The following is a 53,308-nucleotide window of genomic DNA, read 5'->3' on the forward strand; positions in this document are numbered from 1 at the left end:
ATGTTTTAGTAAAAATAAAATATGTATATGTGTGTGTATGCACACACGTGCATATATGTTTGTATGTGTGTATTTTAAGACAAAAAGATTGTGTATTTTTTTTAATTTTTCTGTAAAAACATTTTCCACATAAAAACTTGTGTAATGTTTAATACCAATGTGGTATTAAATATTAATGGTTAGACAAACTAAAAGAAGCTGTCCGTTCACATGTTATACACAAATGTTTAAACGTCAAGATGGCGGGACCAACGTTTTTGGGTAATATTTCTCAAGCGATTCGTGTTACAAACAAACCAATTAAAAAAAAACAAAGTATATTTAAGGTATTAAAATACTACATAAGTAAGATATCCCCGTGAGCTGCCTAAAGACTTGGTCCCGACATCTTGACGTCAAGATGTCGGGACCAAGGTTTTCGATAAATCACTATGTATTTATTGAGGTAGCTAAAATTCTTGCACAGGTATCAAATAGTAGATTTATAGAACTAAAGTTTGATGTGAGTAGATTGGATATACAAGACTTGGTCCCGACATTTTGACGATCACGATAGTTCAGTATCGATTATTGATCACAAACATTTTCAACTACGATTTTGATTGGTAGAAATAAAAAAAATAACTTTTCAAAAAATCTAAATCCATGGACTTTTGAGTGATTGAAATTCAGTTTAGACAATCAGCCCACTCAAAATAACCATACTATCGGAGTGTTGCAATACTATTGACTGAGGGCAAAATTATCGATAGTTTGTTATTAATCCGCAACGATACTATCGATTGTATTGCACTTAGGTAATAAAATCGAAAATATTCCCACTTTCCGAGTTATCAATAGTCTTGCTATCGATCGACTCTCGGTCGGGATAGATTATCGATAGTAATTTTTTTGATCGGCAAGTACTAGTGCACCCGAAATTCAAAATGGCGGTGCTGTTAAGGGAAAGTTATCATGAACCATGATAAAAAATATTATTTTTTTTGTATTTTTTTTCCTTCCTAAATTGTAGTCGTGTATTGTCCAATAGTGAACAATAACATCACGCCTTTTTCCCATTGGAGTAGGCAGAGACAGCGGAATTTCACTTACCACTTCACGCTCGTATCGCTACATGCCCGTACCAGACATACATACATAATATCACGCCTTTATCTCTTATGGGGCAGACAGAGCCACAAGTAATCATAACATAGGTACATAAATAATTATCATGCTCGTACCGCTAATGGGATGTTCTTGTGACTCTGCCCACCCCATTAGGGATAGGGGCAGCTACAAGTGATAGTATGTCTTATTGTTGACCGATTAATTTCGCCTTCTGCTATTGCGCGGGATATTTGCGAAGAAACCTGGCAATTCTGTGTTAGTGCCAGAGTGTGAGCGCGGGTGATCCTTATTAGATAAACGACTTTTTTACTTTTCTAGGTTCAAAGTAAAATACGTACCTACTTTCATAAAATACAATACATTCATCGCGGAGTACCTAGTTTTGCGCTAAAATCTAGAAAGGATGACAACGCGCAACTACGTCATCGGCGGCCTAAACATCGCAGTTACCACGTAATGGATGCTGCGCTTCCTGGTCATCACCAGTCTACACGACTCCCGACGCAACGTGGACTTGGCGACGTACTAATACGGCTGTCGGCCACACAGCGTGCCCGGCCTCATTGGACTGCTGGATGCCCCGTATTGGACGTGTGTACAACGGGGAATTTGTGATTAGTTAAATCAGTGACTAATTGGAAACAGATCAATTTCCAACTGCTTTTTAAACTGTAGCTAGACGCCGCTACAGTCCAAGATGTTGCAGTCAGGACAAACATCTGTGAAGATACCTAGCAGGTGCTCTTGTAGGTACATCTAACCAACATCTAAGATGCAAGATGATTGTGATTGCTAGAACTACTTACACCTCTCGTTCAATATTAATGATAATATGGGATTCTGACTTGTAAAAATAAAACAATAATACTCTTTATTTAATTATTTATTCGTTTTCCACATCCTCTCTTATTAAAATACCATCCAACAAAGGTGCCGGTGCTTCTATACTTTCTTGGTGCCGAGCCCAACCTAAATACCATACAATGGCATCACATGAGCACAGCAACCAACAGCGCGGAGACTACAAACACAATTACAGTAGTATCCTACTATAATTTCATTCCAGGTCACACCTTGTCTCATCAACAATATATTTCTAAATTAGTGAATGTTTTTGAAAATTAGTACTGGTCCAGAAATTCCCAATTATAATATACAGATTTATGCTCCGCACAAATTCTTGAATTTTCCATAACAAGTATTTTAATATTCTTGCGTTTAAACAGTCAGGAACTATAAAACATTCTGGATTTTGACACTCCGGTAAAAAACAACGGCCACTGGAAGTTGTCCAGGTCATTGTTGCATAATATGATGTCACTTGACCTATGTTACTATGGCCTTGTTCTATTTGAAGATCTTCTCGTGCTTGAGCCAAACAGTTTGTGCAGACTAGGGCTCGCTGTGGCAACTGTAACAAATGTCAATTTTTTGTTAATTTTTTTATGTTACATCCATTATTATATAGCTACCTATGAAATATTTGATACTTTTTTAAAAGTATATTTGTATTGTATTATGAAAGAGAGATAAATTCAAAGTGAGTGCTCCCTAAATGTCTTTAATGACCTCTCTATGAAGGAGTAAGCAATGTACTGCGATCTCGAGGCGGACAATATCTTCCACTGGCTAACAGTGCCTATTGTGGCAATCTGTACCTAATAGAGGAACTGTCATACTAAAAAAAGTTAATACATATATTATTTACCTCACTGGGATAAATCCTTGCAGCCACTTCATCCCTCTCTGGACCTGTTAGTGTGTGTGATGCACTTTCTTTGTTAATGAAAGACCGTTATCTTTGACCGGTTACAAATACAGCTGCAATTCTAAGTATTTGTATTGTTAGTTAAAAGTATTTATTATACTAGGTTTAAGTTCAAAACGGCGAAAACAAACTTAAAGCGCGGCGCGCGCGGCGCGCTGTTGATTGACAATGACATGACACAAAGTAGGTACGTTTAGAAACTATAACTCCACACCATTTTCCAAAGATGATTTTAACAGTTTTAGATAACGGAATAATAAAAGTTCAATAATAATAGTAAAAGCAGTTGGTAGAAGGGTTTAACACTTTTGATTTTATGGTTATTTGTTTATTTTGATATTACAATATATTTATTACAAAACTGAACTTGACGTTCAGTTACATACTTCTGAACGAACTTGTAGTGTTGGTTTGTGTTGCCGTGTTGCCAATTGTGTCCTTTATTCAAATAAGATTTTGCTCATGTACAAAAAAAATACTATAATAATTCTTATTTTAGTATTTTTTATGTAATCCTTGGTTTTTTTTTCTATTTTTCATAAAGTGTACACAGTGCAGGCCGGATTTGAAACATCTTCTTTGTCAGTGCTTGTTTACTATCTGCGGAGTGAAGTTCGAAATTTGGATTTGTTGTGATAACTGTGATCAGTGATAGTTCGAGGTGTCTTTGAGTAATGCAGGTTATTATGAAATGATGATGTGTGTGAGTGCCGGCGATGGCAACTTGAGTGAAGCACGGAACTTGTATCGTCAGCGATTCATAGAAGGTAGACCAGCTGATGAAGCCAGGCAACTAACTGCCTTCACTGCGCTGCTTCAGGCAAATGTTCAATCGCCTACTGCATTTAACGGGCTCCTTCCACGCGTCATCCGAGACTGGCCGCTCGGCGACCCGTGATCCGGAGTTTGAAGAAGCCGTACTAGCCGTGCAGCCAACCCAAGGACTACCACGCGAACCTTACCACATGCAACGTACGCCCGAGCTCATTCCTGCTGATTATTTACCTCGTGTGGCATTCTGCGAATTGTACCGAGCTCAAGTGGAAAGCTCACCAAACTTTGCTTCGAAAGTGTTGTGGACAGATGAAGCGTCATTTGTAAGAGGGGAGATTAGTAATATTCATAATTATGAGATTAAACGAACTTACCTGTAAGTGAAGTTCTATCTCAATTATACGAAGCTCCTTGTTCGAGAGGTTTTTAACAGTGTAGTCTACGTCTTATGCTCCAGCATCGTCACAATTTTCAAAGCTCATATCCAACATACATACATACATAAACTCACGCCCGTAATCCCTAATGGGGTGGGCAGAGCCACAAGTAATCAAAGACAACTTGCAGCCACTGTTGATACGAAGTCCTAAGATGGATATGATGAACCTTATGGTGATAAGGGATCAGCCTATCGCCCATAACATTAGTCCATCATGTTAGAGGACACAATCCCTCTGTCGGTTTTTACGACATGCCCGGGAAGAGAAGCAGCTGAACGTGTGAACGTGCTCATATCCAAAGCTAAAAAAAAAGTTAGTTTCCCGCTTCCTGAACGCAGCTGTCAACTAATGTCATTATGTTTAAAGCATGTTTCATGGACAACTCCATCACCTGTGGAAGCTTTAGGGCGGGATATTAAAATTGAAGGGAGGGAGTCCTCTCGAACAAGGAGCTTCGTATAATTGAGATAGAACTTCACTTACAGGTAAGTTCGTTTAATCTCATAATTATACTCGCTCCTTGTTCGAGAGGTTTTTAACAGTGTAGATGTTCAAAGTTTAGTCGGGAATGAAACATTTAAATTGAAACGAGTACCAATAATATGATTATTCATTAATGAATAAAGTACATTGTTATCACGAAAGCTAATTAAGCTGCCCATGACTTTAATCCCAATAAAGGCAGTCAGAGGCACAGCCGTCGCCTGATAAACTCAGCGCGGCGTTCCACCAAACGTTTTGATATTATCATGTAAAAAACAATAAGAATAATAACTGTTCGCTAAACAAGTTTCACCAGTTCTCAAGAATGGAATCGATATTATGTATGTTATATATGGTTATACTATACTGTACTAGAATAGATACATAGTTCTAAATAATAAAGTTGAAGTTGAGCAAGTACATTAAATACCTATTTCACATTACTATCAATTTCACAACAAAAGAACTACACAAGAACAAATTTCTGAATAAGCTCAACATCAAGATTTGGCTATAAGAGCCTCACAGGGACCTCACCATAGAGCACATTTCGGAAGCTCTTGAACAGCAACGATAGTTATAGTCGAAAGGACTGTGAGACTTCATCATATAGTATAACACTCATTTTTCATTGGCACACCAAGGGCTACAATAATTATCAAAGTTACACATTATTTGTTTACATACATAAAAGAAGAAGAAATACATAAAGAAGAACGGGTAATGACGAGGGCACCCAGAAACAAGACTGATTGTAACATCCTGTGCTAAGTTGGCAATTGTTGTCGACATTGAGTAGTTAAATGAATCCTAAGACAACATGTCAAATTGATTGGAGAAAATACAAATATAAGTACAAGTAAGAATTTCGATACATTTATTCAAATGACCTTTTTCATTAAATTATTCAGAACCACTGAATTAAACTTTCCTCTTTATTATAAGATATTGTTAAATGAGGCTGAAAGTATAAAGAGGGGAAGTGCATTTACATTATGTACTTGTGTGATAATTATCTTCGTAATAATTAAGATTTTGTTTTTATTAAAATAGATTACCTGAGCCCAAGTTATTGTGTATTACCTAATATCGACCATATGGGCTTGGTAATAATATTTAGTATATTTTTTTATGTGGTAATAATAAATATAACTTGTTGTGGATTTTTTTCCTATTCCTCTATGCAACCTTTCTTTCACCCACCAATCAGATGATAGAACAACGTACACACAACACATTAACACACGTAACATTGTTTACGCAGCTATCTCTTTAGTGTAATAATTATTGAATTTGTTTTTAGGACAGTAATAGTAACGTCCTATTATTTACTGGAAAAAATAAATAAATGAATAAAACATATTTTACCCTTAGGTATGCAGTTACATATAAGGATAACATTAATTTATTAATTATCGGTCGTGTAGGTATATTATCATCGTTCGTAAAAATCATCCTTTCCTTTAACCTAACTTAACATGATCCTGTTGTTTGCACAGGGATTCACTTCTCGTACCCATCCTGAAGATTTAATATGTCAAGTTATTTAGTGAAGTTAGCCTGATTTACGTTACAACACTAACCGAAAAAGGGCAACTATTCTATCTAACCGAACTAGGTATCAATATTTTACAATTTCGAATGTAATACTTGAAGGAAATTTTCATTGAAGTTATAATATTATCAGGTAGGTACCTCAATTTATACTGAGATTAGTATTGTTATTCCTGATTAACAAAGACAGGATTTGAATCCCATGTCTTAATGATAATGCTAAAACTTTTAGTGATAGACATTCGGAATTAATTTTACCAGAATTTTGAAAAATATATTTGCTTGTGCAAATTTTCCCATTATAACTTTATAGGGAATTCTTCCTCCTCATGAGGTACTATTCTTAAACGGCCTTGCTGCCTGGGCCACTGTTGATACTAATGGCTGTGAGACTGCTAATACATCTGGTTGTAGCTCTGCTACTACTGCTGGCTGTAGGGCTGCTGGTACTGCTGGTTATGGCACTGCTGATCATGACTGGTTGCATTACTGCTTTTATTGCTGGCTGTGGGGCGGCCTGCTGATTCTGTTCCTTGTGGGCTTTCTGTTCATGCTGTTGGCTGTGGGGCTGCCTGCTGATACTGTTGTCTCTGTTCCACAGATCCTGTTGCTATCTCGTTTACTCACTCTTCGGGCAATGTTATTTATTATTATTTATGTGCTATTTGAATTTTATGATGTTGGTTGAAAGAATTTAATAGCAGTATTCTCTAACCATGTCTTGTGTACAGTTATCTCTTTTGAAAGTAATCTCTGACATTAAATACTATTAATACTTTGATTTCTAGCACAGTTGAATCATCTGATAAAGATTTAAAGGCCTGTGATGATGAGGTTGATTAATAGAACAGAGGCTTTTAGGTTTTGAATTGTCGGTTATTTCTTCAGAATTTGTACTCTCATTATTTTATAATAATCAATTTGACATAATAGTCTATTGTTTCTCAGCATTAGTCTAATCTTGAGTTTCAACATGGGTAGGTAAGCCCCGACAATTCAATGGTTTATCTTCGATTCCTCAAGTGACAAACCAAACATGGAAATAAAAGTATAAAAATAGTTGGTCTATGTTCTAGCTATCTTCTAGCGTTTAGCAAAAGGCGATACTTGTAGTGGTAGCTTTATGTTATTTGAGTTGAACCATCAAGTCCATTGTCTATCCTCTAAGTGATAGCTCTAGGTATGGAAATGAGAAATAGGTATATAGCGCTTGCTAATGCCGACCATAATCGTGGTAGCTCTTATATTAATAGGGTTCATACCATAAAGTCCATTGTCTATCCTCTAAGTGATAGCTCTAAGTATGGAAATGAGAAATAGGTATATAGCGCTTGCCAATGCCGACCATAATCGTGGTAGCTCTTATATTAATAGGGTTCATACCATAAAGTCCATTGTCTATCCTCTACGTGATAGCTCTAAGTATGGAAATGAGAAATAGGTATATAGCGCTTGCCAATGCCGACCATAATCGTGGTAGCTCTTATGTTAATATGGTTCATACCATCAAGTCCATTGTCTATCCTCTAAGTGATAGCTCTAAGTATGGAAATGAGAAATAGGTATGTTAGCGCTTGTCAATGGCGACTTTCTTAGTGGTAGCTCTTACATTCATTGTGTTGATACCTTCGAGTCCATTGTCTATCCTCTAAGTGATAGCTCTAGGCATGGAAATGATAAAGGTATATTAGCGCTTGGCAATGGCGACCTTCCTGGTGGTAGATCTTTTGTTAATTAGGTTGATACCATCAAGTCCATTGTCTATCCTCTAAGTGATAGCTCTAAGTATGGAAATGAGAAATAGGTATGTTAGCGCTTGTCAGTGGCGACCTTTCTAGTGGTAGCTCTTATGTTCATTGCATTGATACCTTCAAGTGTATTGTCTATCCTCTAAGTGATAGCTCTAGGTATGGAAATGACAAATAGGTATATTATCGCTTATCAATGGCGACCTTCCTAATGGTAGCTCTTATGTGCATTGTGCCTTTAAGTCCATTGTCTATCCTCTAAGTGATAGCTCTAGGTATGGAAATGTAAAATAGGTATATTAGCGCTTAGCAATGGCAAACTTCCTAGTGATAGCTTTTATGTACATTAAGTTGGTACCATCAAGTCCACTGTCCATCCGCTAAATGATAGCTCTAGGTATTAAAATAAGGCATAGGTATATTTGCGCTTTGCAACAGTCTTAGTGGTTGATTTTTATGTTAATAGGGTTGATACATCAAGTCCATTGTCTATCCTCTATTGTGATAGCTCTAAAGGGAAACAAATAGTCTGTCTATTCTCTAGTCAGACAGTTCACTACTAGTGCTTAACTAGGTGACTCTCCAAGTGGTGTTCTCTTGTTGGTTAGGTTGGTACCAATAATCATCACCCATACGTTGGAAGCTTGAATTATAATAAGATTATAGTAATTTGGAAGAAATTGCTTACTATAATAAGGCTATCTTTTGCCTGTACTCTCTTAACACTCTTTCTGTTTTTATTGTTAGGGTATATTATCATCATCTTATATTGTAAGTATCATTCGGAGAAGATAACATTATTATCACCACTTAACAGAGACTGTGAGAAGGGATTATGTACTGTTATAATATATATAATATCATTTTTAAGTATGGTTATCTTGTAGTAAACCAATTATAATCCTCTAAATGTTTTAAGTGTTATCTTGAATAAGTTATGTATCTTGTCTACCAATGGTGTAGATGACCTCTGTGATATCGAGTACTACTGTGTCATAGGTACTTCTTGATGAACAGGGTAAACATGAAGTGCTTCTGTCATCTAATTATCTGAACTTGTCAAATGATTTCCGAGTTAATTATTTACTTTTCTATGCCATTATGCGGTTATATTTCAATGGTTCTCTTTGTTTTATAATAAAACTGCTCATTTCATTGGCTGATAGTAAGTTCTCAACCGCAACATAAGCCAAGAACACGAATTACAAAAAGAAACAAAAATTTTTTTTTTTTGACAGATGAAAATAAAAACGCGGCAATCAGGGACTAAAGACAAGGCTTAGGCCTATTTTGATCGTGATTTTCGAATATTAAATTACTAAAGTCAAGACTGTATAGTCCTCAGATCTTTGCCTGCCTTATATAAGGCGAATTTAAACAACATCAACATCGGAATAAAGTATAACTTTTAACCCTAGGATGGTAACATAATTTAAATGACCACGCATAGTAACAGGGGTGCCACGTCACCCCTGCTACTACGCGTGTTATTAAATGAGTAAAAAACTTTTGTTTAATGAAAAATAAAACTTTTTATTATTAAAACAAACTAAAGGAACACTTTTCTTGAGATCTATCAGTAACTAGACGAAATTATATTAGAAAAAAAATTTTTTTGCTAACTTAAACACAATTAAGACAAATTTCCAAGCGATGTTCGGGGCACGCAGGTCTTTTACATTTGGAACAAAAAATCTTTACTTTTTTGTCATTTTTTCGAGGACACAATGCACATCGAGCTTGCTTTGGCAATTTGGCGGGGGGTTCGCTTGCTGGAACTTCTTCGGGAACATTTAGAATGGCCCTTATATTTTCCGATAGTAGTCGAGGTAAATTTGACTCCAAACGTCGTTTCATGTGCGGCTCGGCTAGCTGTATTGCTAGTTTTTTCAGGAAATTGTTTCTGAATTTGTTAGCTGGCGTATTCGGATGCTTAACTTCTATAGAGAATCATAGAATTGATCCCTGCTTGATCTAACATGCCAAAGAAAAATCTAAGAGGCCAGGGTCGAGTACCCCTTGCAGTCGTATAATTGTGCATCATCTTGTCAAAGGTATATCGCATTGTAGTCCTCAATTATAATTGGCTTGTGCGTTGTGGGATTAACTTCTTCCTTATTGTGCATAGTAGATAGCAATATCACCGATTTGTTCACCTTTGAACAAAACAAAATACCTACGTAAATAGTAACAGGGGTGACGCATCACCCCACACATACCTGCAGAACGAAATTGGCGTGCTGCCGCACCCACCGCGCAACGGCTACTGATGACTGACAGTAAAACAAAAGAATACACAAAATGCTAGAGCGGGATAGCTAATAATTTTCAATAAATCGGCACGTGATTGCTCGCGTGGGGTGTTGAGTCACCCCTGTTACCATCCTAGGGTTAAATCATGTTATAACACGAACACGATACAATTTTAATATTATTATTATTTCTGTTAATAAAACTAGTTACTTTTATTAGTAATAAGTACCAACTTAAATTACTTCTTCGAATGTTAGGATTATAAAATTATAACCTCAAAAAAAGTAATTTGTTTTCGACAATAAAAGGAATTAAATTGAATTGATCATAATTATATCTTCTCTTGTTTTAGTAGATGGATAATGTTAAGACTTACAAGTTTAATCCACATTTTGTTTTATCAAAAAGAACTTACGCTCGTCGTCATCCACATTTTTTCTTTGGTACTGTTTCTAGCTTTTTTAGAGAAAAAAGCACTTGATTATGTAAGTAACAGATTTTTCGCACTATATCAATCATGTTTTTGTATTAAATATTAGTTTTCAATTAGTTTATTTACGGAGGCGAAGTGACGCGCCGGTGCACAAAAACCGTAATGACATTAGTTGACAGCTGCGTTCAGGAAGCGGGAAACTAACTTTTTTTTTTAGCTTTGGATATGAGCTTTGAAAATTGTGACGATGCTGGAGCATAAGACGTAGACTACACTGTTAAAAACCTCTCGAACAAGGAGCGAGTATAATGAACATTACTGGTCGCACACCAACCCCCACCTGTCCTCCCAGTCGTCGTTCCAACACCAATCATGGAGGATCAATGTTTGGGCTGGTATTGTTGGAGGTGTGCTTATGGGGTCACACTTTCTGGATGGATCAACACCAAGGGAGCAGATGCAGCAGCGCATCATTGAAGCGTTACTAACGGTGACGCCGGCGCCGCCAGAGATGTTGCGCAATACCAGGGCATCTAGCTACAGGCGAGCAGGTCTGTGCATCGAACGGGGAGGACGACATTTCGAACCTTTCTTGTAAAACGTAAGTCTAATTATTAATTACCTACCTACTTTCACACTTTTTTTTCCTATTTACTATTAAATTAAATACCTTACCTAAACAAATAGGTAATTTTAACTTATTTTACACGTCATAAAATTATGTGAGAATAGTTGTCAAAGCAAAATGACTCCAATTATTAGACGCTTTAGTGTCATTATTGTTTGTTACAGTCGCCGACGTGCCGCCGACTCGGATTGTTCCAATCGGCCGCCGACTCCTTTTGACGTTGCCGCCAAAGCCGCCGCCCGCTCGAATTTCGTACCTATCGCGGCCGTGCGAGCGCCACGAGTACCAGGCGACCAGGACGCGCTAGGAGATTTGTGTAGTGCCAATATTTGAGTGGATTAAGAACAGTGACCTCAATAGTGCTGTGCCGCGTTTTTTACATGCTGGGAATATTAAAATATTTTTTTTAACTGAAATTGAAAAAAATATCAAAAGTGTTTTTTTTAAATTGAAATTTCGCAGATAAGATCTACATAAGGTATAGTTTTGTCCCCTTTCGGCTTGATACCCCCGTTCCGTTACACCCTGTATAATTATATTCGACGACGTCGCCTGTGAAAATCAAAACAACATGCGGGATTATTTTGCTATGGGGAGACATAGAAATATAGATAGCTTTTATTTAAATCAGACCTATACTAAGATTCCTAAACAACTTGTTAGAGATAATTCAAATTTGATAGTATTATTTAAACAGGACGATATCAATCTAAAACATGTATACGATGAACATGTAGGCACAGACATGTCGTGGGCACAATTTAGAGAAATGTGTTCAAAGGTATGGAGTAACAACTATAATTATGTAGTTATAAATTATAAATAAAGATTGTGGAAAAAATGAAGGGGGGTACAGGAAGACGTTTGATACATTTATAGTTTTTGACTAAACTGAAAATTATGTTGTCTATCTCAAGTATGATTAGCGTTATTGATTTATGATTTTGTTTCATTTAACGGTTTTCTAGTAAAACAACGAAAGGAGATGTTTCAAATCCGGCCTGCACTGTGTACACTTTATGAAAAATAGAAAAAAAAACCAAGGATTACATAAAAAATACTAAAATAAGAATTATTATAGTATTTTTTTTGTACATGAGCAAAATCTTATTTGAATAAAGGACACAATTGGCAACACGGCAACACAAACAACACTACAAGTTCGTTCAGAAGTATGTAACTGAACGTCAAGTGCAGTTTTGTAATAAATATATTGTAATATCAAAATAAACAAATAACCATAAAATCAAAAGTGTTAAACCCTTCTACCAACTGCTTTTACTATTATTATTGAACTTTTATTATTCCGTTATCTAAAACTGTTAAAATCATCTTTGGAAAATGGTGTGGAGTTATAGTTTCTAAACGTACCTACTTTGTGTCATGTCATTGTCAATCAACAGCGCGCCGCGCGCGCCGCGCTTTAAGTTTGTTTTCGCCGTTTTGAACTTAAACCTAGTATAATAAATACTTTTAACTAACAATACAAATACTTAGAATTGCAGCTGTATTTGTAACCGGTCAAAGATAACGGTCTTTCATTAACAAAGAAAGTGCATCACACACACTAACAGGTCCAGAGAGGGATGAAGTGGCTGCAAGGATTTATCCCAGTGAGGTAAATAATATATGTATTAACTTTTTTTAGTATGACAGTTCCTCTATTAGGTACAGATTGCCACAATAGGCACTGTTAGCCAGTGGAAGATATTGTCCGCCTCGAGATCGCAGTACATTGCTTACTCCTTCATAGAGAGGTCATTAAAGACATTTAGGGAGCACTCACTTTGAATTTATCTCTCTTTCATAATACAATACAAATATACTTTTAAAAAAGTATCAAATATTTCATAGGTAGCTATATAATAATGGATGTAACATAAAAAAATTAACAAAAAATTGACATTTGTTACAGTTGCCACAGCGAGCCCTAGTCTGCACAAACTGTTTGGCTCAAGCACGAGAAGATCTTCAAATAGAACAAGGCCATAGTAACATAGGTCAAGTGACATCATATTATGCAACAATGACCTGGACAACTTCCAGTGGCCGTTGTTTTTTACCGGAGTGTCAAAATCCAGAATGTTTTATAGTTCCTGACTGTTTAAACGCAAGAATATTAAAATACTTGTTATGGAAAATTCAAGAATTTGTGCGGAGCATAAATCTGTATATAATTGGGAATTTCTGGACCAGTACTAATTTTCAAAAACATTCACTAATTTAGAAATATATTGTTGATGAGACAAGGTGTGACCTGGAATGAAATTATAGTAGGATACTACTGTAATTGTGTTTGTAGTCTCCGCGCTGTTGGTTGCTGTGCTCATGTGATGCCATTGTATGGTATTTAGGTTGGGCTCGGCACCATGAAAGTATAGAAGCACCGGCACCTTTGTTGGATGGTATTTTAATAAGAGAGGATGTGGAAAACTAATAAATAATTAAATAAAGAGTATTATTGTTTTATTTTTACAAGTCAGAATCCCATATTATCATTAATATTGAACGAGAGGTGTAAGTAGTTCTAGCAATCACAATCATCTTGCATCTTAGATGTTGGTTAGATGTACCTACAAGAGCACCTGCTAGGTATCTTCACAGATGTTTGTCCTGACTGCAACATCTTGGACTGTAGCGGCGTCTAGCTACAGTTTAAAAAGCAGTTGGAAATTGATCTGTTTCCAATTAGTCACTGATTTAACTAATCACAAATTCCCCGTTGTACACACGTCCAATACGGGGCATCCAGCAGTCCAATGAGGCCGGGCACGCTGTGTGGCCGACAGCCGTATTAGTACGTCGCCAAGTCCACGTTGCGTCGGGAGTCGTGTAGACTGGTGATGACCAGGAAGCGCAGCATCCATTACGTGGTAACTGCGATGTTTAGGCCGCCGATGACGTAGTTGCGCGTTGTCATCCTTTCTAGATTTTAGCGCAAAACTAGGTACTCCGCGATGAATGTATTGTATTTTATGAAAGTAGGTACGTATTTTACTTTGAACCTAGAAAAGTAAAAAAGTCGTTTATCTAATAAGGATCACCCGCGCTCACACTCTGGCACTAACACAGAATTGCCAGGTTTCTTCGCAAATATCCCGCGCAATAGCAGAAGGCGAAATTAATCGGTCAACAATAAGACATACTATCACTTGTAGCTGCCCCTATCCCTAATGGGGTGGGCAGAGTCACAAGAACATCCCATTAGCGGTACGAGCATGATAATTATTTATGTACCTATGTTATGATTACTTGTGGCTCTGTCTGCCCCATAAGAGATAAAGGCGTGATATTATGTATGTATGTCTGGTACGGGCATGTAGCGATACGAGCGTGAAGTGGTAAGTGAAATTCCGCTGTCTCTGCCTACTCCAATGGGAAAAAGGCGTGATGTTATTGTTCACTATTGGACAATACACGACTACAATTTAGGAAGGAAAAAAAATACAAAAAAAATAATATTTTTTATCATGGTTCATGATAACTTTCCCTTAACAGCACCGCCATTTTGAATTTCGGGTGCACTAGTACTTGCCGATCAAAAAAATTACTATCGATAATCTATCCCGACCGAGAGTCGATCGATAGCAAGACTATTGATAACTCGGAAAGTGGGAATATTTTCGATTTTATTACCTAAGTGCAATACAATCGATAGTATCGTTGCGGATTAATAACAAACTATCGATAATTTTGCCCTCAGTCAATAGTATTGCAACACTCCGATAGTATGGTTATTTTGAGTGGGCTGATTGTCTAAACTGAATTTCAATCACTCAAAAGTCCATGGATTTAGATTTTTTGAAAAGTTATTTTTTTTATTTCTACCAATCAAAATCGTAGTTGAAAATGTTTGTGATCAATAATCGATACTGAACTATCGTGATCGTCAAAATGTCGGGACCAAGTCTTGTATATCCAATCTACTCACATCAAACTTTAGTTCTATAAATCTACTATTTGATACCTGTGCAAGAATTTTAGCTACCTCAATAAATACATAGTGATTTATCGAAAACCTTGGTCCCGACATCTTGACGTCAAGATGTCGGGACCAAGTCTTTAGGCAGCTCACGGGGATATCTTACTTATGTAGTATTTTAATACCTTAAATATACTTTGTTTTTTTTTAATTGGTTTGTTTGTAACACGAATCGCTTGAGAAATATTACCCAAAAACGTTGGTCCCGCCATCTTGACGTTTAAACATTTGTGTATAACATGTGAACGGACAGCTTCTTTTAGTTTGTCTAACCATTAATATTTAATACCACATTGGTATTAAACATTACACAAGTTTTTATGTGGAAAATGTTTTTACAGAAAAATTAAAAAAAATACACAATCTTTTTGTCTTAAAATACACACATACAAACATATATGCACGTGTGTGCATACACACACATATACATATTTTATTTTTACTAAAACATGAAACAATAAAACATGATTGATTGTTAGAACATTTATTATTTCAATTCACATTATTGTTAGCAATAATTTATACACGAAACTACATAAATTATTTTTCAGCAAAAATCAAACAATGTGGTATAATAATACTGCCTGGCAAAACTATAGCACCTGGAACTTTTTTTGTTTTCACGAAACCTATTTAAATCCTGGTCAAATTTTATCTCCGGTGAAAAAAAAACAAAATGGCCGAAAAACAAGATGGCCGCCATACAAAATTTTGTTTTTACAGAAAATTTCTCGGGTGTAAAAACGATGTATAGGGGTGTTATGGGAACGTCTTGTTAAGTATGGAAATACTGCTAGATCTTCGAAAACTGCTCCGCATCAGGGGTCACCCTACGGCCTGGCAAAACCATAGCACCTAGAACTTTTTTGATTTCACGAGACCAATTCAAGTCTTGGTCAAATTTTATCGCGGTAAAAAAATGGCGGGAAAACAAGACACGCGAGCAGCTTGCTGCGAGCGAACCACGCGACATCTAGTTATTTTATTATATATAGCTACAAACCCACTGACTGACTCACTGACTCACTGACAGGGTTGTTCTCCCAGAAGGAGCGTCGGGGGGTAAAACTGATGTATGGGGGGTGTGATCAAGATCTTCCGGTGAGTATGGGAAAACTTCCAGATCTTGGAAAACTGCTCCGCATCAGGCAGACACCCTACGGCCTGGCGCAACTATCGCACCTGGAACGATTCTTTTTTCACGAAACCTATTTTATTACTGGTCAAATTCAATCACCGGTGAAAAAAAAACAAAATGGCGGAAAAACAAGATGGCCGCCATACAAAATTTTATTTTTTTAGAAAATGTCTCGGGGATAAAAACTGTGTATGAGGTTGTAATTGGAACGTCTTGTTGAGTATGGAAATACTTCTTGATCTTCAGAAACTGCTCCGCATCAGGGAGACACCCTACGGCCTGACAAAACTATCGCACCTGGAACGATTATTTTTTCACAGAACCTATTTAAATCTTGGTCAAATTTAATAGCCGTTGAAAAAAAACAAAATGGTGGAAAATCAAGATGGCCGCCATACAAATTTTTCGTTTTTCCTGAAAATGCCTCGGGGGTAAAAATGATGTATAGGGATGTGATCGGATCTTCATGTTGAGTATTTCAATAATGCTCGATCTTGAAAAACTGCTCCGCATCAGGGAGACACCCTACGGCCTGGCAAAACTATCGCACCTAGAACAATACTGTTTTCACAAAACCTATTTAAAACTTGGTCAAATTCTATCGTGAGTGAAATAAAATCAAAATGGCGGAAAAACAAGATGGCCGCCATACAAACTTTTGTTTTTTCATAAAATGTCTCGGTGGTAAAAATAATGTATGGGGATGTAATCGGAACGTCTTGTTAAGTATAGATATACTTCTCGATCTTGGAAAGCTGCTCCGCATCAGGGCGGCACCCTATGGCCTGGCATAGCTATGGTACCTAAACCAATTTTTCTTTCACAAAATCTATTTAAATCTTGGTCAAATTCCATCAACGGTGAAAAAATATTAAAATGGCGGAAAAACAAGATGGCCGCCATACAAAAAAACGTTTTTCTAGAAAATGTCTCGAGGAAAATAACTGTGTATAGGGTTATAATCGGAACGTCTTGTGGAGTATGGAAATACTTCTCGATCTTTAAAAGCTGCTCCGCATCAGGGCGGCACCCTACGGCCTGGCGAAACTATCGCATCTGAACCTTTTTTGTTTCCACAAAAACTATTTAAATCTTCGTCAAATTTTATCGCCGGTGAAAAAAAAAACAAAATGGCGGAAAAACAAGATGGCCGCCATACAAAATTTTGTTTTTCTAGAAAATTCCACGAGGTCAAAAATATGTATAGGGGTGTGATCGGAATGTCATCTTGGAAAACTGCTCCGCATCAGGGAGACACCCTACGGCCTGGCAAAACTATAGCACCTAGAACTTTTTTGGTTTCACGAGACCTATTTAAGTCTTGGTCAAATTCTATCGCGGTAAAACAATGGTGGAAAAACAAGATGGCCGCCATACATAGCTTCGAACTAATACAGGACACGCGAGCAGCTTGCTGCGAGCGAACCACGCGAAATCTAGTTATTATAATATATATAGCTACAAACCCACTGACTGACTCACTCACTCACTCACTCACTGACATAATTGTTCTCCCAGAAGGAGTGTCGGGGGGCAAAAATGATGTATGGGGGGTGTGATCGGGACCTCCCGGTGAGTATGGGAAAACTTCCAGATCTTGGAAAACTGCTCCGCATCAGGGAGACACCCTACAGCCTGGCGCAAATATTATACCTGGATAAGATTTTTTTTCGTAAAACCTATTTAATTCCTGGTCAAATTCAATCGCCGGTGAAAAAAAAAACAAAATGGCGGAAAAACAAGATGGCCGCCATACAAAAATTTGTTTTCCCAGAAAATGTCTCGGAGGTAAAAATGATGTATGGGAGGTGTGATCGAAACGTATTGTTGAGTATGGTAATACTTCTTGATCTTGAAAACCTGCTCCGCATCAGGGAGACACCCTACGGCCCGGTGAAACTATCGCACGTGGAACTTTTTAGTTTTCACGATACCGATTTAAATCATGGTCAAATTTAATTGCCGGTGAAAAAAAATCAAAATGGCGGAAAATCAAGATGGCCGCCATACAAATTTTTCGTTTTTCCTCAAAATGCCTCAGGGGTAAAAATAATGTATAGGGTTGTAATCGGAACGTCTTGTAGAGTATGGAAATATTTCTCGATCTTCAAAAACTGCTCCGCATCAGGGAGACACCCTACAGTCTGGCGCAACTATTATACCTGGATCGAATTTTTTTTCGCAAAACCTATTTAAATCTTGGTCAAATTCTATTGTCGGTGAAAAAAAAACAAAATGGCGGAAAAACAAGATGGCCGCCATACAAAATTTCGTTTTTCCAGAAAATGTCTCGGGGTAAAAATTGTGTATGGGAGTGTAATCGGAGTGTCATGTTGAGTATGGAGACACTTCTCTTTCTTCAAATCTGCTCCGCATCAGGGAGACACCCTACGGCCTGGCAAAACTATCGCACCTGGAACGATTATTTTTTCAAAGAACCTATTTAAATCTTGGTTAAATTCTATCGTGAGTGAAAAAAAATCAAAATGGCGGAAAAACAAGATGGCTGCCATACAAATTTTTCGTTTTTCCTGAAAATGCCTCTGGGATAAAAATTATGTATGAGGGTTTTGATCGAAACATATTGAAGAGTATGGAAATACTTCTCGATCTTTGAAAACTGCTCCGCATCAGGCCGGCACCCTACGGCCTGGCGAAACTATCGCATCTGGACCGTTTTTGTTTTCACGAAACCTATTTAATTCTTGGTCAAACTTTAACCCTGTGAAAAAAAAAACAAAATGGCGGAAAAACAAGATGGCCGCCATTCAAAATTTTGTTTTTCTAGAAAATTCCTCAAGGTCAAAAAATATGTATAGGGGTGTGATCGGAACGTCATCTTGGAAAACTGCTCCGCATCAGGGGTCACCCTACGGCCTGGCAAAACTATAGCACCTAGAACTTTTTTGATTTCACGAGACCTATTCAAGTCTTGGTCAAATTCTATCGCGGTAAAAAATGGCGGGAAAACAAGACACGCGAGCAGCTTGCTGCGAGCGAACCACGCGACATCTAGTTATACTATATATAGCTGCAAACCCACTGACTGACTGACTGACTGACTCACTCACTCACTCACTGACATAATTGTTCTCCCAGAAGGAGCGTCGGGGGGTCAAAATGATGTATGGGGGGTGTGATCGGGACCTCCCGGTGAGTATGGGAAAACTTCCAGATCTTGGAAAACTGCTCCGCATCAGGGAGACACCCTACAGCCTGGCGCAAATATTATACCTGGATAAGATTTTTTTTCGTAAAACCTATTTAATTCCTGGTCAAATTCAATCGCCGGTGAAAAAAAAAACAAAATGGCGGAAAAACAAGATGGCCGCCATACAAAAATTTGTTTTCCCAGAAAATGTCTCGGAGGTAAAAATGATGTATGGGAGGTGTGATCGAAACGTATTGTTGAGTATGGTAATACTTCTTGATCTTGAAAACCTGCTCCGCATCAGGGAGACACCCTACGGCCCGGTGAAACTATCGCACGTGGAACTTTTTAGTTTTCACGATACCGATTTAAATCATGGTCAAATTTAATTGCCGGTGAAAAAAAATCAAAATGGCGGAAAATCAAGATGGCCGCCATACAAATTTTTCGTTTTTCCTCAAAATGCCTCAGGGGTAAAAATAATGTATAGGGTTGTAATCGGAACGTCTTGTAGAGTATGGAAATATTTCTCGATCTTCAAAAACTGCTCCGCATCAGGGAGACACCCTACAGTCTGGCGCAACTATTATACCTGGATCGAATTTTTTTTCGCAAAACCTATTTAAATCTTGGTCAAATTCTATTGTCGGTGAAAAAAAAACAAAATGGCGGAAAAACAAGATGGCCGCCATACAAAATTTCGTTTTTCCAGAAAATGTCTCGGGGTAAAAATTGTGTATGGGAGTGTAATCGGAGTGTCATGTTGAGTATGGAGACACTTCTCTTTCTTCAAATCTGCTCCGCATCAGGGAGACACCCTACGGCCTGGCAAAACTATCGCACCTGGAACGATTATTTTTTCAAAGAACCTATTTAAATCTTGGTTAAATTCTATCGTGAGTGAAAAAAAATCAAAATGGCGGAAAAACAAGATGGCTGCCATACAAATTTTTCGTTTTTCCTGAAAATGCCTCTGGGATAAAAATTATGTATGAGGGTTTTGATCGAAACATATTGAAGAGTATGGAAATACTTCTCGATCTTTGAAAACTGCTCCGCATCAGGCCGGCACCCTACGGCCTGGCGAAACTATCGCATCTGGACCGTTTTTGTTTTCACGAAACCTATTTAATTCTTGGTCAAACTTTAACCCTGTGAAAAAAAAAACAAAATGGCGGAAAAACAAGATGGCCGCCATTCAAAATTTTGTTTTTCTAGAAAATTCCTCAAGGTCAAAAAATATGTATAGGGGTGTGATCGGAACGTCATCTTGGAAAACTGCTCCGCATCAGGGGTCACCCTACGGCCTGGCAAAACTATAGCACCTAGAACTTTTTTGATTTCACGAGACCTATTCAAGTCTTGGTCAAATTCTATCGCGGTAAAAAATGGCGGGAAAACAAGACACGCGAGCAGCTTGCTGCGAGCGAACCACGCGACATCTAGTTATATTATATATAGCTACAAACCCATGTACTGACTGACTGACTGACTCACTGACTCACTGACAGGGTTGTTCTCCCAGAAGGAGCGTCGGGGGGTAAAAATGATGTATGGGGGGTGTGATCGGGACCTCCCGGTGAGTATGGGAAAATTTCCAGATCTTGGAAAACTGCTCCGCATCAGGGAGACACCCTACAGTCTGGCGAAACTATCGCACCTGGAACGATTCTTTTTTCACAAAACCTATTTAAATCTTGGTCAAATCCAATTTCTGGTGGAAAAAAATCAAAATGGCGGAAAAACAAGATGGCCGCCATACAAAATTTCGTTTTTCCAGAAAATGTCTCGGAGGTAAAAATTATGTATAGAGGTGTGATTTGGACCTCCCGGAGAGTATGAGAAAACCTCCAGATTTTGGAAAACTGCTCCGCATCAGGGAGACACCCTACGGCCTGGCCAAACTATCGCACCTAGAACATTATTTTTTCCACCAAGCCTATTAAAATCTTGGTCGAATTCAATCGCAGGCAGAAAAAAAACAAAATGGCGGAAAAACAAGATGGCCGCCATACAAATTTTTAGTTTTTCCTGAAAATGCCTCTAGGATAAAAATTATGTATGAGGGTTTTGATCGAAACGTCTTGTAGAGTATGGAAATACTTCTCGATCTTTGAAAGCTCCTCCGCATCAGGGCGGCACCCTACGGCCTGGCGAAACTATCGCATCTGGACCTTTTTTGTTTTCACAAAACCTATTTAAATCTTGGTCAAATTTTATAGCCTGTGAAAAAAAAAACAAAATGGCGGAGAAACAAGATGGCCGCCATACAAAATTTTGTTTTTCTAGAAAATTCCTCAAGGTCCAAAAATATGTATAGGGGTGTGATCGGAACGTCATCTTGGAAAACTGCTCCGCATTAGGGAGACACCTTACGGCCTGGCAAAATTATAGCACCTAGAACTTTTTTGATTTCACGAGACCTATTTAAACAAGATGGCCGCCATACAAAGCTGCGAACTAATACAGGACACGCGAGCAGCTTGCTGCGAGCGAACCACGCGACATCTAGTTATTATATTATATAAAGCTACAAACCCACTGACTGACTGACTGACTGACTGACTGACTGACTCACTGACTCACTGACAGGGTTGTTCTCCCAGAAGGAGCGCCGGGGGGTAAAAATGATGTATGGGAGATGTGATCACGATCTTCCGATGAGTAGGGGAAAACTTCCAGATCTTGGAAAACTGCTCCGCATCAGGGAGACACCCTACAATCTGGCGCAACTATTATATCTGTATCAATTTTTTTTTCGCAAAACCTATTTAAATCTTGGTCAAATTTTATTGCCGGTGAAAAAAAATCAAAATGGCGGAAAAACAAGATGGCCGCCATACAAAATTTTGTTTTTCTAGCAAATGTCTCGGGGGTAAAAACTGTGTATGGGGATGTAATCGGAGTGTCTTGTCAAGAACGGAAAATGTTCTCAATCTTCAAAAACTACTCCGCATCAGGGAGACACCCCACGGCCTGGCAAAACTGTCGCACCTGGAACGATTCTTTTTTCACAAAACCTATTTATTTCTTGGTCAAATTCTATCGTAGTTGAAAAAATATCAAAATGGCGGAAAAACAAGATGGCCGCCATACAAAATATTCGTTTTTCTCGAAAATGCCTCGGGGGTGAATATGATGTAAGAGGGATGTGATCAAAATGTCATGTTGAGTATGGAAATACTTCCCGACCTTCAAAAACTGCTCCGCATCAGGAAGACACCCTACGGCCTGGCAAAACTATCGCACCTGGAACTTTTTTGTTTTTACGAAGCCTATTAAAGTCTTGATCAAATTTTATCGCCAGTGAAAAAAAAACAAAATGGCCGAAAAACAAGATGGCCGCCATATACATTTTTGATTTTCCAGAAAATGTCTCGGGTGTAAAAATGATGTATAGAGGTGTGATCGAAACGTCATCTTGGAAAACTGCTCCGCATCAGGGAGACACCCCACGGCCTCGCAAAACTATAGCACCTAGAACTTTTTTGATTTCACGAGACCTATTCAAGTCTTGGTCAAATTCTATCGCGGTAAAAAAATGGCGGGAAAACAAGACACGCGAGCAGCTTGCTGCGAGCGAACCACGCGACATCTAGTTATATTATATATAGCTACAAACCCATGTACTGACTGACTGACTGACTGACTCACTGACAGGGTTGTTCTCCCAGAAGGAGCGTCGGGGGGTAAAAATGATGTATGGGGGGTGTGATCAAGATCTTCCGGTGAGTATGGGAAAACTTCCAGATCTTGGAAAACTGCTCCGCATCAGGCAGACACCCTACGGCCTGGTGCAACTATCGCACCTGGAATGATTCTTTTTTCAAAAAACCTATTTAATTCTTGGTCAAATTCTATTGTGGGTGAAAAAAAATAAAAATGGCTGAAAAACAAGATGGCCGCCATACAAAATTTTATTTTTTCCGAAAATGTCTCGGGGGTAAAAAATATGTATGGGAATGTAATCGGAGTGTCTTGTCGAGTATGGAAATACTTCTTGATCTTCAGAAACTGCTCCGCATCAGGCAGACACCCTACGGCCTGGCGCAACTATCGCACCTGGAATGATTCTTTTTTCACAAAACCTACTTAAATCTTGGTCAAATTTTATCACGGGTAAAAAAAATACAAAATGGCGGAAAAACAAGATGGCCGCCATACAAAATTTTCGTTTTTCCTGAAAATGCCTCGAGGGTAAAAATGATGTACAGGGATGTGATCGAATCGTCATGTTGAGTATTTCAATACTGCTCGATCTTGAAAAACTGCTCCGCATCAGGGAGACACCCTACGGCCTGGCAAAACTATAAAACCTAGAGCAATATTTTTTTCACGAAACCTATTTAAATTTTCGTCAAATTCAATCCCCGGTGAAAAAAAACCAAAATGGCGGAAAAACAAGATGGCCGCCATACGAAATTTTCGTTTTTCCTGAAAATGCCTCGGGGGTAAAAATGATGTATAGGAATGTGATCGGAACGTCATGTCAAGTATGAAAATACATCTGGGTTTTCGATAGCTGTTCCGCATCAGGGAGACACCCTACGGCCTGGCAAAACTATCGCACCTGGAACTTTTTTGTTTTCACGAAACCTATTTAAATCTTGGTCAAATTTTATCGCCGGTGAAAAAAAAAAAACAAAATGGCCGCCATACAAATTTTTGTTTTTCCAGAAAATGTCTCAGAGCTAAAATTGATGTATAGGGGTGTGATCGGAACGTCATCTTGGAAATCTGCTCCGCATCAGGGAGACACCCTACGGCCTGGCAAAACTATAGCACCTAGAACTTTTTTGATTTCACGAGAGCTATTTTAGTCTTGGTCAAATTCTATTGCGGTAAAAAAATGGCGGAAAAACAAGATGGCCGCCATACAAAGCTTCGAACTAATACAGGACACGCGAGCAGCTTGCTGCGAGCGAACCACGCGATATCTAGTTATTATATTATATATAGCTACAAACCCATGTATTGACTGACTGACTCACTCACTGACAGAGTTGTTCTCCCAGAAGGAGTGTCGGGGGGTAAAAATGGTGTATGGGGGGTGTGATCAAGATCTTCCGATGAGTATGGGAAAACTTCCAGATCTTGGAAAACTGCTCCGCATCAGGGAGACACCCTACGGCCTGGCAAAACTATCGCACCTGGATCGATTCTTTTTTCACAAAACCTATTTAATTCTTAGTCAAATCCTATGGCCGGTGAAAAAAAATCAAAATGGCGAAAAAACAAGATGGCCGCCATACAAAATTTTGTTTTTTCAGAAAATGCATCGGGAGTAAAAACTGTGTATGGAGATGTAATCGGAACGTCTTGTGGAGTATGAAAACACTTCTCTATCTTCAAAATCTGCTCCGCATCAGGGAGACACCCTACGGCCTGGCAAAACTATAAAACCTGGAGCAATTTTTTTTTCGCGAAACATATTTAAATCTTGGTCAAATTTTATCGCCGGTGAAAAAAAAACAAAATGGCGGAAAAACAAGATGGCCGCCATACATATTTTTCGTTTTTCCTGAAAATGCCTCGGGGGTAAAAACTGTGTATGGGGATATCATCGGAACGTCGACTTCAATATAGAATAACTTCTAGATCTTTGAAATCTGCTCCGCATCAGAGAGACACCCTACGGCCTAGCGAAACTATCGCACCTAGGACTTTTTTGTTTTCACGATACCTATTTAAATCCTGGTCAAATTTTGTCGCCGGTGAAAAAAAAACAAAATGGCGGAAAAACAAGATGGCCGCCATACAAAATTTTCGTTTTTCTCGAAAATGCCTCGGGGTGAATATGATGTAAGAGGGATGAGATCAAAATGTCATATTGAGTATGGAAATACTTCCCGACCTTCAAAAACTGCTCCGCATCAGGGCGGCACCCTACGGCCTGGGAAAACTATCGCTCCTGGAACGATTCTTTTTTCACCAAACCTAATAAAATCTTCGTCAAATTTTATCGCCGGTGAAAAAAAAACAAAATGGCGGAAAAACAAAATGGCCGCCATACAAAATTTTGTTTTTCCAGAAAATGTCTCGGAGGTAAAATTTATGTATAGGGGTGTGATCGGAACGTCATCTTGGATAACAGCTCCGCATCAGGGAGACACCCTACGGCCTGGCAAAACTATAGCACCTAGAACTTTTTTGATTTCACGAGACCTATTCAAGTCTTGGTCAAATTCTATCGCGGTAAAAAAATGGCGGGAAAACAAGACACGCGAGCAGCTTGCTGCGAGCGAACCACGCGACATCTAGTTATATTATATATAGCTGCAAACCCACTGACTGACTGACTGACTCACTGACTCACTGACAGGGTTGTTCTCCCAGAAGGAGCGTCGGGGGGTCAAAATGATGTATGGGGGGTGTGATCGGGACCTCCCGGTGAGTATGGGAAAACTTCCAGATCTTGGAAAACTGCTCCGCATCAGGGAGACACCCTACAGTCTGGCGAAACTATCGCACCTGGAACGATTCTTTTTTCACAAAACCTATTTAATTCTTGGTCAAATCCTATGGCCGGTGAAAAAAAATCAAAATGGCGGAAAAACAAGATGGCCGCCATACAAAATTTTGTTTTTTCAGAAAATGCATCGGGAGTAAAAACTGTGTATGGGGGTGTAATTGAAATGTCTTGCTGAGTGTGGAGATACTTCTCTTTCTTCAAATCTGCTCCGCATCAGGGAGACAACCTACGGCCTTGCAAAACTATAGCACCTAGAACTTTTTGGTTTTCACGAGACATATTTAAACCTTGGTCAAATTCAATCGCCGGTGAAAAAAAATCAAAATGGCGGAAAAAAAAGATGGCTGCCATACAAATTTTTCGTTTTTCATTAAAATGCCTCGGGGGTGAAAATGATGTATAGGAATGTGATCGGAACGTCATGTCGAGTATGAAAATATGTCTGCGTTTTCGATAGCTGCTCCGCATCAGGGAAACACTCTACGGCCAGGCAAAACTATCGCACCTGGAACTTTTTTGTTTTCACGAAACCTATTTAAATCTTGGTCAAATTTTATCACCGGTGAAAAAAAAAACAAAATGGCGGAAAAACAAGATGGCCGCCATACAAAATTTTCGTTTTTCTCGAAAATGCCTCGGGGTGAATATGATGTAAGAGGGATGAGATCAAAATGTCATATTGAGTATGGAAATACTTCCCGACCTTCAAAAACTGCTCCGCATCAGGGCGGCACCCTACGGCCTGGGAAAACTATCGCACCTAGAACATTTTTGTTTTCACGATACCTATTTAAATCTTTGTCAAATTTTATCGCTGGTCAAAAAAAAACAAAATGGCCGAAAATCAAGATGGCCGCCATACAAATTTTTCGTTTTTCCTGAAAATGCCTCAGGTATAAAAATTATGTATAAAGGTTTTGATCGGAACGTCATGTAGAGTACGAGTATACTTCAAGGTTTTCGAAAACTGCTCCGCATCAGGCAGACACCCTACGGCCTGGCGAAATTAGTATATTATATTTCGATTCCAGTATTTCATTATTAATCACTATATTAACAAAACACCTTCGAAAATGTATACGTTATATCATGAGTACATTTTCATTCTTAGGTAATATATTATTACACAAACACCAACATGCACACATACCTAAACATTACTTTACAACGCTATTAAAACAATATAATTTGATTGGCACAAATTACTATGTCGTGGGAAAATCTTGCAATTCTTACTTTTTAATTTTTAATTCAATACTAATACAATACTTTAAGATAACATATCTATACTTATAATAAATCTGTAGAGAGGTCAATTCTGTACATTAAATATTTTTTCAAAATAACTATCAGGGGGTGATAAGTGATCGATACTGATGCCAAAAATGCAATCAGTAAAGTTTTTGTCTGTCTGTCTGTCTGTCTGTCTGTCTGTATGTTCCTTATAGAAACAAAAACTACTGGACGGATTTTAATGAAACTTGGTACAATTATTCTTCACACTCCTGGACAGGTCATAGTATACTTTTCATCACGCTACAATCAATAGGAGCAGAGTAGTGAAGGGAAATCCTTTTGTATGAAAAATCTAAACCACTCAAGTTAGACGTTTGAAATTTGGCATGCAGGTACCTTAGATACCGTAGAGGTGCACTAAGAAAGGAATTCCCGAAATTCCTACGGGAATGGGAATTAGCGGGAAAATCCTTTTGTATGAAAAATCTAAACCACTCAAGTAAGACTTTTGAAATTTGGCATGCAGGTACCTTAGATAACGTAGAGGTGCACTAAGAAAGGAATTCCCGAAATTCCCACGGGAACGGGAATTAGCGGAAAAATATTTTTGTATGAAAAATCTAAACCATTCAAGTTAGATGTTTGAAATTTGTCATGCAGGTACCTTAGATACCGTAGAGGTGTACTAAGAAAGGAATTCCCGAAATTCCCACGGGAACGGGAATTAGCGGGAAAATCCTTTTGTATGAAAAATCTAAACCACTCAAGTTAGACGTTTGAAATTTGGCATGCAGGTACCATAGGTACCGTAGAGGTGCACTAAGAAAGGAATTCCCAAAATTCTCACGGGAACGGGAATTAGCGGGAAATACCTTTTGTATGAAAAATCTAAACCACTCAAGTTAGACATTTGAAATTTAGCATGCAGATACCTTAGGTACCGTGGAGGTGCACTAAGAAAGGAATTCCCGAAATTCTCACGAGAACGGGAATTAGCGGGAAAATCCTTTTGTATGAAAAATCTAAACCATTCAAGTTAGACGTTTGAAATTTGTCATGCAGGTACCTTAGGTACCGTGGAGGTGCACTAAGAAAGGAATTCCCGAAATTCCCACGGGAACGGGAATTAACGGGAAAATCCTTTTGTATGAAAAATCTAAACCATTCAAGTAAGATGTTTAAAATTTGGCACGCAGGTACCTTAGACACCGTAGAGGTGTACTAAGAAAGGAATTCCCGAAATTCCCACGGGAACGGGAATTAGCGGGAAAATCCTTTTGTATGAAAAATCTAAACCACTCAAGTTAGACGTTTGAAATTTGGCATGCAGGTACTTTAGTAAACTTAAAGATTAGTTGCAACAGGATATTACAAAATTCCCACGGGAACGGTAGTTAACGGGAAAAAACATTTGTATGAAAAAATCAAATCTAAATAAAAGGAGAAACTGACTGACTCAGTGACTGACATATCAACGCATAGCCTGAACGGCTAAATGTAGGCATTTGAAATTTGGAAGGGACATAGCTTAGGTACCGTAGAGGTGCACTAAGAAAGGAATTCCCGGAATTCCCACGGGAACGGAAATTAGCGGGAAAATCCTTTTGTATGAAAAATCTAAACCGCTTAAGTTAGACGCTTGAAATTTGGCATGCAGGTACTTTAGTTAACTTAAACCTTAGTTGCAACAGGATATTGCAAAATTCCCACGGAAACGGGAGTTAGCGGGAAAAAAACATTTGTATGAAAAAATCGAAACCGCGTAAGATAGATGTTTTCAATTCAATTCAATTAAATTATTTATTGCATTCCATGTAGTACAATGGGGTGTTACATAGGCATAGGAACTAAAACATGGACCCTGTAGGGCACAGCAACGTTGAAGGGAAGAGAGGAAGTGTGTATTAAAATTAAAACTCAATGAACAATCAATTAAAAAAAAATCAATTCAATCAATTGATTCAATCTAGCATGCATGCATACCTTAGTAAATATAAAGTTTATTTTTGGCTGTATTTTGAAAAATGGGAGTTATTGGGAAAAAAAAATGTATGAAAAAATCTAAACTGCATAAGTTAGATGCTTGAAATTTGATATGCACTCCCACACACACGAAGATCTCTCTCTTATATAACACGCCACGCGGACGAAGTCGCGGGCAAAAGCTAGTATGATAATAATAATATTCAATAATAAACGAAAGTTAAAAGTTGGACTATTTAATGCTGGATCACTGGGAACTGGGCATGACGAGTTTCTCGTGGCGATGGACCGTCATAACGTAGATGTAATGGCCATCAATGAGACCTGGATACGGGAGGGACAGGAGGGCCGCGCGCCTGCCGTGCCGGGATACCGGCTGCGGAACACACCACGCCCGCCTGGGCGCCGGAAGCGGGGGGGCGGAGTCGGATTTTATATCCGACGTGGTGTCACCGCGCGAGTGCTGGCCCATCCACAAACACCACCGGTGGAACAGATGTGGCTAGGGGTCACAGTTGGTAGTTGTAAGCTAGTGATAGGTACTGCGTACAGGCCAGACTGGGTGACTGAGGGTCTACTTATAGATGCTCTTTCTTCGTCCCTGGAAACGTTCACCTGGTGTAGTAACGTCGTACTACTGGGCGACTTTAATATTGACGTCGCCGTGCCGTCATTGGCTAGTGTCAGAAAACTTAACCAATTCTTAGCTGCTTTTAAACTCTCGCAACTGGTCACCGACTACACGCATTTCACTTCTCACAGCCAAAAGACTATCGATCTAGTATGCACCGATATAAAGGGGTGTACAGTAACAGTGGACTACATTCCGGATCTTGGTAGACATGCCTTTATCGCATGCCTACTCAATATACCAAAATTTAAACCCTCTCCTGTTAAAGTCACGCGACGGGCACTTAAAGACATACATGTCGACACATTTAGAGATCATCTTGCCTCAATAGATTGGGGCAATGTCGAAGCAGTCACCGACGTAAATATTATGGTATCAATGTTTAATTCAGCTATTGTTGCACTATTCGATTTGCACGCCCCATCCAAAACTTTCAGCATGCGTCATCACCAGTACCCTTGGATTACGTACAATGTAAAAATGATGATGAAAAGACGAGATGAAGCATATGCTAGGGCACGTATAAGTGGCTGTGGCTCCCATAAGGCGTACTATAAGGATCTCAAGTATACTGTGGAGAAGGCATTAGCGAGCGAAAAGCAAGCGTATTATGATCATTACGTTAATACCAACTATAACGACCCTCGTACACTCTGGACACATATAAAAAAAAACGTTAGGATTAAATGCAAACCTGATTTTCCTACATGTATTTTTAAGGATCCTGAAGCAATAAATAATCACTTTCTAGACGTACCTAATGGGGGATCGGTGCCGGTTTCAAATCTTATTTTTTTTTAAGGAACAACGCAAGATCTCTTCCACATTTATACTGAGAAAGGTCTCTGAGGGGGACGTACTGAGGGAGTTACAGTCGCTTCGTTCAAGCGCCGTTGGCGTCGACGGTATTTCCTTAGACATGATAATAATGTCACTACCCGAAATCTCGTCAGTGCTAACATCTATTGTGAATAGATCGATCGAAACCTGCACGTTTCCTAAACTGTGGCAGAGTGCAATCGTCAAACCACTGCCAAAGAACTCCAGTCCCTCCTCCCTAAAAGATTTGCGCCCTATTAGCATATTGCCTTGCATTTCAAAGATCTTAGAGAAGATCGTGGCGAAGCAGATGAGACTGTTTTTAGAAGCAAATGCTTTGCTTCCAGAGCTACAGTCGGGTTTCAGGAAATCTTATAGTACAACCACTGCTTTGCTGAATGTGGTGGACGACATTCTAGCCGCACAAGATGACGGGCAGGGTACAGTATTGGCGCTGCTGGACTTTTCTAGGGCGTTTGACTGCATAGATGTTTCTCTATTACTGGCAAAGCTACATTATTATGGTTTTGGTGCTTCTGCCATTCAATGGTTCGACAGTTACTTTAAATATCGTAATCAATACGTCCAAATACAGAATGATCATGGCGAACCGATGGTGTCCCTTCCCAGGCCTGTCACTCGTGGTGTTCCGCAGGGCTCCATCTTGGGCCCACTGTTATTTATCATCTATAGTGCCGATGTCGTAACTCATATTGAGCATTGCAAATATCATATATATGCTGACGATATACAACTGTATATATCATGTAAACCCGGCGATACACATTCCGCTATAGACAAATTAAACGATGACCTAGAAAGGATCACTTTGTGGTCAGAGTCTAATTCATTGGTTTTGAATGGAAGCAAAACCAAATACATGATATTGGGCTCTAAACAACAGGTAAGTAAAATATCTAATGAAGGTGCTAATGTGGTCATTAGAGGGGAAGCCGTGGAGCGTGTCACGGAAGCTAGGAATTTGGGACTTCTCATGGACGAAGAACTGAGGTTCGACAAATATATAGTTAACACTGCAGCAAATTGTTTTTATCGTCTCAAGACATTATACCAAATCAGGAACTATATTAATACTGAGACCCGCATCAAACTTTGCGACACTCTCGTTATGTCGAAATTTAACTATATGGATGTAGTATATGGTCCGCGACTCCTTACCCGGTCACAAAAACTCATACAAAGAGTTCAAAATGCCTGCGCACGATTTTGCTTCAATATACCACCACGCACACACGTCACGCCATTTATAAACAATGCCAATATTATGAAGATGAATGCACGGAGACAACTACATCTTGCAACGCTCTTGTTTGGTGTAGTGAAACATCATACGCCGCCGTATCTCGCTGAGAAATTGGTGTGGTCACGTGACGTGAAGTCGTACAAAACTCGCTCGACGTATTACTCACTGGCAATACCGCGTCACCGTACTACTGCCTTCCGCGGGAGTTTCAGGTTCGCCGCGTCCAAGTGCTGGAACGATCTGCCGCCTCCATTACGTAGTCTGAAAACGATACACAATTTTAAATCTCATTTTAAAAAACATCTTTTGAATTTACAAAAAAGTGTCATTTAAGCAATATAAATTTCTTGCATATTTAAATTATTTCACATTAAATTACACTAATGTCTTACTTACCTCAGTGGATCAGACACGAAGGTTTTGCGGAGTCGTACTAGCGGCGTGGATGCGACGATACCACGCGGTCTTAGTTTTTCACTGTTTTCATGACACTGCATCCATTGACCACAATGTACCTATGTATTATTGCTGAGCTCAATTCGTTTATCTATCGATTTTTATTACTTTTTCAATTATGAACAAATTGTGAAGTAAACAAATAAATGATAATCACTGTCTTATTGACGTTGATAGTATTGGATTGCATCGAATGCGCAATTGGTGTAGTGCCTGCTCGGCGACGCGGACGGCGGGCGACTGAATCTTATCTATGCAACCATTTGCAGCCATAAAAAATGATGCTTTGTCCCTGTCGATCTGCGGCCGACCGGTGCGGGACCATTGCCTAACACACACACACACGTACACACTCCTACATCTTATTCGTTCAAATATTTATTTTATTAACCTGCTCACGATTGTCTTTACTTGTTTTTCTTTATGAGTTTGCACAATATATAATTAATATATATTATACTTATTTACATCTATATTTTATTTTATTTGTAATTGTATTATGTAGTAATTATATTATGATAATATCTAAGTAACCTATAATAGTAAGTAAGTATATGTACATATAGTGGCGCGATGTCCGTACTTCACTCATTACTCAGGTCTCACAGAATACCAGCGTCGCGGCTCACGCCGCGGCATAAGCTGAGTGAGGACCTTTTATACGGGACACCATCCACTACACATGGGTAAGCCGACATGACGTCACATTTAATTTAGGTATAAGTTTCTGTGTTCGTTTTCCATGTTTCTGTATAGAAAAAAAAAAAAAAAAAAAAAAAAAAAAAAAAAAAAAAAAAAAAAAAAAAAAAAAAAACTATAGCACCTAGAACTTTTTTGATTTCACGAGACCTATTCAAGTCTTGGTCAAATTTTATCGCGGTAAAAAAATGGCGGGAAAACAAGACACGCGAGCAGCTTGCTGCGAGCGAACCACGCGACATCTAGTTATACTATATATAGCTGCAAACCCACTGACTGACTGACTCACTGACTGACTGACTCACTGACAGGGTTGTTCTCCCAGAAGGAGCGTCGGGGGGTAAAAATAATGTATGAGAAAAGTGATTAGGACCTCCCGGTGAGTATGGGAAAACTTCCAGATCTTGGAAAACTGCTCCGCATCAGGGAGACACCCTACGGCCTGGCAAAACTATCTTACCTGGATCAATTTTTTTTTCGCAAAACCTATTCAAATCTTGGTCAAATTCTATTGTCGGTGAAAAAAAAAACAAAATGGCGGAAAAACAAGATGGCCGCCATACAAAATTTCGTTTTTCCAGAAAATGCCTCGGGGGTACAAATGATGTATGGGAATGTAATCGGAGTGTCTTGTCGAGTATGAAAATACTTCTCGATCTTGAAAACCTGCTCCGCATCAGGGAGACACCCTACGGCCTGGCCAAACTATCACATCTGCATAATTTTTTTTTCGCACAATGTATTTAAATCTTGGTCAAATTTTATTGCCGTTGAAAAAAAATCAAAATGGCGGAAAAACAAGATGGCCGCCATACAAAATTTTCGTTTTTCCAGAAAATGCCTCGGGGGTAAAAATGATGTATAGCACGTGTGATCGGAACGTCATGTCGAGTATAAAAATACTGCTCGATTGTCGAAAACTGCTCTGCATCAGGGAGACACCCTACAGTCTGACAAAACTATCGCACCTGGAACGATTGTTTTTTCACAAAACCTATTTAAATCTTGGTCAAATCTATTCTCTGGTGGTAAAAAATCAAAATGGCGGAAAAACAAGATGGCCGCCATACAAAATTTTGTTTTTCCAGAAAATGTCTCAGAGGTAAAATTGATGTATAGGGGTGTGATCGGAACGTCATCTTGAAAAACTGCTCCGCATCAGGGAGACACCCTACGGCCTGGCAAAACTATAGCACCTAGAACTTTTTTGATTTCACGAGACCTATTCAAGTCTTGGTCAAATTCTATCGCGGTAAAAAAATGGCGGGAAAACAAGACACGCGAGCAGCTTGCTGCGAGCGAACCACGCGACATCTAGTTATTATTATATTATATATAGCTACAAACCCATGTACCTATTGACTGACTGACTGACTGACATAGTTGTTCTCCCAGAAGGAGTGTCGGGGGGTGAAAATGATGTATGGGGGGTGTGATCGGGACCTCCCAGTGAGTATGGGAAAACTTCCAGATCTTGGAAAACTGCTCCGCATCAGGGAGACACTCTACCGTCTGGCAAAACTATCGCACCTGGATCAATTTTTTTTTCGCAAAACCTATTTAAATCTTGGTCAAATTCTATTGTGGGTGAAAAAAAATCAAAATGGCGGAAAAACAAGATGGCCGCCATACAAAATTTTGTTTTTCCAGAAAATGTCTCGGGGGTAAAAACTGTGTATGGGGTTGTAATCGGAACGTCTTGTTGAGTATAAAAATACTTCTCAATCTTGAAAAACTGCTCCGCATCAGGAAGACACCCTATGGCCTGGCTAACCTATCGCACCTGGAGCAATTTTTCTTTCGCGAAACATATTTAAATCTTGGTCAAATTTTATCGCCGGTCAAAAAAAAATCAAAATAGCGGAAAAACAAGATGGCCGCCATACAAAAATTTGTTTTTCCAGAAAAAAGCCTCAGGGGTAAAAATTATGTATGAGGGATTTGATCCGATCGTCATGTTGAGTATTTAAATACTGCTCGATCTTCGAAAACTGCTCCGCATCAGGGAGACACTATACGGCCTGGCGAAACTATCGCACATGGAACTTTTTTGTTTTCACGAAACCTATTTAAATCTTGGTCAAATTTTATCGCCGGTGAAAAAAAAAAAACAAAATGGCCGAAAAACAAGATGGCCGCCATACAAATTTTTGTTTTTCCAGAAAATGTCTCAGAGGTAAAAATGATGTATTGGGGTGTGATCGGAACGTCATCTTGGAAAACTGCTCCGCATCAGGGAGACACCCTACGGCCTGGCAAAACTATAGCACCTAGAACTTTTTTGATTTCACGAGACCTATTTTAGTCTTGGTCGAATTCTATCGCGGTAAAAAAATGGCGGGAAAACAAGACACGCGAGCAGCTTGCTGCGAGCGAACCACGCGATATCTAGTTATTATTATATTATATATAGCTACAAACCCACTGACTGACTGACTGACTCACTCACTGACATAATTGTTCTCCCAGAAGGAGCGTCAGGGGGTAAAAATGATGTATGGGGGGCGTGATCGGGACCTCCTGGTGAGTATGGGAAACATCCCAGATCTTGGAAAACTGCTCCGCATCAGGGAGACACCCAACGGCCTGGCGCAACTATCGCACCTGGAACGATTCTTTTTTCACGAAACCTATTTAAATCTTGGTCAAATTCTATTGTGGGTGAAAAAAAATCAAAATGGCGGAAAAACAAGATGGCCGCCATACAAAATTTAATTTTTCCAGAAAATGTCTCGGGGGTAAAAACTGTGAATGGGGGTGTAATCGGAACGTATTGTTGAGTATGGAAATACTTCTCGATCTTGAAAACCTGCTCCGCATCAGGGAGACACCCTACGGCCTGGAAAAACTATCGCACGTGGTACTTTTTAGTTTTCACGACACCTATTTAAATCTTGGTCAAATTTAGTTGCCGGTGAAAAAAATTCAAAATGGCGGAAAATCAAGATGGCCGCCATACAAAATTTTCGTTTTTCCTGAAAATGCCTCGGGGGTAAAAATTGTGTATGGGGTTGTAATCGAAATGTCATGTTGAGTATGGAAGTACTTCTCGATCTTTGAAATCTGCTCCGCATCAGGGAGACACCCTACGGTCTGGCGAAACTATCGCACCTGGAACGATTCTTTTTTCACAAGGCCTTTTTAAATCTTGGTCAAATTTTATCGCCGGTGAAAAAAAATCAAAATGGCGGAAAAACAAGATGGCCACCATACAAAATTTTGTTTTTCCAGATAAAAGCTTCAGAGGTAAAATTTATGTATAGGAATGTGATCGGAACGTCATGTCGAGTATGAAAATACGTCTGGGTTTTCGATAGCTGCTCCGCATCAGGGAGACACCCTACGGCCTGGCAAAACTATGGCACCTAGAATTTTTTGTTTTCACGAGACCTATTTAAGTCTCGGTCAAATTCTATAGCCGATGAAAAAAATGGCGGAAAAACAAGATGGCCGCCATACAAATTTTTCGTTTTTCCTGAAAATGTCTCAGAGGTAAAATTGATGATCGGAACGTCATCTTGGAAAACTGCTCCGCATCAGGGAGACACCCTACGGCCTGGCAAAACTATAGCACCTAGAACTTTTTTGATTTCACGAGACCTATTTAAGTCTTGGTCAAATTCTATCGCGGTAAAAAAATGGCGGGAAAACAAGACACGCGAGCAGCTTGCTGCGAGCGAACCACGCGACATCTAGTTATTATATTATATATAGCTACAAACCCACTGACTGACTGACTCACTCACTGACATAATTGTTCTCCCAGAAGGAGCGTCGGGGGGTCAAAATGATGTATGGGGGGTGTGATCGGGACCTCCCGGTGAGTATGGGAAAAATCCTAAATCTTGGAAAACTGCTCCGCATCAGGGAGACACCCTACAGTCTGGCGCAACTATTATACCTGGATCAATTTTTTTTTCGCAAAATCTATTTAAATCTTGGTCAAATTCTATTGTGGGTGAAAAAAAATCAAAATGGCGGAAAAACAAGATGGCCGCCATACAAAATTTTGTTTTTCCAGAAAATGTCTCGGAGGTAAAAACTGTGTATGGGGTTGTAATCGGAACGTCTTGTTGAGTATAAAAATACTTCATAATCTTGAAAAACTGCTCCGCATCAGGGAGACACCCTACGGCCTGGCAAAACTATCGCACCTGGAACTTTTCTGTTTTCACGAAACCTATTTAATTCTTGGTCACATTCTATCGTAGTTGAAAAAAAATCAAAATGGCGGAAAAACAAGATGGCCGCCATAAAAAATTTTCGTTTTTCTCGAAAATGCCTCGGGGTGAATGTGATGTAAGAGGGATGAGATCAAAATGTCATATTGAGTATGAAAATACTTCCCGACCTTCAAAAACTGCTCCGCATCAGGGCGGCACCCTACGGCCTGGGAAAACTATCGCACCTGGAACGATTCTTTTTTCACCAAACCTAATAAAATCTTGGTCAAATTTTTATAGCCTGTGAAAAAAAAACAAAATGGCGGAGAAACAAGATGGCCGCCATACAAAATTTTGTTTTTCTAGAAAATTCCTCAAGGTCCAAAAATATGTAGAGGGGTGTGATCGGAACGTCATCTTGGAAAACTGCTCCGCATCAGGGAGACACCCTACGGCCTGGCAAAACTATAGCACCTAGAACTTTTTTGATTTCACGAGACCTATTTTAGTCTTGGTCGAATTCTATCGCGGTAAAAAAATGGCGGGAAAACAAGACACGCGAGCAGCTTGCTGCGAGCGAACCACGCGATATCTAGTTATTATTATATTATATATAGCTGCAAACCCACTGACTCACTCACTCACTGACATAATTGTTCTCCCAGAAGGAGCGTCGGGGGGTAAAAATAATGTATGAGAAAAGTGATTAGGACCTCCCGGTGAGTATGGGAAAACTTCCAGATCTTGGAAAACTGCTCCGCATCAGGGAGAGACCCTACGGCCTGGCAAAACTATCGCACCTAGAAAGATTATTTTTTCACAAAACCTTCTTAAATCTTGGTCAAATCCAATCGCCGTTGAAAAAAAATCAAAATGGCGGAAAAACAAGATGGCCGCCATACAAAATTTTATTTTTCCAGAAAATGTCTCGGGGGTAAAAACTGTGAATGGGGGTGTAATCGGAACGTATTGTTGAGTATGGAAATACTTCTCGATCTTGAAAACCTGCTCCGCATCAGGGAGACACCCTACGGCCTGGAAAAACTATCGCACGTGGTACTTTTTAGTTTTCACGACACCTATTTAAATCTTGGTCAAATTTAGTTGCCGGTGAAAAAAATTCAAAATGGCGGAAAATCAAGATGGCCGCCATACAAAATTTTCGTTTTTCCTGAAAATGCCTCGGGGGTAAAAATTGTGTATGGGGTTGTAATCGAAATGTCATGTTGAGTATGGAAGTACTTCTCGATCTTTGAAATCTGCTCCGCATCAGGGAGACACCCTACGGTCTGGCGAAACTATCGCACCTGGAACGATTCTTTTTTCACAAGGCCTTTTTAAATCTTGGTCAAATTTTATCGCCGGTGAAAAAAAATCAAAATGGCGGAAAAACAAGATGGCCACCATACAAAATTTTGTTTTTCCAGATAAAAGCTTCAGAGGTAAAATTTATGTATAGGAATGTGATCGGAACGTCATGTCGAGTATGAAAATACGTCTGGGTTTTCGATAGCTGCTCCGCATCAGGGAGACACCCTACGGCCTGGCAAAACTATGGCACCTAGAATTTTTTGTTTTCACGAGACCTATTTAAGTCTCGGTCAAATTCTATAGCCGATGAAAAAAATGGCGGAAAAACAAGATGGCCGCCATACAAATTTTTCGTTTTTCCTGAAAATGTCTCAGAGGTAAAATTGATGATCGGAACGTCATCTTGGAAAACTGCTCCGCATCAGGGAGACACCCTACGGCCTGGCAAAACTATAGCACCTAGAACTTTTTTGATTTCACGAGACCTATTTAAGTCTTGGTCAAATTCTATCGCGGTAAAAAAATGGCGGGAAAACAAGACACGCGAGCAGCTTGCTGCGAGCGAACCACGCGACATCTAGTTATTATATTATATATAGCTGCAAACCCACTGACTGACTGACTGACTGACTGACATAGTTGTTCTCCCAGAAGGAGTGTCGGGGGGTGAAAATGATGTATGGGGGGTGTGATCGAGACCACCCGGTGAGTATGGGAAAACTTCCAGATCCTGGAAAACTGCTCCGCATCAGGGAGACAACCGACAGTCTGGCGCAACTATTATACCTGGATAAATTTTTTTTTCGCAAAACCTATTTAAATCTTAGTCAAATTCTATTGTGGGTGAAAAAAAAACAAAATGGCGGAAAAACAAGATGGCCGCCATACAAAATTTTATTTTTCCAGAAAATGTCTCGTGGGCAAAAACAATGTATGGGGGCGTAATTGGAAGGTCATGTTGAGTATGTAAATGCTTCTTGATCTTCAGAAGCTGCTCCGCATCAGGGAGACACCCTACGGCCTGACCAAACTATCGCACCTAGAACATTATTTTTTCCACCAAGCCTATTAAAATCTTGGTCAAATTTAATTGCCGTTGAAAAAAAAACAAAATGGCGGAAAAACAAGATGGCCGCCATACAAAATTTTCGTTTTTCCTGAAAATGCCTCGAGGGTAAAAATGATGTATAGGGTTGTGATCGGATCGTCATGTTGAGTATTTCAGTACTGCTCGATCTTGAAAATCTGCTCCGCATCAGGGAGACACCCTACGGCCTGGCAAAACTATAAAACCTAGAGCACAAATTTTATCGCCGGTGAAAAAAAAAAACAAAATGGCCGAAAAACACGATGGCCGCCATATAAATTTTTGTTTTTCCAGAAAATGTCTCGGGTGTAAAAATGATGTATAGGGGTGTGATCGGAACGTCATCTTGGAAAACTGCTCCGCATCAGGGAGACACCCTACGGCCTGGCAGAACTATAGCACCTAGAACTTTTTTGATTTCACGAGACCTATTTTTAGTCTTGGTCAAATTCTATCGCGGTAAAAAAATGGCGGGAAAACAAGACACGCGAGCAGCTTGCTGCGAGCGAACCACGCGACATCTAGTTATTATAATATATATAGCTACAAACCCATGTACTGACTGACTGACTGACTCACTGACAGGGTTGTTCTCCCAGAAGGAGCGTCGGGGGGTAAAAATGATGTATGGGGGGTGTGATCAAGATCTTCCGATGAGTATGGGAAAACTTCCAGATCTTGGAAAACTGCTCCGCATCAGGGAGACACCCTACGGTCTGGCGCAACTATCGCACCTGGAACGATTCTTTTTTCACAAAACCTTCTTAAATCTTGGTCAAATTCTATCGTGGATGAAAAAAAATCAAAATGGCGGAAAAACAAGATGGCCGCCATACAAAATTTTGTTTTTTCAAAAAATGTCTCGGGGGTAAAAACTGGGAATGGGGGTGTGATCTGGACCTCCCGGAGAGTATGGGAAAACTTCCAGATTTTGGAAAACTGCTCCGCATCAGGGAGACACCCTACGGCCTGGCAAAACTATTGCACTTGGAACGATTATTTTTTCACAGAACCTATTTAAATCTTGGTCAAATTCTATCGTGAGTGAAAAAAAATCAAAATGGCGGAAAAACAAGATGGCCGCCATACAAATTTTTCGTTTTTCCTGAAAATGCCTCTGGGATAAAAATTATGTATGAGGGTTTTGATCGAAACATATTGAAGAGTATGGAAATACTTCTCGATCTTTGAAAACTGCTCCGCATCAGGCCGGCACTCCACGGCCTGGCGAAACTATCGCATCTGGACCGTTTTTGTTTTCACGAAACCTATTTAATTCTTGGTCAAATTTTAACCCGGTGAAAAAAAAACAAAATGGCGGAAAAACAAGATGGCCGCCATACAAAATTTTCTTTTTCCAGAAAATGCCTCGGGTTAAATAACTGTGTATAGGGTTGTAATTGGAACGTCTTGTAGAGTATGGAAATACTTCTCGATCTTTGAAAGCTGCTCCGCATCAGGGCGGCACCCTACGGCCTGGCGAAACTATCGCATCTGGACCTTTTTTGTTTTCACAAAACCTATTTAAGTCTTGGTTAATATCTATACAAAGCTTCGAACTAATACAGGACACGCGAGCTCACTTGACTCACTGACTCACTGACATAATTGTTCTCCCAGAAGGAGCGTCGGGGGGTCAAAATGATGTATAGGGGGTGTGATCGGGACCTCCCGGTGAGTATGGGAAAACTTCCAGATCTTGGAAAACTGCTCCGCATCAGGGAGACACCCTACCGTCTGGCAAAACTATCGCACCTGGAACGATTCTGTTTTCACGAAACCTATTTAAATCTTGGTCAAACTCAATCACCGGTGAAAAAAAACCAAAATGGCGGAAAAACAAGATGGCCGCCATACAAAAATTTGTTTTTCCAGAAAATGTCTCGGGGGTAAAAACTGTGTATGGGGGTGTAATCGGAACGTATAGTTGAGTATGGAAATACTTCTTGATCTTCAGAAACTGCTCCGCATCAGGGAGACACCCTATGGCCTGGCTAAACTATCAAACATAGAAATTTTTTTTTCCACTAAACCTACTTAATTCTTGGTCAAATTCAATCGCTGGTGATAAAAAATCAAAATGGCGGAAAAACAAGATGGCCGCCATAAAAATTTTTCAATTTTCCTGAAAATGTCTCGGGGGTAAAAATGATGTTTAGGAATGTGATCGGAACGTCATGTTGAGTTTGAAAATACTTCTTGGTTTTCGATAACTGCTCCGCATCAGGGAGACACCCTACGGCCTGGCAAAACTATCGCACCTGGAACATTTTTAATTTCACGAAACCTATTTAAAACTTGGTCAAATCCAATCGCCGGTAAAAAAAAATCAAAATGGCGGAAAAACAAGATGGCCGCCATACAAAATTTTCGTTTTTCCCGAAAATGCCTCGGGGTAAAAATGATGTATGAGGAATGTGATCGAAACATCATGTTGAGTATGGAAATACTTTTCGATCTTCGAAAGCTGCTCCACATCAGGGATACACCCTACAGCCTGGTGAAACTATCGCACCTGGAACTTTTTTGTTTTCACGAAGCCTATTAAAATCTTGGTCAAATTTTATCGCCAGTGAAAAAAAAACAAAATGGCCGAAAAACAAGATGGCCGCCATACAAATTTTTGTTTTTCCAGAAAATGTCTCAGAGGTAAAAATGATGTATTGGGGTGTGATCGGAACGTCATCTTGGAAAACTGCTCCGCATCAGGGAGACACCCTACGGCCTGGCAAAACTATAGCACCTAGAACTTTTTTGATTTCACGAGACCTATTGAAGTCTTGGTCAAATTTTATCGCCAGTGAAAAAAAAACAAAATGGCCGAAAAACAAGATGGCCGCCATACAAATTTTTGTTTTTCCAGAAAATGTCTCAGAGGTAAAAATGATGTATTGGGGTGTGATCGGAACGTCATCTTGGAAAACTGCTCCGCATCAGGGAGACACCCTACGGCCTGGCAAAACTATAGCACCTAGAACTTTTTTGATTTCACGAGACCTATTTAAGTCTTGGTCAAATTCTATCGCGGTAAAAAAATGGCGGGAAAACAAGATGGCCGCCATACAAAGCTTCGAACTAATACAGTACACGCGAGCAGCTTGCTGCGAGCGAACCACGCGACATCTAGTTATATTATTATTATTATTATAATATATATAGCTACAAACCCACTGACTGACTGACTGACTCACTGACTGACTCACTGACAGGGTTGTTCTCCCAGAAGGAGCGTCGGGGGGTGAAAATGATGTATGGGGGGTGTGATCGGGACCTCCCGGTGAGTATGGGAAAAATCCCAGATCTTGGAAAACTGCTCCGCATCAGGGAGACACCCCACGGCCTGGCAAAACTATCGCACCTGGAACGATTCTGTTTTCACGAAACCTATTTAAATCTTGGTCAAATTCAATCACCGGTGAAAAAAAACCAAAATGGCGGAAAAACAAGATGGCCGCCATACAAAATTTTGTTTTTTTAAAAAATGCCTCGGGTGTAAAAATTATGTATGGGAGGTGTGATCGAAACGTCAAGTTGAGTATGGAAAAACTGCTCGATCTTGAAAAACTGCTCCGCATCAGGGAGACACCCTACGGCCTGGCGCAACTATAGCACCTGGAATGATTCTTTTTTCACAAAATCTATTTATTTCTTGGTCAAATCCAATCGCCGGTGAAAAATAACCAAAATGGCGGAAAAACAAGATGGCCGCCATACAAATTTTTCGTTTTTCCAGAAAATGTCTCGTGGGTAAAAACTGTGTATGGGGTTGTAATCGGAACGTCTTGTTGAGTATAAAAATACTTCTCAATCTTGAAAAACTGCTCAGCATCAGGGAGACACCCTACGGCCTGGCTAACCTATCGCACCTGGAACAATAATTTTTTCGCACAACGTATTTAAATCTTAGTCAAATCTAATCGCCGGTGAAAAAAAACCAAAATGGCGGAAAAACAAGATGGCCGCCATACAAAATTTTGTTTTTTCAGAAAAATGTCTTAGAGCTAAAAACAATGTATGGGGATGTAATCGGAATGTCATGTTGAGTATGGAAGTACTTCTCGATCTTTGAAATCTGCTCCGCATCAGGGAGACACCCCACGGCCTGGCAAAACTATGGCACCTGGAACATTTTTGATTTCACAAAACCTATTTAAATCTTGGTCTAATTTAATTGCAGTTGAAAAAAAAAACAAAATGGCGGAAATTCAAGATGGCCGCCATACAAATTTTTCGTTTTTCCTGAAAATGCCTCGGGGGTGAATATGATGTATGAGGGATGTGATCAAAATGTCATGTTGAGTATGGAAATACTTCCCGACCTTTAAAAACTGCTCCGCATCAGGGAGACACCCTACGGCCTGGCGCAACTATCGCACCTGGAACATTTTTGTTTTCACGAAACCTATTTAAATCTTGGTAAAATTTTATCGTGGGTGAAAAAAAAAACAAAATGGCCGAAAAACAAGATGGCCGACAAATAAATTTTTGTTTTTCCAGAAAATGTCTCGGGTGTCAAAATGATGTATTGGGGTGTGATCGGAACGTCATCTTGGAAAACTGCTCCGCATTAGGGGTCCGGCCTGGCAAAACCATAGCACCTAGAACTTTTTTGATTTCACGAGACCTATTCAAATCTTGGTCAAATTTTATCGCCGGTGAAAAAAAAACAAAATGGCGGAAAAACAAGATGGCCGCCATACAAAATTTTGTTTTTCTAGAAAATTCCTCAAGATCAAAAAATATGTATAGAGGTATGACCGGAATGTCAACTTTGAAAACTGCTCCGCATCAGGGGGCACCTGGAACGTTTTGGTTTTCATGAGACCGATTTAAACAAGATGGCCGCCATACAAAGCTTCGAACTAATACAGGACACGCGAGCAGCTTGCTGCGAGCGAACCACGCAACATCTAGTTATATTATATATAGCTGCAAACCCACTGACTCACTCACTGACTCACTGACAGGGTTGTTCTCCCAGAAGGAGTGTCGGGGGGTGAAAATGATGTATGGGGGGTGTGATCGGGACCTTCCGGTGAGTATGGGAAAACTTCCAGATCCTGGAAAACTGCTCCGCATCAGGGAGACACCCTACCGCCTGGCAAAACTATCTTACCTGGAACGATTATTTTTTTACAGAACCTATTTAAATCTTGGTCAAATTCTATCGTGAGTGAAAAAAAATCAAAATGGCGGAAAAGCAAGATGGCCGCCATACAAAATTTTGTTTTTCCGGAAAATGTCTCGGGGGTGAATATGATGTATGAGGGATGTGATCAAAATGTCATGTTGAGTATGGAAATACTTCTCGATCTTGAATACCTGCTCCGCATCAGGGAGACACCCTACGGCCTGGCAAAACTATCACATCTGGATCAATTTTTTTTTCGCACAATGTATTTAAATCTTGGTCAAATTTTATCGCCGTTGAAAAAAAATCAAAATGGCGGAAAAACAAGATGGCCGCCATACAAATTTTTCGTTTTTCCTGAAAATGCCTCGGGGGTAAAAATAATGTATAGGGATGTGATCGAAACGTCATGTCGAGTATGAAAATACGTTTGAGTTTCCGATGTCTGCTCCGCATCAGGAAAACACCCTACGGCCTGGCCAAACCATCGCACCTGGAGCTTTTTGGTTTTCACGAAACCTATTTAAATCTTGGTCGAATCCAATCGCCGTTGAAAAAATTTCAAAATGGCGGAAAAACAAGATGGCCGCCATACAAAATTTTCGTTTTTCTCGAAAATGCCTCGGGGGTGAATATGATGTAAGAGGGATGTGATCAAAATGTCATATTGAGTATGGAAATACTTCCCGACCTTCATAAACTGCTCCGCATCAGGCAGACACCCTACGGCCTGGCAAAACTATCGCACCTGGAACTTTTTTATTTTCACGAAACCTATTTAAATCTTGGTCAAATCCAATCGCCGGTGAAAAAAAAAAACAAAATGGCGGAAAAACAAGATGGCCGCCATACAAAATTTAGTTTTTCCAGAAAATGTCTCAGAGGTAAAATTGATGTATAAGGAATGTGATCGAAACATCATGTTGAGTATGGAAATACTTTTCGATCTTCGAAAGCTGCTCCGCATCAGGGAGACACCCTACAGCCTGGTGAAACTATCGCACGTGGAACTTTTTAGTTTTCACGATACCTATTTAAATCTTGGTCAAATTCAATCACCGGTGAAAAAAATCAAAGTGACGGAAAAACAAGATGGCCGCCATACAAAATTTTCGTTTTTCCAGAAAATGTCTCAGAGGTAAAAATGATGTATTGGGGTGTAATCGGAAAGTCATCTTGGAAAACTGCTCCGCATCAGGGGTCACCCTACGGCCTGGCAAAACTATCGCACCTGGAAGTTTTCTGTTTTCACGAAACCTATTTAAATCTTGGTCAAATGCAAACCCCGGTGAAAAAAAACAAAATGGCGGAAAAACAAGAAGGCCGCCATACAAAATTTTCGTTTTTCCAGAAAATGTCTCGGGGGTCAAAATTGTGTATGGGGTTGTAATCGGAACGTCTTGTTGAGTATGGAAATACTTCTTGATCTTCAGAAACTGCTCCGCATCAGGGAGACACCCTACGGCCTGGCAAAAGTATCACACCTGGAACGATTATTTTTCCACGAGACCTATTTAAATCTTGGTCGAATCCAATCGCTGGCGAAAAAAAATCAAAATGGCGGAAAAACAAGATGGCCGCCATACAAATTTTTGTTTTTCAAGAAAATGTCTCAGAGGTGAAATTAATGTATAGGGGTATGATTGGAACGTCATCTTGGAAAACTGCTCCGCATCAGGGCGACACCCTACGGCCTGGCGAAACTATCGCATCTGGACCTTTTTTGTTTTCACTAAACCTATTTAATTCTTGGTCAAATTTTATTCTCGGTGTAAAAAAAAATACAAAATGGCCGAAAAACAAGGTGGCCGCCATACAAATTTTTGTTTTTCCAGAAAATGTCTCAGAGGTAAAATTGATGATCGGAACGTCATCTTGGAAAACTGCTCCGCATCAGGGAGACACCCTACGGCCTGGCAAAACTATAGCACCTAGAACTTTTTTGATTTCACGAGACCTATTCAAGTCTTGGTCAAATTCTATCGCGGTAAAAAAATGGCGGGAAAACAAGACACGCGAGCAGCTTGCTGCGAGCGAACCACGCGACATCTAGTTATATTATATATAGCTACAAACCCACTGACTCACTCACTGACATAATTGTTCTCCCAGAAGGAGCATCGGGGGGTCAAAATGATGTATGGGGGGTGTGATTGGGACCTCCCGGTGAGTATGGGAAAAATCCCAAATCTTGGAAAACTGCTCCGCATCAGGGAGACACCCTACGGTCTGGCGCAACTATTATACCTGGATCAATTTTTTTTTCGCAAAACCTATTTAAATCTTGATCAAATTCTATTTTGGGTGAAAAAAAATCAAAATGGCGGAAAAACAAGATGGCCGCCATACAAAATTTTATTTTTTCCGAAAATGTCTCGGGGGTAAAAACTATGTATGGGAATGTAATCGGAGTGTCTTGTCGAGTATGGAAATACTTCCTGATCTTCAGAAACTGCTCCGCATCAGGGAGACCCCCTACGGCCTGGCAAAACTATCACATCTGGATCAATTTTTTTTTCGCACAATGTATTTAAATCTTGGTCGAATTCAATCGACGGCAGAAAAAAAACAAAATGGCGGAAAAACAAGATGGCCGCCATACATATTTTTCGTTTTTCCTGAAAATGCCTCGGGGGTAAAAACTGTGTATGGGGATATCATTGGAACGTCGACTTCAATATAGAATAACTTCTAGATCTTTGAAATATGGAAATACTTCCCGACCTTCAAAAACTGCTCAGCATCAGAGAGACACCCTACGGCCTGACGAAACTATCGCACCTAGGACTTTTTTGTTTTCACGATACCTATTTAAATCCTGGTCAAATTTTATCACCGGTGAAAAAAAAACAAAATGGCGGAAAATTAAGATGGCCGCCATACAAAATTTTCGTTTTTCTCGAAAATGCCTCGGGGTGTATATGATGTAAGAGGGATGAGATCAAAATGTCATGTTGAGTATGGAAATACTTCCCGACCTTCAAAAACTGCTCCGCATCAGGGCGGCACCCTACGGCCTGGGAAAACTATCGTACCTGGAACGATTCTTTTTTCACAAAACCTATTTAAATCTTGGTTAAATCCAATCACCGGTGAAAAAAAACAAAATGGCCGAAAAACAAGATGGCCGCCATATAAATTTTTGTTTTTCCAGAAAATGACTCGGGTGTAAAAATGATGTATAGGGGTGTGATCGGAACATCATCTTGGAAAACTGCTCCGCATCAGGGAGACACCCTACGGCCTGGCAAAACTATAGCACCTAGAACTTTTTTGATTTCACGAAAACAAGATGGCCGCCATACAAAGCTTCGAACTAATACAGGACACGCGAGCAGCTTGCTGCGAGCGAACCACGCGACATCTAGTTATTATAATATATATAGCTGCAAACCCACTGACTGACTGACTGACTCACTGACTCACTGACAGGGTTGTTCTCCCAGAAGGAGTGTCGGGGGGTGAAAATGATGTATGGGGGGTGTGATCGGGACCTTCCGGTGAGTATGGGAAAACTTCCAGATCCTGGAAAACTGCTCCGCATCAGGGAGACACCCTACGGCCTGGCAAAACTATCTTACCTGGAACGATTATTTTTTTACAGAACCTATTTAAATCTTGGTCAAATTCTATAATGGCGGAAAAGCAAGATGGCCGCCATACAAAATTTTGTTTTTCCGGAAAATGTCTCAGGGGTAAAAATTGTGTATGGGAGTGTAATCGGAGTGTCTTGTTGAGTATGGAGACACTTCTCTATCTTCAAATCTGCTCCGCATCAGGGAGACACCCTACGGCCTGGCCAAACTATCGCACCTAGAACATCATTTTTTCCACCAAGCCTTTTAAAATCTTGGTCAAATTTAATTGCCGTTGAAAAAAAATCAAAATGGCGGAAATTCAAGATGGCCGCCATATAAATTTTTCGTTTTTCCTGAAAATGCCTCGAGGGTAAAAATGATGTATAGGGATGTGATCGGATCGTCATGTTGAGTATTTCAATACTGCTCGATCTTGAAAAACTGCTCCGCATCAGGGAGACACCCTACGGCCTGGCAAAACTATAAAACCTGGAGCAATATTTTTTTCACAAAACCTATTTAAATCTTGGTCAAATTTTATCGCCGGTAAAAAAAAAAACAAAATGGTGGAAAATTAAGATGGCCGCCATACAAAATTTTCGTTTTTCTCGAAAATGCCTCGGGGGTGAATATGATGTATGGGGGATGTGATCAAAATGTCATGTTGAGTATGGAAATACTTCCCGACCTTCAAAAACTGCTCCGCATCAGGGAGACAACCTACGGCCTGGCAAAACTATCGCTCTCGGAACATTTTTTTTTCAACTTTACCTACGTAAATCTTGATCAAATTTAATCGCCGTTGAAAAAAAATCAAAATGGCGGAAAATCAAGATGGCCGCCATACAAATTTTTCGTTTTTCCTGAAACTGCCTCGGGGGTAAAAATGATGTATAGGGATGTGATCGGATCGTCATGTTGAGTATTTCAATACTGCTCGATCTCGAAAAATTGCTCCGCATCAGGGAGACACCCTACGGCCTGGCAAAACTATAAAACCTGGAGCAATATTTTTTTCACAATACCTATTTAAATCTTGGTCAAATTTTATCGCCGGTAAAAAAAAAACAAAATGGTGGAAAATTAAGATGGCCGCCATACAAAATTTTCGTTTTTCTCGAAAATGCCTCGGGGGTGAATATGATGTATGAGGGATGTGATCAAAATGTCATGTTGAGTATGGAAATACTTCCCGACCTTCAAAAACTGCTCCGCATCAGGGAGACAACCTACGGCCTGGCAAAACTATCGCTCTCGGAACATTTTTTTTCAACTTTACCTACGTAAATCTTGATCAAATTTAATCGCCGGTGAAAAGAAACAAAATGGCGGAAAATCAAGATGGCCGCCATACAAATTTTTCGTTTTTCCTGAAAATGCCTCGGGGGTAAAAATGATGTATAGGGATGTGATCGGATCGTCATGTTGAGTATTTCTATACTGCTCGATCTTGAAAAATTGCTCCGCATAAGGGAGACACCCTACGGCCTGGCAAAACTATAAAACCTGGAACAATTTTTATTTCGCATAACATATTTAAATCTTGGTCAAATTCAATCGCTGGTGACAAAAATCAAATTGGCGGAAAAACAAGATGGCCGCCATACAAAATTTCCCTTATATAGAAAATGCCTCGGGGCTAAATATGATGTATGGGAGGTGTGATCGGAACGTCTGTAGAGTATGGAAATACTTCCCGGTCTTCGAAAACTGCTCCTCATCACGAAGACACACTACGCTCCGGCAAAACTATCGCATCTGAAACTATTCTTTTTTCACGGGACCTATTTAAATCTTGGTCTAATTCTATCGCCGGTGACATGTGTGCTGTCAACTTTTGCTGGGGTTTTTTAATTTCTGCCTAAAATTCTTGTGAACCTATTCCATAAATTTTAAGCCTGTCGTTTACCCGTCAGCTGATAATATAATGACAGGTACTTCAAATAAACTTTGTGTGTACTGGAATCATCACCAATAACACACATTACTCTTATTTTATGAAAAAGCTAATGGAGGACTTTCCAGGCTAGGTTCTCAAAAAAAATACAGATGGCGCTGTCCAGATTTAACATGATTAATACCTATTTTCTCATTGCTCGGGTAAATAAATATTATTCAAATGTAATGGCAAGGGTATATAGGCATATTTAAACGATCGCACATCTGCGCCATCTATTTTTTTTGGGGACGTAGCCTGGAAAATCCCTCATTGGTACATTTAGATCTTGTAATTATATTTGTCTTGCATTTAGACCAATAAAGACCACCAAATGATGTTTGATGTGAAAATCTGGTCCCAAGAGGTCATAAATTAAATGCCAGTAGGTAAATACAACTAACAATTTTGATACCACAAAAAACATTGATTGTGAGATCCTATCAGTTGAAGTGGTGCTAAACGACGTGATTACTATTTTTATTTTTCAAAATAATTTTAAAAAGAAACAATTTTATTAAAAACAATGAAAGATATATTTTTAGAAATAATTTGTTTTATTATATAATTCATACTCATACAAAATATTCCTACATTTAATTTAATAGTTGAAATAAAACAGCAACTTAACCATGTACTCTTGGCCTATGTGGTCCAGTGGCTGACATTCCAGAGGTCCCAGGTTCAAGTCCCGGTGGGAACAAAACACAAAAATTTCTTTGTGATCCCTGGTTCAGTTAGGACATGGCTGGCTGATCAAATGACATTGGCGGCTCAGCAATAATCCTGGTTGATGAGGTTGGTCATCCACTTCACAACCCACATGATAGAAGAAGAACAAATACCTATTTATGATTTTTGAACAGACTTAATATGGTAACATAAGGTAAGTAGGTAGAGAATAAACTTAACAATAACATTAAAATATACACAGTTAGGTTTTTATCTATTTAATGATTTAATTATAATTATAAAGTGATATAAACTCATTGTTAGTACTCAATTATTATGAAAAAAGGTGAAAAAATTAAAAACCCTATAAAAAGTAAAAAATAACTTATCCCACATACCTATACTTGCAAGCAAACTGAGTGTGTAACATTCCTATCACACTTAACAAACATCATGATGACCTTGAAGACCTGAACCGATTTCTACCAAACATAGCTAAGAACACTCTCGACTAATATAACTTACAAACAAAAAAATACCGTATTAAAATTGCATCATCCGTTTGGGAGCTACGATGCCACAGACAGACACATACACATTTACACACATACAGACACGTCAAACTTATAACTGTTATGGTAGCAATGTCACATCACTGGTGTTGGTCGTGTGTGACGCATCCCTATTATTTTAAGAAAAAGACTATAGTGTCTATGTTTGTCTACGGCCTCTCTCTCTGACATGCAATGGCGTAGGGTGTGTTGCGTTAATAAATTTACTCTTTTCTTTACTAAAGTATTTTCTATTTTCTTCCTCTGACCCATAACCCCGAACAGGTTATGGGCCCAGAGGCGCGCGAGTGATTAATTAGTTAAGAATCGGAGAGCGGATTTGGTACGATCGGCAGGGAAGCGGCGTACTGGGCGGCGTGGTCGAACAAAAGTAAGGTTATTTCAAAGAAGGGAAGGAAGGTGTGAAAGCCAAGCAAGAAAATGGGAGAAGATAATTCCAGGGGTGCGGGATCGCATATTAAGTTGGAGGGAGCGTCCAATTGGAATCTGTGGAAATTCCAATCGGTGATTTTACTAAGAAGTCAAGACTTGTTAGAAATAGTAGAAGGAAAATGTGTGAAACCAGAAGTCGAGGATGATAGGATTAAATGGGAAAGGAAAGATGCTAAAGCTCAAACATGGTTAGTGACAAGGATGTCGGAAAATGCGATGACGCATATTATAACTTGTTCTACGGCGGCAGATATGTGGAGAAAGTTGGCCAGTGTTTATGAACGGAAGTCAGAAGCAAGCATCCACATAGTTCAACAACGCTTTTTCCAATATAAGTACGAGGAAGGTACAGAGATGTCTACTTTTCTGTCAAAGATAGAAGAATTGAAAAATCAATTGAAACAAATGGGAGAAGATATTTCGGAGAAATTCGTAATTACAAAAGTGTTAATGTCACTCCCCGAGTGTTATAAACATTTCGTGTCTGCATGGGAGTCGGCGCCCGAAGATAAACAAACCTATGATAATCTCGTCGCTAGGTTGTTAATAGAAGAAGAGCGAGTGAAGGAAAAGGGCGATAGTACAGTACAGTCGTCGTCGGCGTTTGTTGCTAAGAAAAGCGATAAGAAAAACGTAAAGTGTTACGCGTGCGGTAAAATCGGACATATGAAAAGTGAGTGTCGGTTGAAGTGTTTTAGGTGTGGTAGACCAGGTCACGTTTCAGCAGTCTGTAACCTACAGAAAAAGTGTTATCAGTGTGGCAAGATTGGACATTTGGCTAAAGACTGTAGCATATCTAAAGAAAAACAATCTCAAAATGCATTTATAGTTCAGGAGCCAATATTAAAAAATAAATCTGAATTTATTTTAGACTCTGGAGCCAGTGAGCATATGACATATGATAGAAAATTATTTTTCAATTTTAAGGTTCTCTCTAAAAAGGTTGTGATAGGAGATGGTAAGCATCTGGATTGTGAAGGAGTAGGTGATATCCATTTTCTAGCTTTTAACGGTTCAGAATACATACCTTCTGTAATGTATAATGTTTTATATGTTCCAAATTTGATGGCTAACTTGTTTTCATTTACTTCTGCAATTGATAAGGGATATATAACTATATCAAGTAGTAACCATGTAAAGTTTTTAAAGGAAAACACAGTTTGTGCTCAGGCTAAACGAGATGGCAAATTCTATTTTATGCAATTCAAGTTTGATAATAATTTTGATAATGATGATAGTTTAGCAATGTTAAGTTTAACCACATGGCATGAGAGATTTGCACATCAAAATTTTAGGCATGTAAAAGAAATATTAAATCAAAACAATGTAAAATATGAAGGGCTAATTGGTCAATGTACATCTTGTATACAGGGAAAGCAACATAGGTTACCATTCTCCAACAGT

General features: G+C 39.4%; 2 long non-coding RNA genes across 3 annotated transcripts; both read right to left on the minus strand.

Annotated features, from left to right (window-relative positions):
• Positions 1–20,625: 20,625 nt before the first annotated feature.
• Positions 20,626–45,043, minus strand: LOC126381221 (uncharacterized). 2 transcript variants are annotated; one of them, XR_007568730.1, is made up of 4 exons: positions 44,906–45,043; positions 35,653–35,831; positions 25,847–25,959; positions 20,626–21,035 (listed from the first exon to the last, which is right to left on the minus strand). It is a non-coding gene; the product is annotated as an uncharacterized LOC126381221 (long non-coding RNA). The 2 variants fall into 2 exon arrangements; XR_007568729.1 differs by lacking the exon at positions 20,626–21,035 and having other exon boundaries at positions 25,430–25,959.
• LOC126381216 (uncharacterized) lies at positions 31,648–32,335 on the minus strand. The gene is made up of 2 exons (XR_007568723.1): positions 32,264–32,335; positions 31,648–32,128 (listed from the first exon to the last, which is right to left on the minus strand). It is a non-coding gene; the product is annotated as an uncharacterized LOC126381216 (long non-coding RNA).
• Positions 45,044–53,308: the final 8,265 nt, after the last annotated feature.

Source organism: Pectinophora gossypiella, unplaced genomic scaffold (assembly GCF_024362695.1).
Source record: "Pectinophora gossypiella unplaced genomic scaffold, ilPecGoss1.1 Pgos_40, whole genome shotgun sequence".
NCBI lineage: Eukaryota > Metazoa > Arthropoda > Insecta > Lepidoptera > Gelechiidae > Pectinophora > Pectinophora gossypiella.